Source organism: Anarhichas minor, unplaced genomic scaffold, assembly GCF_050575085.1.
Source record: "Anarhichas minor isolate MPS153535 unplaced genomic scaffold, ASM5057508v1 ptg000013l, whole genome shotgun sequence".
NCBI classification, from domain to species: Eukaryota; Metazoa; Chordata; class Actinopteri; order Perciformes; family Anarhichadidae; genus Anarhichas; species Anarhichas minor.
The window spans coordinates 1,416,487-1,477,500 of NW_027466459.1; the positions used below are offsets into that span (position 1 = coordinate 1,416,487).

At 43.5% G+C, this 61,014-nt stretch overlaps 1 protein-coding gene and 1 pseudogene across 1 annotated transcript; both read left to right on the forward strand.

Moving 5' to 3' along the window:
* The first annotated feature begins 28,362 nt into the window (after positions 1-28,362).
* Positions 28,363-37,332, forward strand: LOC142948808 (uncharacterized; annotated as a pseudogene).
* Positions 37,333-41,626: 4,294 nt separating this feature from the next.
* On the forward strand, positions 41,627-53,061 carry lto1 (LTO1 maturation factor of ABCE1). Its single transcript, XM_076090883.1, has 5 exons — positions 41,627-41,848; positions 49,755-49,860; positions 50,094-50,164; positions 50,996-51,113; positions 52,583-53,061. The coding sequence occupies exons 1-5, from the start codon at positions 41,790-41,792 to the stop codon at positions 52,652-52,654; spliced, it is 426 nt and encodes a 141-aa protein (XP_075946998.1). The 5' UTR covers positions 41,627-41,789; the 3' UTR covers positions 52,655-53,061.
* Positions 53,062-61,014: the final 7,953 nt, after the last annotated feature.

A 61,014-nucleotide genomic window follows, 5' to 3' on the forward strand; every position in this document is an offset into this window, starting at 1 on the left:
GGAGTTTGACCGGTGGCGCCTCCCACCCAGTATGTCCGATTTACTTGAAATTAGACACACATGTCCAGCTCCGCCTACAGCCAATCAGGCCCCTAAACTCCGCCTCCCAACATCCTCCGCCATTTTGAATTTTGTGAAAAACACATTTTTGCAAACTCCTCCTACACGCGGTGTCTGATTGGTACTAAATTTGCTGTGGATCATTATTGGATCTATATCATGTTGATATCTCATTTTGTTTAGAAGATATGAACCAATGAACTTAATAGGGTGTGGCTTTGTTTTTCAGTACTCATAACACATTTGTTGCATGTGTGCACATTGCATCCTGTTATTCACCCTAACATTTTATTTCCATTCAACCACTAGGGAGCGATACAGTCATTAGGCCATTTACGATGTACGGGCCCTTGCACTGGCAAGTGCAAGGGCCCGTACATCGTTGCTTGCAGCTTTAATTCATTTATGCATTTGTATATTTGTACATTGGTGATCTTCAAAAACATTTTTGATGTGTTTCTTGATATTCTAGTTACCTCCTGACAGCAATCAATTAATCAAATGCTCTGACCAAAAAGAGAAAAAAATCTGGTTGTTGGCTGTTGCAGGACCGTAATAAGCCTGTCCCATCATTTAATTTGGCCCAAATGAAATTATGGGATGGGCTACCTGCCCGATCTTTGGACTACAGGACAACCCACTCTTTCTCTGAGCCAAATGTGAATGTGACTAAAGTATGTAATTGGTTATTCTTCAATTCAGTATGCTAAAATTGTTGATAATGGGGTGCCCATTGGTAAAATCTCCAACGTCATGTCATGACAAGTAAAAGCTGACTCAACTGGTTATTATGATGGTATTAAAATCTTGAAATTGTAGAACTTTTTTCTCTCTAAAATATTCTACTTTCATTTCAAAATATTACATAGCCAGAGTTTTGGAGAAGAATAATGTCAATTGTATTCTCTGGTTCTCTGGTTCTTATAATTTTGCATCCTCAGCAAAGGGAAAAGCTAAAAAAATGTCCATCTTTTAAGCCGATGAGTATTTGATAAATCTGTGAATGTCAGTGTTGAGTGTAGCTGTTTTTTTCTTCCATTTACCTTCGCTGGAGCCTACCTCACCTTACAGTTGATTTCTGTGGTTAAATTATGTGTGTGTGTCTGTGTGTGTTTTAGTGGGTGTGGTGGCTTGTTTGAAGTTTTTGCTTGTTGCGTCTGTGTGGGGAGACAGACTGACAAGACAGACAGACAGGGATGGATGACAGGCCAAACAACAGGTGTGTCTTTTGAACACGGCCCGCCGCCATACGAAAGCCCTCTTTACCTTTAGCCTGGCTGATTCTTGTTTTCATCAGCAAAAGAAAAGACTTCTCCTCCTCCTTGTCGCTGACTGTCTTTCATCTGTGGGAGAGACAGACAACCCTTCTCTCTGGGCCTTTATGTCTCTCTACTGTCTCTCTTCATTGATGCTCTCATCTCTTTACTTAGTTATGACTAGGCCTGAACTGTACATCGCTTTGCCTTGGATTGTCAATCCCGACAGGGGATCGGTATATTTTTATCATACTTCATATACAGTGGTGAAGGAAGAAGTCAGATATTTTACATCAGTAAAAGTAATACCACATTGTTGGAAGATATCCCTCAATATATATCACCATGGTTACAATATTTTCTGACAATTGATATTTAAATATGCAAATGAGGCATTATCTTATCATATTTCTGCTAATTTGCAAACATTTCAAGAAATCTCGACATTGGACAAAGCCAGGTTAGAAGTTATTGTTTCATTTTCCTGACATAAAAAAAAATCTCTCCATGTTTTTCAGAATAAAATGTAAATCAACAGCTGTTGAAAAATCTAAATCAAAATCCGGGTATGAATACTATAGATAGGAATGAAACTGGAAAGTTTGATATACTGTATGTAAGTGCTACTGAAGTGAAGAGTATGAGAAAAAACTTTGAAAGATATGTATTGTAAAATAAGACACTACGTGTGAATAAGGTAAAATATTTTAACTAATGGATATGACCATGAAACTTCCCCAGTTGATTACGTACATATAATTTATGTTTCTTAAATTTTAAATTTCCAATATTACTTTTTTTTCCACAGAGGAGCAATAGAAAGAATCCTGACTCAAAATATTACTAACTGGCATGGAATGTGCACTGCCCAGGCGAGGAGGGCTGTACAGCAGGTGATTAAAACCACCCATAACATAATTGGTACCAATTAGGGGGCGACTGTGGATCGGCGGTAGAGCAGGGTCGTCCTTCAATCAGAGGATCTATTGATCCCCAGCTCCGCTAGTCCATATCAATGTGTCCTTGGGTAAGATACTTAACCCCAAATTGCTTCCACAGGCTGTGTGAATGGTTAGTTATGTTCTGATGTGCAGGTGGCACCTTGCATGGTAGCCCCTGCCATCAGTGTATGAATGGGGTGAATGACATGTAATGTTAAAGCGCTTTGAGTGGTTGGAAGACTAGAAAAGCAATATACAAGTACAAGTCCATTTACAATTTACTACTACTACTATCTACTGATTATCAATAATATTGGTGAGAAGAGGAGCCTGCGAAGAGCTCAAATGATATTGAAAGACAATACAAGAAAAAAACTTTGTAACCTTGTATGTACATGCTGCGGCAGGACATGGACATGCAAGGTCGGAATTTGTTCCATATTTGTCCTAATATGTTATTGTTTTCGTTTGTTAATAGCATATGACAGAATATATTCATCAACATCGAAAAAACAAGTGTGCGGATTGGATTAAGTGCTTTGAGACGATCACCGGCTACGGCCGACCAACCAGCCAGACCTGCCGGACCAAACACCAGATGGACGCTAAGCTAACCCAGCTAGCTACTGAGGCTACTCCACTACCCAACCTACTTTCTGTCTGATGTCCAGTTGCAGAAAAATAAGATGGATGAAAAAGACTTCAGGAGAACCCAGCAATGGTCGGTGACCATTACAGAGACCTGGCTCCATTGTTGTCCTGGATCAAGCTGCACTTGAAGGGCAGACAGCAGGCCAGAGCGCAGGACTCTGGTGGGACGAGAGGAGCTGGAATGAGTTTACATCAATGATGCTTGGTGCTCAAACACAGTCAATGTGCTAAACTCTCTGTTGTCACACATCATGCCCCACAGAGTGGTGACGGCGCTGTTGCTGAAGTGCCTGCTAGGTACGATGTCTGCAAGCCACATGGTTGTCCCTGGGACCCCTTCACATGAGAAAAATCCAGGTGGTCCAACCGCTTTTGCCTCATCCAGTTCGGGACAAAAGACGTATGCTGACCTTCCCTCACTCAATTTGGTCAGACCTGGCATATGTGGGGAAAAAAACTGTGTTCTTGTCGGAGGTTTGCCTTGGGAGAGTGACAACACATATTTCAGTGGAAACGTGCATGTTCCTCTCTGGATGGGGTGGAATCTGCCATTCTAAAGTTGTGAGGAATATAGGGCATCCTCCATCCCTCCACAGAAACTGGAGGGATGGAGCTGTCCACAGTACTTAAGAACTGAAGCACCGTGCTCCAAAAAGACATGTCATGGTGAGGACAGGCAACATAACAGCGGCAACGTACATCAACCGCCAGGGCCGCTGCTGTGGTCATACAGGCCCTTAGTCTACCATCAGAGTGGTGTACATCCCTAGGTTACAGTACCGTGCTGCAGACTTAATGTCTCGCAGAAGTCCAAACTGAGTCCAACACTCTTCAGCTGTTGTGGGACAGGTTTGGGAAGGCGGAGGTGGAACTGTTCGACTCTCATGAGAGTGCATGGTAGTTTACACACAAGACCATCTTCAAAGAGTGGCCTTTACACGTTCCTCCCCCAGTTACTCTGATTCCTTTCATTTTTCATCAGTGAGAGCATCTAACGATCATTCTAGTGGTCCCAGAACACACAAGCGTGTCATGGTTCAGCTCCTGGCGGCGATACCGTTTCAGGTTGCATGGTACATATATGCATAGCTTGACTGCCTGATCCTCCACCTCCAGGAAATAGGCCAATGGCTGTAGGCTTGGCCACCGAACGGGAGCGCTTGGAAAGGTTAGGGCTGGTGCACGCTATCCAGGGCACTAGAGCCCTTCCTAGTACAGCGTGTTATGTGGGTGGACGGTCCATTTTTCAGCCCTGGTGTGTTTAGAGAGGCTCAGATCCCATTTCATTTCACATGCCTCATTTCATTTCACATGCCTCTTGTACATACCTTCAGACATTGGTAGATAACAATTTGGCGCCAGTTACAGCTAAAGCGTACATTCCCTCTGGCTCCACCTACGTTAGCTGAAGAAATGCTGGTTTGAATTGGGAGCAGAACAATGTTCGCATAGCGGTTATATGTAGCCAATGCAGACAAAGGGGGGCCCAAACAGAGCACAAGGGCACGAAAAAAATAATCATGACTGCGCATACACACACGGATAAACCCAATAGCTACGGCTCCGCCTGTATTCATAGAATCTGAAGTTACAATACGCGACTAACATTCTCTGATTCAGTTCAGAACCAGAGCCTGCTGCACTTTGCGCTGTTAGTTTGTCTGTAAATATTAACTTGTAGCGCTATTTGAAAGCCATGGCGTTAGCTTTACTCCTGCTGTAGCTTCAGCCTTTGAACAGTCACATGGAGGCGCGGCTGCGGTAGAAAAAAGAGCACCAGCAGACCAGCTAGCCTCACATAGCCAGTCCATGGGATGAGTTGACCAGCTGCCTTTTAATGTATCATAAATGCATAAAATAATAAATATATAAAGTAGAATGATTAATAACATAGTAAAAGTAATGATCTTTTTGTAAGTATGCTGCATTAAAACTACTCTGACAAGTACAGTTTACTCAAAAACGTTGCTTGAGTATGTGTAATGGAGTGAATATAACTCATTACTACCCACCTCACATGTTGATTTACTTTATATACTGCTGTGTAAAGCTTGTAAATTGCCCCCAGGGATCAATAAATCTGAATATTATTATCTTATATTTTGCATTATTAACTTTGAATTTGCAAAGTTATTATATTTCCCTCGTGTCGTAGAAGTAGAAAATAGCAGAACATGGAAATAATCAAGTATTAGTACAAGTACCTCAAAAGTGTGCTTTGGTGCAGTACTTGAGTACATTTTGTCAGCTCCTTTCCACCACTGTTTGCATACAGCCAATGTCACACTACAAGAATAAAGTGTGCAGTAAAAAAGGATTTGAATACATTGATTAACTCAAATTCAATGAAAATATTAAATAAAAACTGCTTTTGTACGATGATATAATTAAAAATGTATAATGATGTCTCGGATTAGTTTCTCTGTTACTTTTATGCCTGATGTTTGTGAAAGTAAAGAGATGGACGAAATATCTGAAACACCTTGTCATATAATACAGCCTTCGACAACAAAGTACATTTTTAGAAATGACTGTATCGAGTAAGTGAACACTCAAACAACTGAAGCAGATCCAACAAAAACTGATCATTAATAAGTGAGGTAACTATTCATTTTATTACATGAAGCTAAATCACAGAAAATGAGCTAAATAACATGATCCTGCTTGCCAAACCAAGATGATTTTATTCTTGTTGCATTAATTGGTACGCAAAAAGCTTAAAATGCGTGAAATGACAGATGGAATGTCCTTAAAAGTTGCTATTTGTACGCCTTCCCATGAGATAAAATTGAAATAGCTCATAGAAATATTAACTTCAGTGTGAAATGGTTCCAAACATTTCCATTTATGGAGTATTTGAAATGAAACACTACATACATATTGTTTTGTTTATATTTCATCAGAAGCCAAGGTTTAGAAATCCCTTTGATAAAATCGATTTAGTTACTCGAGACAATAAGCAGAAACACCTTTTCACTGCATCTGCGGACATATGCTTTTATATGCAAAATCACATTAAGTTCAGTGAATAAATCAAAAGTCTTTCTGATATGATCAAATTGTTATTTTTTCATGGGTGCTGATAATTATACTAACTGGAGGACAAAGTTTGCCCTCCCTTTATTCACTTATGCTTCATTGGCTCCTCACCGATTATTTGAAATCCAATATAATGTAAAATATGAGACTGTAGTAGCTTATTCAGAACAGAAGAGGGCTTAGCCTGCAGCCCTGAGGGGCTCCGGTGTTGGGAGTCAGGGTGGTGGATGTGACTGTGGTTTGCCCATCGGGAATCTAAGGATCCAGTCAGAGAGACAATGACGAGCTTATGGGGCACAATGGTATTGAATACTGACCTATAGTCAGTGAACAGCCTTTTCACAGATGTGTTCTCCTGGTCCAGGTAGGGAGGGCTGGGTGAGTGAATTACTGTGCCACCGAGCTCTAGAAAGTGCTGCTGTTCTTCAGGCCACACACATTCTTACTGTTCAGCCAGTGTGTTTCCACTACAGCTGCTGTTTCTGCCTGCTGTGTGCATTTGAACGTCTCCAGGTTTTATTGCCTTTTTCTGGGTGGGATTCTTCCAGACTGACAGAAGACAGAGCACACCGAAACAGCAAGAATCAGTGTGGGGATGGGCTTCAACTGATGTAATATCAAACACTGTTGGTTCTATTCCTTTCAGGTCGAATTCACCAAGATGATTGGGGATGCTTTCTTAGAAAAATGAATCCATTACTAATGACCTAAATCCCTCATCACTTTACTTTCACCCTGGACATAAACTGTTCGAGCCCCTTCCATCTGGCAGGAGGCTGCGGTCCATCAGGACCAAGACCTCACGCCACATGAACACTTTTTTCCCGTCTTCAGTTGGGCTCATCAACAAAGCCCGGGACCCCCACTGACTCTGACACTTACATCCCCACGACAATTTCTTACAGTTAAACACCGTTGCACTCTTTTCCCTATTAATATACACCTGACACTTTAATAATATACTTGTTTTGATATACTGTTATTTGTTTATTTACCATATTTATATATTTTATCGTAAAAATCAACATGTTTCTATTTTTAAATCATGTCTTGTATTTTGCACTGTGTTGATTGTTTAATATTATGCACCATCCACCTAGTCAAATTCCTTGTATGTGCAACATACTTTGGTAATAAAACGGTTCTGATTCTGATTCTTTTTTATAGGTATACTTTCTTAAAAATGCAAGGACTGACTAAAGTTATTTAATTTTGCACTCAAGCAATAGTTTGTAACATACTCACAGTCAACATTAATGCCTCACCTCCATTGATTGGAATAAGGTATCCAAGTTAGAATAATACAATGCTATTGTATGTGCAAATGTCTTACTCTCCTCCAATAGACAATCGTGGGAAGAAAGTAAAGGAAATGGAACATTGGGAGGCTGAAGGGGCATGAAAGAAAGGAGGCCTTGGCATGCTGTTTGGCGAGTAAACTGGACACCTGTCAAAGTGGATTTTTTCAACTCCATTATTCAGATGATTGATTAGATGTCTATGCCCTTAGAGTAGGGAGACAAGTTCACTCGACAATGCATGGATGACAGAACAAATAAAAATCACCATCAGCAAAGCACAAAAAGCCTTCAACAGATGGATAAAGACACTGCAATGGACGAAGATAGGAAATGAAGTGCATCCCAGGATGGACATGGAAATGCATCTGATGAAGGAAAACCCAAAAGAGTTGTGCAACTTCACATCAATAATGGTCATCCAGTTTAATGGAAGGGAAGAACAGGATGGCTGACGTCCTCAACAGCTACCATGCAGTGGCCTGGACTAGTAACACCCCTACACCCACCTGTCTTACAATTGACACAGCCAAGTGGAGAGATTGAGGGCAGGTGTGGCTCAGAGTTAGAGCATGTGGAAGTGTCCTGGGCAAGATACTCAACCCTAATTGCTCCCAAAAGCTGTGCCATCGGTGTGTGAGTGTGCACAATGAGCATTAGTTTAGATGCTGATGAGCAGGTGGCACCTTGTATGGCAGCCTCTGCAATCAGTGTATTAATGTGTGTGTGAATATGTGAATGCTGAGATGTCGCGTACAGTGCTTTGAATGGTCTGAAAACTGGAAGAGCTCTTTATAAATGCAAGTCCATTTACCGTTGATCTATGCATTATAGACATCATGAGGCTTAGCCCGTATGGAGCTGTGCCCTAGACTTCAAGCCTGGGTACACAGGACATGACTGGAAGAAGGCAGGGTGATGGCAAATGGCACTTACAGTCATTGGTTACATCTGAAGTTATATCTGGGGTTCCCCAAGGAGGTGTGTCCTCTCCATATCTCTTAACATGAAAGCTTGTCTGTGACAACACATCAATCATTTGGAAAGCTGAGGACATATGTCTTGCATCATCCTCGTCTTAACAAACATTCATAGTAACCCTTCTTTCAATAGCTGATGAAACTGAGAATCTGCTTCTCCAGAACTGGATGAACTAATGATGAAGAGCTGACGTCTTTGGGGTTGTGTTTGTTTGTTTTCATGTGTTGTATTTTGATGTTTTATGGCATTTTTTTAAATATGTAAGTCTATGATTGTATTTGCAAATGTGTATGTAAAGAGTTTGAAAGTATTGGTGCATGTGTGTTTATAGCTGAATGTATAGCTTTTATATTTTTTATGATGTCAATTATGTATAGATATATTTCTACTTTTGAATTTCAACAAATATACCAAAAATGTTTTTGAAGAAGATTAGCAGTTAACAGTTGAAGTAAGTACAGACCCAAAGAAACATTTCATACTGAGCTGATAAGAAGAAGTTGAAGGACAGAACTAAGAGATCCACTTTAAAACACATACATGACAGGAGGACCAACCAGTTCACAGAAGAACAGTAATTGTGGCTGTAATTATAACTGGGATGGGGGTGAGAAATGATCCACATGCTGGCTACACGATTAAATCACTGATGCAGGTGGTGTTAAAATCACCTCCACTTGAGAAATAAATGCAGTCTCCATTGGTTAGTTCATGTTAAAGGGTATGGCAAGGAATGTAGTGTGTAGTGTTTGCATTAGTCTTTAATATCTCCGGCAGGAAGATCATGAGATTGGACGCGTGGGTGCATATGTGTGTGTCCGTGAGTGATTGAGTGTGCACCTCTGTGTCTGTCCATAGCTTATCTCACATTCTGCTGCAGCAACCTACTTTTTGGGTGGCCAGTTATGGCTGCCTGCTCAAGGACCTCTCACTGTTGCGGTGACTCACCTTTTCAAAAAAAACTTTTATTGCCTTTTTTCTGCAGCTATTGACTGCCGGCTAAACTCCTCACTCACTACTCTTAACCGGCATCTTCGACCCCCCATCTGCTAATCTGCGCCAACAGTGTGGGGATAACAGTTTGCGCTGTGTTTGGCTAACAGCTAATGGATTGGACACTGTGTTTTAGCTAATGGAACTAGCAGTACACACACTGCTGCGTACCTTTTATTGTTTAGTATGCTGAACATCTGCAACTCAGCCGCTGCTGCGTGGACAAACAGCTTGGTCAGTTTTTTACTTTTTTACTTTCACTTTTTATATTCTATTCAATTCAATTCAATTTATTTTTGTACAGCCCAAAATCACAAATTACAAATTTGCCTCAGAGGGCTTTACAATATGTACATGTGGTGGCGGGCGTGGGTGGCTCAGCTGTGGAGGGGACGGAGTGTGGGAGTGGTTCAGGGAACGGTGCCGGGAAGAGACTTAATTAGGCGCAGCTGAAACTGATCCTGATTAAGTCTCTCTTACAGCTGTATTTAATCAACAGTAGCGACGGAGGCGAGAGGGACAGCTCGGGACGAGCACAGAGAGACACGGGAACGGACAGAACGGGAGAGGACTGGAAACCTCCCGCGGCGTGTGCTCGGAGGCAAGGCAGGAGAGCACACGGCCAAGCTAGTCCGATTCCTTACCAATAAAGAACATTGCAAACCGTCATTTAACCGTGTGCTGGCGTCATTGTGCTCATCAGACCCACCGGGTAGCAGGGAGCCTGTTACAGTGGAGCCAAACGTGGGTTGCACAGAGAGATGGACGCAGCAGCACCGGAGGCGCCGACGCAGCCGATTATGGTGCTGGGCCAGATGCTGGGAGGGATCGCGGCCATGCAGCGGGACCAGGCCGAGACGAACCGGCAGTTCCTGGGGGCGCTACAGGCTCAGGCGGAGCGGCAGGCCCGCACCCTGGAGCAGCTCGCAGCCCGGGCAGCGGCAGCCCCGCCGGTGACGCCCCCCCCTCCATTGGCCGGGGTGGTCCTACACAAGATGAGTGCCGCCGACGACGTGCAGTCATTTCTGGACACATTCGAGGCGACGGCGGAGGCGTGCGGCTGGCCCGCGGCAGAGTGGGGGGTCCGGCTTCTGCCTCTCCTCACTGGGGAGGCACAAACAGCGGCCCTGGGACTGCCACCGGCAGCGAGGCACAGCTACGCGGACGTGCGTAAAGCTGTCACCGATCGCCTGGGCCTGTCTCCGGAGGACCACCGGCGGAGATTTCGTGAGGCCAGACTGGGACCCGATGACCGGCCCTTCGCGTTCGCTCAGCGGCTAAGGGACGACGCAGCCAGGTGGCTGCAACCAGAGAGTCCAGGGGGGGCGCAGGGAGTCGTGGAGAAGGTGGTCCTGGAGCAGTTCGTCGGGGCGCTGCCTGCTCGGACGTCAGCTTGGGTCCGATATCACCGGCCCACGACCCTGGGGACCGCCATCTCCCTGGCAGAAGACCATCTGGCAGTTCATTCCAGCGGCCCAGGAGACAGTGGCCGCCCGCCGGCGCCAGCCCGGCCGACGCCAGCACCTCGGAGGTGGCTGCATCCGCAACTGCTGGCTCGGCCCCCACAGGCTCCGCGGTCGGTCCCCTTCCTCCCCTCTACCGAGGCACCTACCTCCGCATCCGCCGGCACTCTTCCCAACCCACAGGGGGCTCCTCAAGCGCCAGGGCTGGAGTGTTGGAGGTGTGGGCAGCCCGGTCACTTCCGGAGGGAATGTCCGCTGATGGAGGTGGGCCAGGTGATTCGGGTTGCCGGCCCTCCAACACCCTCCCCCGGTCCAGGGTCGACGTACCGCATTCCGGTAAGGATTCAGGGGGGTGTACATCAGGCAATGGTGGATACTGGCTGTACCCAGTCTATGATTCACCAGAGCCTGGTTCGGCCCGGGGCATTGGTGGAGGCATTGTGGGTGAAAATTAAGTGTGTGCATGGGGATGTTCACGAATATCCCGTGGTGCCAGTAGAAATTAGATACATGGGAAAAAACATAGTCTACAGGTTGCGGTTAGCTCCCGCCTTACGCACCCCCTAATCTTGGGAACAGATTGGCCAGGGTTTAATAAATGAATGGGGCTGGGTGCGGGGGTGCGTTCACGACAGACAGGGTCATGCGGTATGTGTGCTGTGCTCAGCGGTGACGCGAGATTGTCCGACGCTGCAGACGGGGAGGGGGAACCGGCGGAGCCTCCCGTGGAGACTCCACCGGGTCCCGAAATACACTCCATGGAAGATTTTCCACTTGAGCAGTCTCGGGATGATACTCTACGCTCAGCCTTTGACCAAGTGATACGCATTGATGGTCAGCTGGTGCGCCCTGACGCAGCACAGTCATACCCGCACTTTTCATTGATTAGGGACAGGTTGTATAGAGTGAGTCGTGACACTCAGTCAGGTCAGGAAAACACCCAGTTGCTGGTGCCGAAAAGCCGTCGGGGAAGTATTTTCCAGGCGGCTCACTATAACCCGATGGCTGGCCACATGGGATATGAAAAAACACTGGACCGGATAATGACCCGATTTTATTGGCCAGGTATCCGGGGGGATGTGCGCCGATGGTGTGCATCCTGCCCGGAGTGTCAATTGGTAAATCAGCCGGCCATTCCGAGGGCGCCTTTACGTCCTCTGCCATTAATGGAGGTCCCATTCGAGCGAATCGGCATGGACCTCATCGGGCCATTTCACCGGAGTGCACGTGGATATCGCTTTGTGTTAGTCCTAGTGGATTACGCAACACGATATCCCGAGGCAGTGCCATTGCGCAACATTTCTGCAAAGAGTGTCGCGCAGGCACTGTTTCAGGTCATCTCCCGAGTCGGAATCCCGAAAGAGATTCTGACTGACCAGGGCACCTCGTTTATGTCACGCACACTGAGAGAACTTTACGGTTTACTGGGCATTAAATCTATTCGGACCAGTGTTTACCATCCCCAGACCGACGGTCTGGTGGAGCGTCTGAATAAAACTTTAAAGTCCATGATCCGTAAATTTATTAACGAAGATGTACGCAATTGGGATAAATGGCTTGATCCTCTGTTGTTTGCAGTGCGGGAGGTTCCCCAGGCCTCCACGGGATTTTCTCCCTTCGAACTACTGTTTGGCAGGACACCACGGGGGGTGCTCGACCTGATTAAAGAAAACTGGGCGGAAGGTCTGAGCACCGGGAAAAATGAGATTCAATACGTCCTGGACCTGCGAGCAAAACTCCACACACTGGGTCGGATGTCACGTGAGAATTTGCTCCAGGCCCAGGAACGTCAACAACGGCTGTACAACAGAGGGGCCAGGCTGAGACAATTCACGCCGGGAGAAAAGGTACTTGTATTGCTTCCGTCTTCCAGCTCTAAACTCCTCGCCAAGTGGCAAGGGCCCTTTGTGGTCACACGGCGAGTGGGGGATGTCGACTATGAGGTTGTGCGTTCTGACAGGGGTGGGGCTACACAGATCTATCACCTCAACCTCCTGAAAGCATGGAGAGAGGCGGAGTCTGTTTCTCTGGTGTCCGCGGTATCCGAGAGAGAGGAGCTGGGGCCGGAGGTGTCAAAATCCACTAATCCCACCTCGCTCCTTTGTGAAGCCCATCTCTCCGACACCCAGAGAACCGACATTGCCCAGTTGCAAAAGCAGTTTGCTGACGTGTTCTCCCTCCGGCCAGGACACACAAACCTCATAGAGCACCAAATTGAGACTCCCCCGGGCGTGACGGTGAGGTTACGACCCTACAGGTTACCTGAACACAAAAGAAAAGTGGTTCAGAAGGAATTGGCGGCTATGCTGGAGATGGGGGTAATAGAAGAGTCCAACAGTGCCTGGTGTAGCCCCATTGTTCTTGTAGTCAAGAATGACGGGTCTATACGGTTCTGTGTGGACTATCGCAGGGTGAACGATGTGTCACGATTCGATGCGTACCCAATGCCCCGGGTCGACGACCTCCTGGACCGACTGGGCACTGCACGTTTCTTTACGACACTGGATTTGACCAAAGGCTACTGGCAGATTCCTCTGTCGCCAGAGTCCAAGGAAAAATCGGCCTTCTCCACTCCGTTTGGTTTGTACCAATTTACCACACTTCCCTTTGGGCTGTTCGGGGCCCCAGCCACGTTCCAACGCCTCATGGACCGGGTGCTGCATCCACACGCTGCATATGCGGCCGCCGATTTGGATGATGTGATCATCCACAGCACCACCTGGGCGGAGCATGTGCAGCGGGTGGCCGCGGTGCTGGAGTCCCTGAGGCAGGCGGGGCTCACCGCCAACCCAGGCAAGTGTGCAGTTGGACGGAGGGAGGTACGGTATTTGGGGTACCACTTGGGCGGCGGACAGGTGCGCCCTCAGGTGGACAAAACTGCTGCTATCGCAGCCTGCCCGTGGCCCAAGACCAAAAAAGAGGTGAGGGGGTTTTTGGGGCTGGCGGGTTATTACAGGCGGTTCATCCCGGACTTTGCAGAGCTGACCAGCCCCTTGACCGACCTGACCCAGAAAGGTGCCTCAGATCCGGTCCAGTGGTCGGAGCAGTGCCGGTTGGCGTTTGAGAGGGTGAAACAGGCTCTCTGTGGGGAACCGCTCCTTCATACTCCTAACTTCTCTCTTCCTTTTACTCTGCAGACTGACGCATCGAACAGAGGGCTGGGGGCCGTTTTGTCCCAGCAGGTACGGGGGGTTGACCGCCCCGTGCTGTATATCAGCCGAAAGCTTTCCGAGAGGGAGGCCAGGTACAGTACGGTGGAGAAGGAGTGCCTGGCCATCCGGTGGGCGGTCGACTCCCTGCGCTATTACCTCCTGGGGCGCTCATTCACCCTCTGGTCGGACCACGCCCCGCTGCAATGGCTCCACCGCATGAAAGATACCAACGCCCGGATCACTCGGTGGTATCTGGCCTTACAGCCATTTAATTTCAAAGTGGTCCATAGGCCGGGGGCGCAGATGACCGTGGCCGACTTCCTCTCCCGCTCTCATGGGGGGGGGGGGGGGGGGGGGGGAGTAGGTCAGGCCGGATGGCTCCCCGGCCTAAGTCGGGCGGTGGGGGTATGTGGTGGCGGGCGTGGGTGGCTCAGCTGTGGAGGGGACGGAGTGTGGGAGTGGTTCAGGGAACGGTGCCGGGAAGAGACTTAATTAGGCGCAGCTGAAACTGATCCTGATTAAGTCTCTCTTACAGCTGTATTTAATCAACAGTAGCGACGGAGGCGAGAGGGACAGCTCGGGACGAGCACAGAGAGACACGGGAACGGACAGAACGGGAGAGGACTGGAAACCTCCCGCGGCGTGTGCTCGGAGGCAAGGCAGGAGAGCACACGGCCAAGCTAGTCCGATTCCTTACCAATAAAGAACATTGCAAACCGTCATTTAACCGTGTGCTGGCGTCATTGTGCTCATCAGACCCACCGGGTAGCAGGGAGCCTGTTACAGTACACATTTGACATCCTCTTGTCCCGGGACCCTCACATCGGAACAGGAAAAACTCCCCCAAAAAACCCTTTAACGGGGAGAAAAGAGGAAGAGACCTTAGGGAGAGCAACAGAGGAGGGATCCCTCTCCCAGGATGGACAGAAGTGCAATATATGTCACGTGTAGAACAGGATAACTGAATTACAACACATTCAATGTAATTACAACACATTCAATGTATAACAGAACCACGGCAGGAGGAAAGACCTGGTCCAGGTATAACCCGGATACACAGGAACCTGTGAGGCGAGAAAGCACAGAGACTCTGGTGAAGAAGCAGGTCAATAATGTGCATTAATGGTATCGGTAATATGAAATAGTAATGCGAGTAATAATAAAAGTGATATTAGCAGTTGGAGTCAGCAGGGCCATGGTAGGAGGGAGGACCAGGGTCCAGATGAAACCATGCTCCATGGAAACCTGTGAGGAGAGAAAGCACAAGGACTCCGGGGAAGAGACAAAGTCAGTAATGAGCATTAATGGTATCGGTAATAGGGTTAATAATGTTAATAATAAGGGTAGTAGTAGGTGTCAGCAGGGCCATGGATGGTTGAAGGACCAGTGTCCAGATAAAACTGCGGTCATGGGAACCTGTGAGGCGAGAAAGCAGAAATACTCCGGGGAAGAAGCAAAGTTAGTAATTAGCATTAATGGGACATCAATTCATACAGACAGAGATGAAGAAGAGGAGAGAGGTGCTCAGTGTATCCTAAGGAAGTCCCCCGGTAGTCTAAGCCTATAGCAGTTTGTCTAAGGGCCGGTCCAAGGCAAACCAGAGCCAGCCCTAACTATAAGCACTCTCAAAACAGAAAGTCTTAAGCCTATATATATGTTAATACACTTTTTTTATGTTAGCCAGTTGTGGGTTGTATTCATTCAATCACACAATACTGCAGTAATCGTTGCAGACACACCTGGTGGGGATCTGCACTCTCCTGAGTGCACCTTTCTAGTTTAAGAACTCAGTGTCTGTTTAAAAAGTGTGTGAACATATTGCAGATGTGCTCTCTCAGTAGGCAAGACTGTGTGAAGGTTCAAAGAAGTTCCACCTGCAGCAAAGTTCAAAGTGCTTCCACCTGCTGTTGATCCCACTGTAAGGAAGTTGGAAGGCCAGGCCTGATGCCAAACCACAGGCAGGCGTGGAGCGCTGCAGCAGATGATGTGTGTGTTTGGGGCTGAAGGGCTTTGATATGAATCTTCTATACTGGGGACACACATATTCACGTACACACATGTACACACACACACACACACACACACACACACAATTGGCACGGTCCTTAGGTGTTTTCTTGGTGAAGTAATCTGGATAACTACAAAAATGTCAGTTCTGACAAGCGCTATTGGTTTAAAGCCTTGATAGTTGTTAGTACTGAACGATCTGAAGTACAAACATAACTCCCAAGATGTCATAACAAAGATGATGAAACAGATTGTTATTGTATTCACGGTTAAAACTGCTAAAGGTCTATCAGCTAACTGGGAGATATGTTTACTTCATTATTCAGCAGTGAATGTTAACAAGAGAGAATAGTTCAGAGATCAAGAGGAGGGACTGCATCGCTCCCGGCTATCACAATGAATATTAAGATATAAAGGCAGCTGGTCTAAATACAATAACACCATACACCTGTTCACAAGCATGAGACTAAGAATGAGAGGATCACATCAGAATCGCATGTCTTATCTGTTTCCAGATGAATTCACAGTGGAGCGCTCAAACGTCTTCACCAACTTCTGTTTCTGCAAAAGACCCGAGGTGTTCCAGCCTGTGGTCTCTCTGAATCGGTTTTATTTCATTATTCTCATTCTCAAAACACTCTGACATGTTTCCAAATCATGGCAGACCACTCTGATAAAACTGCTGCATACTTCCTGGTTCATTCATTCAGTTACACAGTGACCTTTGTTGAGACCAGTTATTTCAACTGGCCTGTTTCATATGAAGCTCAACATTGTGTAGAAACAGATCATGCGTCTCTTCTGTTAGTCAGAAGACCATTGTACCATCAAAAATTCAAAAACGGGTTCAAATATCAGTGTAGCGACGGTGACATCACATGTGTTTACCACACACATGTGTGTGTGTGGCCCTGTACCATTCACTCAGTTGCTCTTTTGTTCTCCCCTAATTGATCAGCAGATGGCATTGACAAATGATGAATAGGTTGGACATGGTACCCCTCTCACTCTAAACACACACACACACACACATACAGAGCGGCGCCCCTCTTGGTGTCATCACTCTTGTCCTACAAGACTCCTAACACCCCAGTGGCATGGGAGAGTGAGCGCATCAAACCACAGAAGAACAGCCCTCCTCGCTTCACTGAGACAGAGAGACTACACAAAGGCATGAGAGAGAGAGAGAGAACGAGGAAGAGGAGATTCCTTACATAGCTTACCATTTGTATGCACTGCTGCCGTCAGAGAAATGAAGGTATCCCCAGATATCCCATCCCACCCTGTCCTTTCATGTGGCATTCAAAGGCAGCTCTTTCCTCTTTGGGCCTATTGAGATGCCACCACCTGTAACTGGATGCAAAGTTTTCTCTCTTTTGTCCTCGCTCTCTCTATCCCTCTCTGCCTCTCTCTCTCTCTCTCTCTCTCTCTCTCTCTCTCTCTCTCTCACACACACTCACACACACACTGTGGGATAACGTGAGTAAATGAAAGAGGGAGTCAATGACTGAATAGGTTCACATCTGCCTCTGACACACTACACTACGCAAGAAAGCTGAAGACAACAATTCATTTCTCTTTAGGAAATGTGGCTCACTTCAGCAGCACTATAAATGTGAATTCACGTATCATAGGATGGCTTTAACACATGTTACATCACAGTAATACAATTATTACTTTGCTTTTATTTTGTAGTTTTGACTTTCATTTCGCTTAAAAACATCGTACTCACCAAAGCAGTTATTTGGTAACACGGTGACAAGAAACACAAGATCAAATGATCAGATGGACTTTAAACACGCCTATCTAAACCACTTGATTTGGGTGTAACAACAAAAGTGAGCGCCTGAAATCCCCTAAACTCCCTCGTTGCTCAGCAATACTGCAAATTAATTTGACTTTGAGCCTTTAATTCTCTCACAAAAAGCTTTGTGAAAAAGAAGCAATGGCATTTTCTGGGGACATTTTTCCTTTTTACCCAGTTGAATTTTAATTTAATGTGGAGCCAGTGTAAAGAAATCCAGATCGGAGTAACATGAAACCAGTTCAAGGAACTGGGCAAAAGCAACTTTCTTGACCAAAGGTCCTCAGGAGCCTTTATATTAGCCCCCTGGCCACTTGGAAAGAAAATCATTTTAAAACGTTGGAATTGAATGTTAAAAACCTTGCCATCAAATGTAATCCTGGGTTTTGCAGAAGTGCCCAACATCAACATTCTTGTCGAAAGGGTAGGGTGGCGATAGGGTTCACTGATTTTGTCATTCAGAATCAGAATCAGCTTTACTGGTCAAGTATGTGCACAGATTACAACAAATTTGACTCTGGGTTTTGGTTGCTGTTAATTCACTTGCACAAAGCTAGACATTCAGCTAACAATAAGGTCAAAGGTAAACAGGAATGGAATGGAAAGAGTGCTGGAATGAATATGGAATGATTAATAAGGTAACTTTATGAAAATTGGGAAAAATATGTAACATGTATCAGGACGGTATCATATGATGATATCATAGAATCATTATCTAGCACTGTTCTGTAGCGCCTTCCAGATGTTTCAACATGTAGTGTCCAGGCTGTGAAGGGTCTACAGTGGCTACGTTTACATGCACCAAATATTATGGTTTTTGCCCTTATTCAGAAAACAAACAATATTCCTAATAAGCTGTTTACACGGATAATGAAAATGAATATTCCACAAATATTCCCGTTCACATGCAGCCGTGCATATTCCAATTCCATCACCGGAGCCAGTGAATCCCACGTCGACTGTGTTTGACGAGTCGATGCCCTAACATGTCGTTTATCACGTCAACATATGAGACAGTGCTATTTTGCTTCTTTGCATCAAAATCTGTCTTTTTTCAAAGTGGCAGACTAGTTCGACCGTGATAACACAGCCTCCAGCTTACATTCCTTCAAACACATTCTTGAAAAGGTTGTGTTACGATATTTGTAGTGATGTTACCAGCCCTTTTCCTCACTCTGGAGATGTATGAATCCTGAATGGATGCATCATTGTCAGTGATGGATGTATGGAGGACAGACTAGATTATTGCAGTGTAGAACTGGATCAGCAGCTCCTGAGGCAGGTTGAACTTCCTGACCTGGCACAGGAAGTACGTCCTCTGCTGGTCCTGTTTCCTGATGGCTTCTATGTTAGACGTCCACTTCAGGTCCTGGAAGGTAGTGGAACCCTGAATGGTTCCACAGTAGACAGAGCTATTCAGCATGGTGATGGGGGGAACTGTATGCAGACTTATCACCATCCCGGATGAGGTGTTGGTCTCCTGAGGTGCAGTCGTTGGTGTAGAAGATGAACCAGACTGTGATCAGAGAGTCCCAAAGTTCCATGGGGAACAGAGCGATAGACTTCCTTCAATGTAGTTTAGCAATAGTCCAGTGTGTTATTGTCCCTGGTGAGACACTTAATATGTTGTCTGTATTTTAGCAGTTCGTGGCTGATGTTTGCTCTGTTAAAGTCCCCAAGAACAATGAGCATGGAGTCTGGATGAGTTTGCTCCATGTAAGTAATCTGGTCAGAGGTGGGATGTAAACACCAACCTGAATGATTTCTTCAACACTGTGCCATCTGTAGAAGTCGATTCAGCATCCTGTCGTCGCTAGGAAGAATTGGGGGCCTGGCATGTGGAGGGAAGTTTCCGGGATGTGCTCACCAAGCATATAGCAGATCTGCAAAAGTACCAGTTTGCTCCGTTGAGAAGCAGAGCAAAGTAGAGTCCACGGAGCAAAGACATTCTGTCGCTATAAAACCAGCGTTTACGCTTGTTTCTCATATATGCATCCCCTGCAAATCCCAAAGAGCGCTGCTGCTCCTCCAACAACCAAACAGAAAACAGAAAAAACAGTACTATGAATATTACAATGTCCAGTTTGTAGTATCCTGATCAGTTTTCATTCAAAAATGAACCCTGAAGATCTGAGGACTTCCAGTATAGCAGCCGGAGGGTGTGTGATGTCATCTTCAATCCGTCTATCTTCCATCAGTCTGTTTAATGATTTTGTGGAGGAGTTCACATCTTAGCTTCTAATCCTCTGCATGCTGCTCTCTCTAAAGACCACCTGGGTCTCTCTCACAGTTCCTGTGGGCTGAATGTTAGTAATGAGGTGGCAAATGACTGTCTTAAAGTTTGATTGAGAGGTCTCCTGCTGACATCCTGACACACAGACACACCGTCCCCCTCAGGGCTGTCCTCGACCCCCTGCCAACTGTAAAACAACAATGCTCCAAACTCTTTATTGATGAGACAGCAGTGGTTTTCACTGACTTGCCATTTCCCTCCAGCCTTTTGAAGAATTGTTCCTCTCCGTAATCTCTGGGTGGCTGATTGACATTTCTCCAGAACCAGAAACCCGGCATTTTATCGACCTCCTGCACCGACCAATGGGATTCATGACTACAAACTTGTTGGTATCTCAGCAGATAACTCTCTCACATTTGACCTACATATAACTTCCCACTGTACTTGTTCACATGCAATAGTCCAGGGTCTTGTTGATCCAGATTACCTTGGCATTTATAAGGCAGTCTGCTGTCATGGTTTACACGATGCCCTCAAGTAGAGTTACGCTCAAGATGCTCTGGTGCCTGGTTAGTGGGGCTTCATCAGCCAGCTGCTCCATCAAACACAACTGGCACAAATGAGAAACCTGTGAGGGATCATGTGCTTGTTGATATCTACTTGCAACACCTCACTACTTTTTTTCTGCCCCTTTTCCTTTTCCAATAAAGAGGAGAGAGCTGAGGGGCCATAACGGTGGCAAGGCAGGCCTGTTTGATCCCCATGCCGTGCGATCTTCAGTTTTATCCATGTGGCATCTTGGGAATAGCGTGAATATCTGCAGGTACGATTCCAGTGTTTCATGAAGGCATCTTGAAGGCCTTTGGACATTGTTAAAATTATCATTTTGAGTCTATTCCTACCTGGTATTAACATGCTATCTGTATCCGGATAACATTTCATCATTTCATGTATTGTGATACTGTATATAAAACACAGCATTCAGTTTTAATTAATAGTTTACATGCAAACAGTGGCTCAGATTGCACAAAAAGTAGTACAATGGTGTTCTGATTGCATAATGCACAGGGTGGTGAGTTATTTGTTAACGTATAATCATATAACAGTTTGTATATCTTACGAAAACGTTACTCATTTGAATGTGTTTTTCTGCAAATGTCCAGCAACATGTGTTATTTTCTCATTACATGCATCCAGTCTTTGCAATATAAACTACAGTCTTCACAGGAACAACTTAGTGAGGTTTAGGAAAGATTGTAGTTTGGGTGAGAATAACTACGGAAGCAGTGTTACGTTGGTTACGTGACAAATAAACAGATACGGCACTAACGGAAGTGTCCGTGGTGAAAGACCTGTTTGTGTTTGAAACGCTACAACGTGCAAGATGAGGGTCATATGACCGAGGGGGGGTCCGAGATACCACTGGTGCTAGCAGGCTTCTCTATTACCTATGAGTTAGCCTTCAGGTGACATTGTTATGTAGACAACGTTCATCATGTTAAGTGCTCTCCCTGTAATTCCTACATATCATGATGCAATCAATTAAAAAACAAAATTCATATTTTTCATATTATTTGTGATGTTACCAACAGGATGAGAATAGGTCGCTGCAGTAGAATGTGAATGTGTAAAGCTAGTCTTTAAGGTATGTGGAGCTAATAGTCTATTGTAAAATCAAAATAACTTCTTATGAAACTAACTCCTGACGATGCTTAACCCCCCCCCCCCCCCCCCCGCGAGCATTCTCATGGGAAAACTAACACCTCACTACTTTTTTTCTGCCCCTTTTCCTTTTCCAATAAAGAGGAGAGAGCTGAGGGGCCATAACGGTGGCAAGGCAGGCCTGTTTGATCCCCATGCCGTGCGATCTTCAGTTTTATCCATTCAGCCCAGATGGACGGGGATCAGTGGAGTGGACCGCCTGTCTGCCCAAAGGGACAAAAGTCCCCCTGCTAATTGCTACCACATCAAATGAAAAGGGACAACCAAAATAGGAGCCCTCAGATTGATGGAGAGGGGACGAGAGAAGAAAAAGGACAGCAAGTTTTCCTTGAAGCTGCTCACCGGTTTTACTCAGATTACTCTTTGGTCTTTGTTGAACACCAGCTGATGAAGTCTGCATATGTTACATTTGTGGTTGATGGGGGAATATTCTTTGTCTTTATTTTGTAACTCGCAATTATTTCCATGCATATCATTTTCTATTGTTCTTAAATCTTGGCTTAATTTATGGCAGCAACATTGGCACATCTTCAACCAAGTGCACTGACATTCTGTGGATAAATGACATTTTAAGGTAACAGCCCATTTGGTATAATCCCTGACATGTTTAAAGGATCTGTATTTAACATTCTGAACATAAATATAGCAGCAAACAACTATTGTCCATACAAATATACAGAGGAGTGATGTCTACCTGAGCAGAGCATGAAGTCTCTCTCCCTCTGTGTGTTTTGTTATCAGAGCTTCTTCTTCTTGCTTTGTTGACATAGCCGGACCGGTCGTGAGTGCTTTTAGTGCACGTTAGTGCACGCGAGCGTTGCCCGCTGGTTAGCTCACGGCTGCCGCTCTGCACTGCTCTCATACGGCGTCACAGTTATAACACCATCGAGCTTGTGATTAATCCACCCGCTCTACCCTCTGAGCTGCATCTCGGTCCTATTTTGTGCACGAATGGAACCAACTATCCAATAATATTTATTTTAATATTCATGTAAAGTAAAGCATGAAATTCAGCTGCCAAATGACAATTCAAAATATAAAAATATAATGGAATATAATCCACTAATCCCCATGTAGGCATGGTCTACTGTTCCCTCCTCTCGTGTCTTTGTTTGTAGAAGTAAGCTCTTTAAATGTGTCTGTGGCACCTATTCACCATACATTCATTCATTTTAATAAATGTATAAACCCCTCGATAGCTCATATGTGTTTCAGCAAGATTTCTGTTCTTGTTCTGCCCGTTCAGAACACATCCCATAAATCTGTGTTCTCTGAGAAATTGAAAATAAAGTTGAAACATTTTGAGAAAAAGTGATAATATTACAAGAATAAAGTAAAGATTTGATACCAACTCTAAAATCACCTTATTCTCAGAGACAATGACGTGATGTATTATGAAGCAGCAGCAGAGTACGTCTGGCAATGTTCTCAAGATCGTTCTCCACTTTTTGAAGGTCGCTTCTCGGAATCAACTGCATCTTGATTCGGTCTGATCTCGGTCTCAAATAGGATTCTGGATTTCATTTCAAGACCACAACTGCTGGGATATCACTTCATTGCCTGCGTTGGATGTAACGTCCTGCTTCAATTGGTACCAATAAACTGACTCATTTTTGATTTTAGATTTTGATAATGGCTGTCTGGGAGGAGATGTCATCGATAATAGAATGTGGCTTCCTAAACTACAAAAGGTTCATCTGCAAAACAGCACCCACAAGAAATCACTCAGCAGAATGTGTGACTGAGACGGACTATATCAGACTATATCAGACTATATCAGACTTGAATTATTGTTTGTATTTGTTTGCTCTTCCCCACACATATGATGCACCTCTTTAATGCCTTTTATCAAACATTACTGATGAACACACACATTAAACCTATTTCCAATGGAGACAAGCAGCTATTCTCAGAAAACAAGTTCTATATTCCGCTGTGTTCAGCAAACAGCAAAGTCAGGGACTAGCTAAGACACAGCAGCTATATATTAGAATTCATCCAGTAACTCCTAATAAATGTCATGTTGCTACCTGGCTGCTGGATGAGTAAATAGGCAAGTATGTGCACGATCCAAATGATCTTTATAGGGTGATAATATGCCAATGTATTATTATTATTGTACTTTGGTATGTATTTGGCATATTCACTAATACTTTATTGAACAATGTTGTGGTATGTTGTGTCTTACAAGGCTCCACGGCTTATGGGTAAAGCGAACGATATCACTACTTTACTAACTTGTAACTGCATCTTTTAACGTTATAATCAAGATCAATGTTATGATTGTTGTATTATTTTTGTCAATATTGCAATTGATATTATATTGAAATAATATGTGTTCCCACTTTTACCACTTTCAAATGAAAATCCAAAGTCTTACCTTGGAGTGAAAATGTTCTCCATGTGCTGATCATTAGAGCAGTGTCAGTGCATTGAACTGTACTACTTAATTTCATGTTCTCTATTATCATTTTGTTTATTTTGATTTAATACAACACTTGTGTTTTGCATCGTACAGATCTTTTTATTTCTACTGGTTTCCTTGTTGATTCAAATTTTAAGAACAAAAAAAGCATTTTAAAAATATGAAGCATCGATTTAGTTTGATATCTCCAACAGTATGAAGTATTTAGATTGATATGTGGGACCAGCTGCAGCTACATTGTAATGGGAATACTTTCCCTTTGCTTAAGTGTAGTTCTGATTGCAACACTTTTCATACTTACATTGCTTGTACTTCAGTAAAGTTTCTCAAAATGTGTCCTGCCATTGTGTTCTTACTGTATTATGAGACATAGCAGCAGCGGTGATATCTAAGATGGAATGTTTTGAATCAATGTTTTTATCACAGAGATTTAAATCAAGTGTTGAATGAAGTATCCAATTGTATCCAGAGGTTGTTGGGTACAATAATGGTTTAATGAAGTCCCACTAATAATACCAGTGTCATTGTGTGGATAAGATTTTAGTGGTGGGTCCATGTGTTTCTTTTGTTTTATGCTTTTTGTTAAAGAGTTTGGGAGACATTCCCAGATTAGTTCTGCCCCTGCGACTGCCTGCTATGTTACTGGGAAGCAGACAGTAGCTGACTGACTGCCTGTTTGACTGACTGCCCTTTTATTGTCCTTCAGCAACGAGTAAGATCAGTGGACCAGGACCCAGCAACAAAAGGCTTAGAGCCACCACTCTGTGTGTGTTTGTGTCTTCGTGTATGTGTGTAGCTGTCACGGCCCAGTGATATAAGTGTCTCTGGGACCCGGTCGGTCCCCTGCACCACACAGGGACAGAAAGAGAGAAAAAGCTGTCACTTCAGAGGGTCCTTTCAAAACCTGCATCACTTTAGCGCAACCAGGCCCTGAAAGTCACAGTCCATATAGTCCTCCGAGCAGTCAAATGGTCGCTGCTCAGCTTCTGCATCAAATGATTTGAAATGGTCTCTTAAACTCCCCCCTCTCACCCCAACATTACCCCTCTCTCCCACCCAGCCCTTCCTTTTCTCAACTCATGCATTCCTGTTTTCCAATTGTGTTGTCTTTGTGTCACAGCGAGGCTTTGTTGGGGCCATGGATGGCTGTTGAGGGCGGCGGTGCAGTTTCAAAGTGTTTATTGATGTGCAGTCTCCACATGACGTTGGATCTTGTTGTCAGAGGTCACAACCTGTTGGTGTTCCGGTGTGGTCGAAGTAAGGCTCACATCTTGATCCGTGCCGGCGGGTCACGCTAGACCTTTGAAAGCAACAAGACAAACAGATCTTTGGATGTCGGCTCATCCATCAAGCACACCTTAAGACTGTATCAGCCAAGCATGCAGCGCTGTCACTCACAAGTAAGTAAGCTGTTGGCGGCAGGAAGCAAGGTCACAAGAGGACCTGCTGTAAATCACTTGGTTAGAGCAGCGGTTGCCAACCTGGGGGCCAGGGCCCCTACCAGGTTTTTGAGATGTATCTTGGATCTCAATATGATCCCCAAGGTAGAAATTCAAAAATAAAGATGTACAAAATTGTGTTCACTTTTGGACTTTTCTTGTGCAATACTGTAATTTAGTTCTTTCACTTTCATTGGTCCACTTGTTGATGGCAAATGTCCAGACCGTCAGAATTGACAGCAACGAGTAGTGACATTCTTTGTGTCATTTTTCTTATTGGATTCTTTATACAGTATTTCTTTATATTGGTTATTCTGAACACACATCTATTGCATGTCTGTCCGTTCATTTTTCCTGATCTGAGTTGTTCCTTATCTGAAGAAGGACAGAGGGTGTCATTTGCTGTACAGTTTGTGAGGTCCCTTGAGGCAAATTTGTGATTTTTGATACTGGGCTATATGAATAAAATACACTTGATGTAACATAGGGAGTGTTCAAATCAGAGATGAAACTAAAGAACAGCTAACAACGAGTCTGTTACCAACTATTTTCAATGGAAAGTTAAGCCTGCCTAAAAAGTCACTGATGTCACTAGATCTATTCACACATTCATTTCCCTATCCATGACATCAAAACACATCTATTTGAATTAAATAAGAGAATAGCTTTATAATTTGGCATCGTATCAATATGCATATAATCTGCCTCTCATTTCACAGTGTTTTGAAGTAGGCTGTTGTAAAGACTGGGCAAATAAAGTATCATCAACAAAGATCCAGACACTGGAATGAAGTCAATCTTGTAAATTCTGTGTATTTTGAGAAAAAAAAAGAAAAAAGAAATCTAGTCAAGTTAAATTATTTAGAACAAAGAAAAGAAGGAGTTCCCCAGACAGTGGTTGTTGAGATTGGTCGTTAGGCACATTCACAGCTCATTTACCCTTCTGGCTGGCTGCTGATTGGGCGACTGAAAATGTTGCTGCTTTCCTCCACTTGCTGAACACAGCCTGTTCAGAGAGCCACACATTGACTGAGAAATATTGGCGAGGAGTTCAGTTCTGACCAAAAAGTTGCTAGATTTGTTGCTATATACGTGTATTTTGGAAAAGTGTAAAAAGTTACAGTAATTGACCTTGTAAATTCAAATAGCTCCAGAACCTCTGGAGACTGTGCCAGAAAGGTGAGATACACCTTATAACATGAGAAGACAGTAAAGCAAACAGCTCATTTCTCAGGCATAGCCAACAGCGGTTCCTTCCCCGCCTCCTTTAGTCCACGTCCATGTGTCCTTGGGCGAGACACTTAACTGTAGCTGTTCCTACGGTCCATGAATGGGTATGAATGTTAGAGAGTCCTGATGGGCAGGTGGTACCTTGCATGGTAGCCCTGCCATCAGTGTATGAATGTGTGTGAATGGGTGAATGATGACATGTAGTGTTAAAGAGCTTTGAGTGGTATGAAGACTAGAAAAGAGAAATGCATGTACACAGTCCATTTTGTTGAAGACGCCCGATTATACAGAGCTTTTTTATTTTTTTACTGCTAATGCAAACAATAAACTGTATGCTACTTAATAGTTTAAGATACTAAAGAAGAAGTCTTGACTGGCAATGAAACACTCTATTTAATACTGATGCATCTATATGATCTACATGAGCAAAGAAAACCATCAGCAAGAGGGTTGGCTATTTCTATCTAGTTATTTTGAATGCTTGTCATTGGCGCCACCAGGTCCGATTGCAGCGAAATCAGACGAAATCATGCGGGTTCACCAGAAACGCCCACAGCTCAGTATCCAGCGGGGCCTCCAGATCCGGGTTCGCTGCCCGAGCTCAGGTGGGAGGCGGAGAGCTCCGTGTCCAGCAGAAGAGGCTCCTCCTCCGGCCAGGAGCAGAGCTTAGCCAAACGCTTCACTCTCATAGAAAAGTGTTTTAAAAAGCCTCTCCAGGCAGAAGAAGCGTTCTGTCTGATGGGAACCTTGATCTTCACTTGTCAGCCTCACTCTGAACAGTCTTATCATTTTGATCATCCTACCCTTATTGTACCATGACTACACTGCATAGGCACTGCTTTACACCCTGCCCTGCTTCTCTCAAATTAGCAACCATGATGTCGTCTTGAGTAGCGTCACAGAGTAGTGTCACATGATTGATTTCCCACCAGTGATGTTAGACGGTGGGTTTACATGGGATCCTGCTGATAGAATAAAACACCTAATACAAGTGCTTGCTTCATGCCTTGTAGTTATCCTTGTCTTGCATTCGTTTATACACTTTCTTTTTTATTATGGTTTTGATGTTTATCCTTAATAAAAATGTTACTTCTTTAAAAAAAGAAAGTGAGCTCTCTAAGAGAAGGCAAGCCCGTTTTAGTTGCCATAGTGTCAGATGGAAGTATGGGAGAAAGTACAGCTCCACGTCCGTGTCTCCTTCACCCTGTCAGGGTTCATCTCACAACATGACCACTGTACATTATCTCGCTTATTACATGGCAACTTTAGAGATCAATAGTTTAACACAAAATATTGATTTCAAATCAGCGTCCACAGCAACAGTCCGTTATGTAAAGGACCAATCACAATCGAGTATTCAACAAAGCCGCATAATAAAGCGACCTGCATTGTAACATGTGATGTTCTTTTACTCCTTATTGTAAATAATAACTGCCAAGGCTTCTGTGAATAGAACAAAGACACATTCTGGTGTTTGTTAACGTGGATTCTGACTCACACTCTATACATTCATATGCCGATGCATACACACTCCTTTATACTTCCTGCCTGTTGTTTCAGTGTTCAGTGATATTGTTTTGCTGCTCGTTACACCTGACTGTCCTCATCAGCTCTCGTTGTCATCTCATCAGGAGTTAGATCTAATGAGGGTCAGTCTCATTACTGCCCATGTCGGCTCACCCCAGTCTGACCTCTGACCTCTACCTCCCTACGGCCAATCGAGTTGCCTTATGGTCAGACGCAACACAAAACAAAAGTAACAATGCGTGAGAATAAGGAGCGCAAGAGCTAAATGGTGTGAGATGGATACAACTTTCCTTCAGAAGGATCCAAAATCATTTAGACTTTTTTGACAACAAAAAATGTATTAAATGCTAACAAAAATAAAAACAAAATCTGCTAGTGCTGCTTATAGAGTTTTGCTCCAATGCATTCAAATGTGCATTTAAAAACATATCAAATTGAAATACATTTTTCTGTGTCTTCAAGGAAGACGTGAACAAAAACCTCAACCAAGATATCAGAAAAAACTGTGAACGATGGCCTCATATTCTTAGTAGGGTGGTGGTTGAGGAGTGGGGCCTGGCAGCGGGGGTCACAGGAAGGGTGGAGGTGAAGATTAGGGGGCAACAATGAGTTAAATGGTCCCCCGTCAGACCACGTAGAGGCCGAATTATCCCCCCAGTGTCCATAATTTGTCTGGAATAATTGAGTGTGTGCATATGTGTGTGTGTAGCTGGGGCTCAGGCCTTGCTCTCTGGTAGTTGGAGGTGAAGGGGCTCTCCACAGAGAGTGGAGGACCCTCGCTGTCAGACAGGAATCTGAAGAGACCTCCCAGTAGCCCTCAGTGGTGAGACCCTGCAGCTCCATTTATTCACAACCCTCAGCAGTTTAGGGAGGCTGAGAAGGAAAATGTTCGCGTCATTTGATTCCAAATGGATACTGGCATGTTTTGCTGATATTGGGTACACATGGACAAATGCTACCAAGCCGCATAACTCTTATCTACAACACCAACAATGATGGTACAACATAATCACTTTTAACCGTGATGTAATGCATAGTAACATATCTGAAATCACTGCAAGGTCAGGGCACTTAAAGAGATAGCACATTTTTTATGTATTCAATTGTGTATGTATTTTATTTATTAAATATCATTATTATTGTAATATTTTAATCAAAAACAGACATATAAAGAGTTAAAAAATACAGATTCTGATCCTTTTGCAGCTTTGTGTCCAAGAAGTCCAAAAGTCCAAATGACATAAATACACTTGTCTCTTTCCCAGACAATGTTGGCAACGGCTGGAGTAGAGGTGGGCATGGTGTTACTGGAGGAGATGGTATTTAGTGGAGGTGATGGAGATTATATGAGAGGTGATGATAGAGCAGGAGGAGGTGCAGTAACTGGAATCCTTAAATTAGACATCCCAGAATAAAAGGATGGTCTTGCAGACTGCGATTTGATCATAACATCACACTGGTGGTGTTACCTGATGCTCAGCCACTGAGTGTCAATTTAAATGATGTGCTGCCATCTAGTGGCAAGACTGAAACATGTCAGATCATGAGATACATTATCATGAAGTCAAAGCTACAATAATCACTATCTTTATACTGAGGATAGATTAAATGATTACAGGTAATGTTAGAGGTGTGGCTTGTAGTGACGAACCCACTGAGAATCATCACCAACTCTGTAGTTTCCCTCAACTCTATGGAGCATCTCAGCATCTTTCAGTCCACTGTTTTGGTTTCATGGCCCATGACTTTAAAGTGTTGCTTCAGTCTCACAGCTCTCATCAAGTGTGTTTCCATCAGCAGAAGGCAGCTGTTCCCAGTGAAAAAGCTCTGTATACTTCCCTCTCTGGTGGATGTCTAAAGTAATGGTTTTCTTACACATTGGTGACAACAACTTTGTAAATGCATTTAAAAACTTTGACTCAGCAATTTACGAAACACCACTGCAACTACACTCCTGACGGACATGTTTAAAGCTATATACGTAGATACCTACAGGCCATTTACAGTTGACCATTGAGCTTGAAGGTTCAAACTTGGAAACAGATTAAAATGAAGTCTAAATAAAGTCCTACTGCATTTTAATATGTTATTTTGTAGTTGTGGAGCTGTCAGCCTCATCTCATGGCCTGCATGGGCATATGGAGGCTCACTGTTGTCACATGGCCATATTAACAACATGTAATCAAAGCGCCAACCACTGATGATACGAACACAATATAAAAAAAATTCAAGCAACACAAATGTCTGAATGTTTTGTATTCAAAGACCTGAAAGACTTTCAGCATCACTTTACTTGTGATTGAGGACTTACTTGACTTTAGAGCCTGCCAAATCTCACAATTACTCTACCTTCACTAACACCTGTTTACTCAAACACATTTGATAACTGAAAGTATTTTGCAACACTTTCCTGATTTCCAAACACAGCTGATCAGATATGCTCACGTGTCCCTGCAGCTGTCTGGCACAGACTGGGCCGTGGAGGCTCTCTGGTGGACCCCCTGACACGTCTCCGGCTATAAAGAGCGTGTAGGCCTATGCTTATTATGTCTCTGTTATGTCTGGAAGTATTTTATTCAGCAAAAATTGAAGACATTTATGTCATCTTTTCATCTGTACAAACTGGACAAACAGTCCTGTTTGTTGAGCCTGTCCCAGCCAGGCCAGGCCCTTCACCTGGGGCAGGACAGGACAGGGGGAGGGTATGATGTGGCATTATATATCCTGTTTATGTAGAACATAACAGAGTGAAACACATATGGGCTGGAAAGATCTCTGCAGACCATCACACCCTGGACACAAGCTATTCCAACGCCTCCCCTCTGGTAGGTGCTACAGGGCTCTGTACGCCAAAACCACCAGACACAGGAACAGCTTCTTTCCACTGGCCGTCACTCTGATGAACAATAAATAACTTATACTGCACTACTACCACTACTTACAATTCATGCCATTGTCTATAGGTTTATGTTCACGTGTATATACTGTGTATATATATACTGTATACACTTTTTCTCTCGGATATATATTTATACTTATATTGTACATAGCTGTTAAATGTTTATCCCTACATCCGTTCTACTTTTTCGCTGCCCTTTTTTATTCATTATTCATATATTTTCTTGTTTATTGTAAATTTGTGTTTGTACATTGAGAGCGGAGTGGAAACCGGAGACAAATTCCATGTATGCGTAAGCATACATGGCCAATAAAGCTGATTCTGATTCTGATTCTGATTCTGACATACAAGCCCTTCGGATGTCATAGGAAGAGCTGATTCTTTTGAAGTTGTCTGTTTGCTTTGTCTATCACCTCTTGGATAACCTCTGACCTCTGTGACATAGGCAGAGGGTACTTTGGTTCAATGTCAAGACGGCATGGAGGACATATGGGAGAATTACACGTATATGAACAATATTACAAACAGTGGGACTGCATGAAATTCGAAAGGCACAACATTTTTTTTACCAATGGAGTTCCAACTTTGTAGAGAATGCACAGAAAACCAAAGTCTTTTGTCTATTGGCCGGGAGCTCTCTGCAGCTTTAACTTCACATTCAGTGTTACTCACCAAAACTCACTGTGTGTATCCTTGAGGTCGAACTATTTTGTTGAATGCAATGTCCTGCATTGTTTATATCCCTCCCTCTTATCTGCCACGTTGAGGGTCATGGTGCGTTACCGTCTATTGTCAATCAGTGGAATAACATGAAACCATTTGCATGAATTATCTCATCTCCTCCATGTATGTTCGTCCTCTTGCACGTGCGTGAGTCCAACAAAATAGGGACACAACTGCTCCATAGTGCTCGAGGTCAAACATCAGCAGGGTACCTTTAAGTTGATACCGCAAATGTGTTCCACATCCTGCAGACACGGTATAAGCAGTGGTGGGCCATCAGGGCCTGCAAGGCCTTCTCTGCTGGCCTAGACAGAATCACAAAGTTATAGCTATTTTATAATTTAATTATTTTTCATAAATATGCTACATGTATTATAATATTTTCCCCATTATCTTATTTTCTCATTGCATTCAAAATGACCCGTTACCTCTCTGCCATCCTTCACATGCTTTGTTAAGGTCTTTACTCATGGTCTGTACTGTACTGGCTGTGACACGGGGCTGGGTCATCGGGGTTGTAATCAGCTGGAATTCAGCCACTTTGCTGAAAGTGAAAGCTCTATTAAAACAACATGTTGGGAGGTTTAAAGATCACTGCTGAAACAGAACGGGCATTGGCAGACCTTTGAATGTGTGCTGTACATTCACTGAAACTTCACTACGAAATCATGAAGGTCACTGGGTCCCTGTAAACACAACATATGGCACTGTATTTAGTCTGGATAGTAGACGGTTGTGAGAGAACCTGAAGGTGTTCACTGGAGCGAGATCAATCGCTTTTATCATTGGCTGATAGATGAGGTTGTCCCTGCTCCTTTTTAAATCCTCACAATGGACTCCAAGTGATCCTTTCCTTTTCTTTGCACCGAACATCTCAGTGCATACAAACAGTGCAGTGCAGCTGTCATTTGCACAGCTGTGTTGCTTTGGAGTCCTGCCAGTGATTTTGAGTCCACACATGCTCAGAAGCAACAGAACACACACACAGCTACACTCCTACACAAAGAGAGAGAGAGAGAGAGAGAGAGAGAGAGAGAGAGAGAGAGAGAGAGAGAGAGAGAGAGAGAGAGAGAGAGACAGAGAGAGAGAGAGAGAGAGACAGAGAGAGTGAGACAGAGACAGAGACAGAGACAGAGAGATAGAGATGTGTCAAAAAAGGACAAATATCCCCTCTTCAAGATCAGGTAAAACGGCCCTCAACGGTTCAGTTTATATTGTTTTTGTAGAGCACATTATCAAACAAAAACTACAATCTAAGTGTAATACAGTGAACCTGGGGCCTTTAGGGCCCTTGAGGACTCCTCCAAGTTAGTAATCCAGCCAGGTGGGTGATGTGGTGGGATCAAATCGTGCCATGGAAAAATGATTCTAAAAGTAATTCCTGATCATAAAGGTTTAATTTAGGACAATAAACTAACCTGTTCCAGACAGATATCTGTCTTCTCACTGCTTCTCAGTCTGGTGTATGTGTCTCCACCCACTGAAGGACTAGGGAGACTTTGCCTCAGACAAATGTTTGTAGAACTAAATCATTAATCTGTGTTAATGTTGCTGATGATCCCATATCCAAAACCTCCAGCTTTGTTTCACAGCTGTTAGAGAGAAAAACAGCAATAAATGGGGGCACAGCGACATAACACCTCCTCTTTCCTGGTAGCATCAATATAACACAACTGGACTTAGAACTATTGAGGACAATTTGTTTTCAAAGCCTAAACCCTAACAACACCGGTACGAGACATCCAAAGCTGCTCATGTTTGCCTTTAGCTTCCTGTCAGAGGACTCTGAAGCAGTTTGTGACTGAAACATCCTTTCATCGCTCCACTTGTCCTACAGCGCCCTCTGCTGTGAGAAGGACAGATTTCTTTCATCAAAATCCAAAGTACTAGAAGTACCTACAGTATTTAGCGATGCAAGGTCAGGTTAGTCGCGCAGATTTAGAGTGAGCTTGTTTAACTTTCACAGAGCCACTGTTGTCAGACCTACAGGAAATGCCTGAGTCTGGTGTCTGGCTGTGACTTCTTTGTAGAGCTCAACAGATTAATCAATTACTCCATCAACAGAAAAATAATCAGCAACGATTAACTGTTGCAGCTATTTTTAGAGCGAAAAAACCAACCCTTGTTCCAGCTCATCAAATCCTGAATTGATGTCCCATTAATGCTCATTAACTTTGCTTCTTGCAGAGTATTTGTGCTTTCTCGCCTCACAGGTTCCATGGATCATAGTTTTATCTGGACCCTGGTCCTTCCTCCCACCATGTCCATGCTGACACCTACTACCATTTTTATTATTAACATTATTAATTCTATTACCGATGCCATTAATGCACATTACTGAGTTTGCTTCTTCACCAGAGTCTTTGTGCTTTCTCACCTCGCAGGTTCCCGTGGATCCTGGTTATACCTGGACCTTGGTCTTGCCTCCTCCCGTGGTTCTGTCATATGCATTGAATGTGTTATAACTCTGATATGCTGTTCATTCTGTACACATGATATATATTGTACTTCTGTCCATCCTGGGAGAGGGATCCCTCCTCTGTTGCTCTCCCACAGGTCTCTCCCTCTTTTCTCCCTGTTAAAGGGTTTTTCGGGGGAGTTCTTCCTGTTCTGATGTGAGGGTCCTGGGACAGAGGATGTCGCATGTGTACATATTGTAAAGCCCTCTGAGGCAAATTTGTAATTTGTGATTTTGGGCTATACAAAAATTTATTGAATTGAATCTACTCTCTCAGCTCATGGCGAGTAAGTGGTGGCAGGGGGGCTTTGGAATTGCCAGTCGGCAGTGCCGAAAGCTGAGTTCATCTCAGGCTACGCTTCCTTGCTCTCCCTCGACTTTCTTGCTCTAACTGAGACCTGGATCACACCAGAAAACACTACCACACCCGCAGCTCTGTCAGATGTGTACTCTCTCACACTCCCAGAGCTGCTAGGCGAGGTGGTGGTACTGGCCTGCTACTCTCCCCAAAATGGAAATACACTCTTGTCTCTGTTCCACAGTTCTCCCCGTCCTCTTTCGAATTTCATGCTTTTACTGTCACTTATCCAGTCAAGCTCACCATTGACGATGGCTCCGCACTCATCCTGCTCGGCGACTTCAACATCCAGACTGATAAGTTAGAACCTCTTCTTTCCTTCCTCTCCTCCTTTGACCTTTACCCCTCCTCTTCTCCTCCTACCCACAAGGCCGGCAACCAGCTGGATCTTATCTTCACTAGACACTGTTCTACTGCTAACCTCTCCGTCACTCCCCTCCAGCTCTCTGACCACTATTTCATGTCCTACTCTCTCCCTCTCCTCTCCCCCCTTACTTCCTCCACCTACCCACATGGTTTCTACCCGTAGTCACCTCCGCTCCCTCTCCCCCGCTGATCTTTCCTCTTCTGTTACCTCTGCTCTCCCTGACCCTGAATCCTTCTCTCTCCTATCCCCTGATACTGCTACTGACCTTCTCCTCTCCACCCTTTCCTCTTCTTTGGACAACCTCTGTCCCTTCACCTCCAGGTCTGCACGGCCAACCCCACCTGCCCCATGGCTGTCGGACTCAGTGAGTACTGATAGACGGAGCCTAAGAGAGGCTGAGTGTAAATGGAGAAAAGGCAAACTCCAGGAAGACCTTAACTTCCTATCTCTTCTTTCCACTTTTTCCTCCTCTCTATCTACTGCTAAAGCTGCTTTCTTCCACTCTAAAATCCTAATCTCTGCTTCCAATCCTAAAAAAGTCTTCGAAAAATTCTCTTCACTCCTCCAACCCCCACCCCCTCCTCCTACTTCCTCCCTTCTCCCTGATGATTTCACTACCTTCTTTGACAAGAAGGTAAACGATATCAGATCCTCCTTCTCTCAGCCCCCCTCTCCCTGTCCACCCTCTCCTTCTCTACCCTCTCCAGCTCTTCCCCCTCAGCTCTTCCCTTTCAGCTCTCCCTCCCCTTTCCATGCCCTATCTTACCCTATCTTGCTCCCCTCTCCCCTAACGAGGTCCTCAATCTTGTTACATCTAACAAGGTCTATCTACATCCCCTCAACTCTTCTTCAGTCTATTGCGATTGAACTCCTTCCTTTCCTCACCCACCTCATCAACACATCTCTTGTTTCAGAATGCTTTCCCTCGGCTTTCAAGACTGCCAGAGTCACCCCCCTTCTCAAGAAACCATCACTTGACCCCTCTGATGTCAAGAACTTCAGACCGGTTTCTCTTCTACCCTTTCTATCCAAAACACTTGAACGTGCTGTCTTTAACCAACTGTCTTCCTATCTCCAATAGAACAACCTGTTGGACCCCCACCAGTCCGGGTTCAAGGTGGGTCACTCGACAGAGACAGCCCTCCTTGCGGTGACAGAGTCGCTTCACGCCGCGAGAGCAGTTGACCTGTCTGCGGCGTTTGACACGGTGAACCACCAGATCCTCCTCTCCACTCTCGAGGGGATGGACGTCTCAGGCTCTGCACTCTCCCTGTTTGCATCCTACCTGACAGGTCGATCCTACCAGGTGACATGGAGGGGGGGCCATGTCGGAACCACGCATGCTGAATACGGATGTTCCACAAGGTTCAGTTCTGGGCCCCTTCCTCTTCTCGCTCTACACAACATCTCTGGGTTCTGTTATTCGCTCGCATGACTTGTCTTACCATTGTTATGCCGATGACACCCAGCTGGTCTTGTCATTTCCCTCCGGTGACACTCAAGTGGAGGCACGCATTGCTGCATGCTTGGCTGACATCTCGAGGTGGATGGCAACATACCACCTGAAGCTCAACCTGGACAAAACCGAGCTACTGTTCCTCCCGGGGAAGGGTTGCCCGCACCGAGACCTGTCCATCACTATTGATGATATCGTGGTGACGCCAACTCGGACTGTGAGGAACCTGGGTGTGACCCTGGACGACCAACTGTCGTTCTCAGCAAACATTGCATCGGTTACACGCTCCTGCAGATTCCTGCTCTACAACATCAGGAGGATTCGCCCCTTCCTCCCTGACGAGATGGCGCAGGTGCTCATCCAGGCTCTTGTCATCTCCCGCCTGGACTACTGCAACTCACTACTTGCTGGAGCCCCGGTGTCAGCCATCAGACCTCGGGAGCTTGTCCAGAGAGCTGCTGCTCGTCTGTTCAGTCGCCCCAAGTTCTCCCACACAACTTCCCTTCTCCGTTCTCTACACTGGCTCCCTGTAAGAGCTCGCATCCAGTTTAAGACTCTGGTGCTAGCCTACAGGGCAGTGAAAGGAACAGCTCCTTCCTATCTCCAGGCCATGGTCAAGCCCTACACCCCTGCCCGATCACTTCGCTCTGCTGCCTCGGGGCGACTGGTTGCCCCGTCGCTCAGAGGTCCCTGCGGCTGATCGACCCGGTCACGGATTTTTTCTGTCCTGGCCCCACAGTGGTGGAATGAACTCCCCACTGACGTCAGGACAGCGGAGTCGCTGCCCATCTTTTGGCGCAGGCTGAAAACTCACCTCTTCAAGAAGTACTGCCCTGAGCCTTCCACTTAGCACTTATTGTATTCATATTAGTTTGTTGCACTTATTGTATTCATATTAGTTTGTTTCTCTACTTATGCTCTGGTTTATGCTCTTAGATGCTTTCTTCCAATCTTACTGGAAGATCTTTGTTAGATGAATTCAGCACTCCGTATGGAGTCCCTCAAGGGTCAATTCCTGGTCCATGTTTAATTTGTATACACTCCCACTTGAAAATGCATGTACTTTCAGTAGACTAGATTACTCCAATGCATTTTTGCCGGACAGACAAAACAGTGTGATAATAAAACCAAAAGGTTTTAACACATCACTCCTATTTTAACTTCTCTTCAGTGGCTCCCAGTAATACTTGTTGTTGTTTTTAAATCTATGAATGTCTTTGCTCCTACCTACTTTGATCCCTTGGATCATTAGGTAAAGGTATCCTCAGTATATCTCAAATACATTCTAAATCAGCTCATGGTGCCTTCAGTCATTCTGGTCCAAGTCTCTGGAGTTCTCTACCACATGAACTAAGGTCTGCTACAACAGTGTCTTCTTTTAAAAGCAGACTAAAACATTTTAGTGAGACATCAAGCTTTTAGTGAGGTTTAAAGTAAAGGGCAAAACATTCCCTTTCTATTATTATTTATATTAATAATTTAAAATCCTTCTCCTCACCTACAAAGCCCTGAAATGGCCAGGCACCATCATCTCTTAAGGAGCTTATAGTACCTTATGACCCCTCTAGACTGAGCTGCGCTCCCTAAATTCAGGGTTACTTGTGGTTCCTAGAGTGTCAAAAAGTAAAATGGAAGCCAGAGCCTTCAGTTATGAAGCTCCTCTTCTGTGGAACCAGCTCCCCAGTTTCAGATACCTTCACCACTTTTAAGAGTAGGCTCAAGACTTTTCTGTTCAATTACACTTATAGTTATAATTATTGACTTTTTATAGGCGCTGAGGTTGAACTTCCAAATTTGTAAACAAAAATCATAACCGTGTCAAAATGTATGCTGCATTCATTAACACAGGCAAAATTATCAAAAAAATGAAAGATGAAAAATTGTTCGTCGTCATGCACAATGTTTATATATTTACAAAGTAGGCTTCCGTAGTTCATCAGATAACATAGTATTTGTCATTGCAAGCTAATCATTGACCAATAGGTCGCTCCCTAAACCACTTGTGGTTCCTAGAGTCTTAAAAAGTAGGATGGGATCCAGAGCCTTCAGCTATCAAGCTCCTCTTCTGTGGATCCAGTTTCCAGTTTCAGCCCGGGGGTCAGACACACTCACCACATTTAAGAGTAGGCTTAAGACTTTCCCCTTTGATAACGCTTATAGTTAGGGCTGGTTCAGGTTTATAGTTAGGGCTGGCTCAGGTTTATAGTTAGGACTGGATCACGTTTATAGTTAGGGCTGACTCAGGTTTATAGTTAGGGCTGGCTCAGGTTTATAGTTAGGACTGGATCACGTTTATAGTTAGGGCTGACTCAGGTTTATAGTTAGGGCTGGCTGAGGTTTATAGTTAGGGCTGGCTTAGGTTTACAGTTAGGGCTGGCTCAGGTTTATAGTTAGGGCTGGATCAGGTTTATAGTTAGGGCTGGCTCAGGTTTATAGTTAGGGCTGACTCAGGTTTATAGTTAGTGCTGGCTCAGATACACTGAGCTCCTCTCTCCTCTTCACTCTCTCCATCTGTATGAATTTATGTCCCATTAATGCACATTACTGACTTGTGCTCTGTGTTTTCCATGGACCGTGATTGTGCTTACTGCTGTGGCCCTGCTGACACCCACTGCGACTGTTGTTGTTATTATTATTCACATTACTATTACTATAACTGCTGCTATTACTGCTTTTATTATCATCATTATACTATTATATCCACTGCTGCTGTTATTATTCGTAGTCGTAGTTTTTCCATGATTATTTCTGCTATTATTAGTGCTACTACTGCTATAACTACTCTCAATATTTGTATCATTTCAGTAATATGGATTGATTATGTTGTAGTTGTATCATGTTGTTGATTCTATATGACATATATTGCACTTCTGCCCCACCCTGGGAGAGGGATCCCTCCTCTGGGAGGGAATTTGTGATTTTTGATATTGGACTATACAAATACAATTCAATTGAATATCATATGTTTAGTAGGTGGAAGTGCAGTTCTGCTGCTCATGTAGGCAGAAAAGGAAATTATGGAGCAGAAAATGTTACCTTAAAAGCAACTGGGATGAAATATGTCACAGATATACCTTTTTATAGGGAGAAGCCAAGGCGATTCTCAAGAATGAAAGAAAAGAAAAGATAAAACAGTCAAGAAATGGCAAGATAGATGGGACAGGGATAACAAGGAAAATAAATATTATAGCGAGTAGAAAACCATCAATGCACAGCGAGTGTTTAGAGGAAACAGAAGGGAGCAGACTGTTTTAAGGAGACTATGTTCAACCACACATTGTTAAATAAAACATTGTTTATGGAGGAAAGTATATCAGACAAATGCTCTGAATGTAATGTTACAGAAAATGTGGAACATATGCATGTGCACTGTCGAAATTATATAGGGAAGAAAGGATAAAACAAGCTCAGATTGGTAAGGCAGGGAGGGAATGGGACCTAATGGATATTCTGGAACATGGGAACAACAGGAGATGGGAACATGGGAACAACAGGAGATGGGATCATGGGAACAACAGAAGATGGGATCATGGGAACAACAGGAGATGGGAACATGGGAACATGGGAACAACAGGAGATAGGAGCATGGGAACAACAGGAGATGGGATCATGGGAACATGGGAACAACAGGAGATGGGATCATGGGAACATGTGAACAACAGGAGATGGGATCATGGGAACATGGGAACAACAGGAGATGGGAACATGGGAACAACAGGAGATGGGAACATGGGAACAACAGGAGATGGGATCATGGGAACACGGGAACAACAGGAGATGGGATCATGGGAACAACAGGAGATGGGAACATGGGAACAACAGGAGATGGGAACATGGGAACAACAGGAGATGGGATCATGGGAACATGGGAACAACAGGAGATGGGATCATGGGAACAACAGGAGATGGGTACTGGGAACAACAGGAGATGGGATCATGGGAACAACAGGGGATGGGATCATGGGAACATGGGATCAACAGGAGATGGGGTCCAAGACACACTGAAAGTGGTAGAGGAATATTTATGAGATAGCATTATATCATAGCCTAGAGAATATAGCGATTTGATTTATTTATTTTGGTTGTTTTTTCCATTTAACTATTCATTTATTGAATGTTGTCATAGTCCTGGGACAATGTCCCAATCTCCACACTCACAGACTTTGAGGCGCAGGCCTGTAAAGTCCGTAAGGGTTTAATTCTATCCCACTGTCAAATCATCGAGTGTTTGAGGACTGTCTCGCAGACATTTTGAGCCCTCTACCACTTTCCGTAAATCAGCATTAGATACAAAATTTCCCCCTTGGAATTACCCACAATTCATTGCAATGTGACGTTAAACACACGGGGTTAACAGTGGAAGCATGGAGACATAAAAAAAGGTAAACAAAGAGCACGGCTCACGTGTGTCCAGCCTGTCATATTGAATTTACACAGAAACATTAAGGATTAAAGATGGAACAAAAAAACATGAAATCAGAGAATATTTGATTTTGTCATCGAAGCTGTTTGGACAAAAACGAGTAAATAGATTATATGAAATGACCTCTCACACACTCTGTGTGTAAATCTAGATCCATGTTTAAGTAAAGCTGTGTATAGAACCCAACGAATATATTTTTTGATATGTGTTGTTGGGCTGAATTTATGGTTGAAATGAGTGTTGGACAATGTTGTTGGCATGTTGCATGGTTGTTTTGATATTTTCTTCTTATTTATTTATTTATGTTTAAATTGTTTTTCTTCCTGGTCTTTCTTTGCTAGTTGCATGGTTTATTAAAAAAACCTTAATAAAAAAAAGAAATGACCTCATCTTGTGAGGAAAGAGCCTGGAAGACATTCAAATCAGGGAGTAAAAATATAAAATAAATACCCACAATTGTACACATATTTTAAGGTTTTCATGGTAACGTGATATGTTGCAGCAAAGTGCAGTCCCGTTCATATTTACACCATCTCAAGCCCTCACAGTCTCTCACACTCACTCACTTACCAGGTGACGTCAGTAAATCCCTGAGGGTTCAGGGTTTGAGGCTTTAGGGTTAGGGTTACACTGGGATTGGGCCCTAGACTCTGTAAGGTAGAAGTGACAGTTCACCTCCACACTCCTAGGGGGCAGCACTGCTCTGATGATGGCGGAAGCAGATCCGGCTGATAGAGACCGATGGAAAGAGCACAGTAAGCGGTTAGCAACGACCAGTAGCCTTCAGTTTACATCTGTGTAGAATACAACATCTGGAGAGTAGGGCAGTCAAAGCTTTGTGGACACATTTTTATAAAAGAATAAGCTTGTAGGTGTAAGTGGAGATGGCTGGCCGCTCTGGAAATGAAGATCTATTTGACGATATTCTTTTGGCGGATGAAAGGTGAGTTTTCTGGAAACTGAATGATGTCTTGTTTACCACTGCGGTCAAGTCAGCAGACACTTGCATTGTAGTGCACCTAACTATTCTATTAGCTATATGCTGAAATTCACGGTAAACGCATTCAAACGGCACAGATCGGGAGCGAGCGAAGGACTCTGCAAAGTTAGCGGAAAGATTAACGTGAGACAACATCCGGTTTTCAGACGAACATCATGTTTTCAGAATAAGATGCCAACAAAATGTATATACATATTGTATATATGGAAATAAGATTAAATTAATTATATTCACATTAAGTACAAAACATTTTACCTGTATCTCGTGAGGTAAGGGGAAAATACACCTGAATTGTGCGTGAAGTGTCTTTGTTCTTTGATTTGAGGGTTGCTGGAAAGATATTAAAATGAATAATACCTGACTGACAGTCAATTAAGATATTTTATGAAGAAGAAACACTGAACTCAATTTGTACCTTCAAATAGCAAATTTCTGAAATTTTGAAGGTGCTATTAAAATGTTTTTCTCAATAATTTAACATAATGACTAATGCATATATGTTCAGGACAGAAAGGCTAATATCACAATATTTCAGGTGCTATAAGAATACATTTTTTAATAATTCCAGACAATGGCTGATGTATATATGTTCAGGACATTGTTGACTCCACCCATTCTAAAAATCTAACATTTTTACTGTACCAATTAAGAGATATTTCAAAGTAAAAGTCCTACATTTGTACTAAGAAATATCTAATAACTAAATATAAAACAATTGTTTCAATAATTCCAAACAATGATTGATATATATGTGTTCATTATAAAATTAATACATTATAAATTAAGCCAAAAAGCAGTTGAATAATATAATAAATGTACCACATGGTGTAATAATGAAATTTAAAAAAAAAACTCCTTGTCTTCTTGCATAGGAACCCTTCTAGTTTTACATTCTAATCAATCAGATCCAAATTGATGAAGCCTTTTGGATGTATGACAAGCTCAGGATTGCAAGATATCCAGTAACCTGGACAAATGACAACTTTTATGGAGATAATGCTGAATTTAATATACTGGGTGATTCTTAGCCTGTGAAATACATTTTCCATACAAAATTAGTAATTTAGTATGGCATTTAATTGGTCCCAAAATTCACGCACATAAATAACTGGCACGTGCACGTTATAAAACATTATCCGCGAGCGGACAACCATCATTGCGAGGGAGAAAAAATTAAATCAATAATGATTTCGCTTGTATCATGTAAAACTAAGTGTTCCTATGCTTTAAGAGTACAAGGACAGTATTTTTTTTTAATTATTACAAAATACAGAATTATTTTTATTATTCAACTTTTTTTTTATAATGTAGTATTTTGATTATAATGTAAGAACTTATTACATGATGCTCAAAATTGTTATTATTTTATACGCTCATGGTTTCTTTACATTATGTGCAGATTATTACATTATATTACATTGATATTATTACATTGTGATTAGTTATTAAAGAATGAGTTGCTACAAGATGAAAACAGCAATGGAACATTTGGTGAAAGCATATTAAAGAAACATGGATAAAGCCTGGATTTCTGGAGAAACATTTCAAATGACCAAACAGCATGTAACCTCGGTCATTATCAAGTAAAGGTGGTTCATTTTCCCTTTTCTTTAGATTCAGTGTGACAGCTGTTCCACAGGTTCCACAGCCAGGGCCTACCAATGGACTCAGCAAACCGTAGAAAAGCTAGGAATTCAAACTGTAATTGTTGTCTTTGTCTGTACACCAAAAGTATGTGCTGTGTTTTTGTTCTGTTTTGTTTTTATTCTAATTTGTAAATTAGAAAATGTTTGATGTTTGATGAAACTGAACGTTCTAAAACCTTTCACTTGTAAATTAAAATTGTTTGATTTTTACTATGGTTGGAGTCATGGATGTCCTGATTTACTTATTTAATGTACAAATGTTTACTTTGAAAAATCTATTAATTGTTACAGTAAAAATTATTGTTTTTTGTAGGGTTGTAGTCAGACTTGTCTTGAACACATGCATCAGTCATTGTGTGGAATTATTGAGAAAATACCTATCTCAACCTCAAATATTAAGAAATTAGCTTTTTGAATGTTCAAATATAGGACTTTTACTTTGAAAGATCTTTTAATTTTGTAGGTGACTATCGGCAACTTAATGAGTCACCGAGAGGCTGAGTAGGGGAGACTAACCTGCGGTTGCGCTGGCAGTCAATGATTCACGGATCCAGTGGATGAGTTTTGTGGTTTTATTTGTGGACAACAAACAAACTTTGGTGCTGGATAACACACATTCATAAACATTCAAAATACTTTCTCCTTGGTGTACAAAGGTAATCAACAGCGTCAAACAATTATACTAGTTGTGTAAATAGCGGTCAGCAAAAAATAAGACTCCCTCTCTCACCCCCTCTCCTTCCATTCATCCAACTAAACTACTGAACAGCTGATATCCCCACTGCTATCCCCAACACCACGTGACTCAATTACCGGAAGTGACTGAAAAGGGTGTACAAAATGGCACCTGGCTCCTACAAATGTGTCCAGTAAAAATGTTTGATTTTCACTATGGGAGGAGTCAGATGTCCTGAACATAAATGTATGAGTCATTGTCTGGAATTATTGAGAGACGATGTTTTATAGCACCTCAAATATTTAGTTATTAGATATTTGTCAGTACAAATGTATAACTTTTACTTTGAAATATCTTTTAATTGGTACAGTAAAAATGTCTGATTTTAGCATGGGTGAAGTCAACGACATCCTGAGAACATATACATCAATCATTGTATGGAAATATTGACAAGAATATTTTTATAGCACCGTAAAAATTTGAAGGTACAATTTCAGTTCACAGTTTGTACTTCATAAAATATCTTAATGGGTAAAGTTAACATGTTTGGTTTGTGTTTGGATGTGGTCAGAAATGTCCTGAACACATACATATCAGTCAGTCAGATATTATTCATTTAATTATCTTTCCAGCAACCCTCAAATCAAAGAATAAATACACTTCATCCATAATTTAGTTGTATTTTCCCTTTAACTCACGAGATGCGGGTAACCTGTTTTATACTTAATGTTAATATAATTAATTTAATCGTATTTCCACATATGCAGTTTGTATATAGTTAGTTGACATCTTATTTTGGAAACCGGGTGTTGTCTCGCGTTAGTCTTCTGCTGCTGTAGCGCGTCTGCTTCAAGGTTCCACGTGTGTTCCACGTGTTCAGAGATGTGTTCTGCATACCTTGGTAGTAACGAGTGGTTATTTGAGTTACTGTGGCCTTTCTATCATCTCCAACCACTCTGCCCATTCTCCTCTGACCTCTGACACCAACGAGGCATTTTCGTCCACACAACTGCCGCTCACTGGATATTTTCTCTTTTTCGGACCGTTCTCTGTAAACCCTAGAGATGGTTGTGCGTGAAAGTCCCAGTAGGTCAGCAGTTTTTGAAATACTCAGACCAGCCCGTCTGGCACCAACAACCATGCCACGTTCAAAGTCACTTAAATCCCCTTTCTTCCCCATTCTGAACTTCAGCAAGTCCTCTTCACCACGTCTAGATGCCTAAATGCATTGAGCTGCTGCCATGTGATGATTAGCTATTTGTGTTAACAAGCAATTGAACAGGTGTGCCTAATAAAGTGGCCGGTGAGTGTGTGTATATATATATATATATATATATATATATATATATATCTTCCCCTCACCAAGCAGCATTCAACATATTCCAAAAATAATTCAATTCAATTAATTTTTGTATAGCCCAAAATCACAAATCACAAATTTGCCTCAGAAGGCTTTACAATTTGTACACATGTGACATCCTCTGTCCAGGACCCTCACATCAGAACAGGAAAACTCCCCCAAAAAACCCTTTAACGGGGAGAAAAGAGGGAGAGAGCAAGAGGAGGATCCCTCTATCAGGATGGACAGAAGTGCAATAGATGTCATGTGTAAAGTTTGTAATGAGCATTAATGGGACGTGAATTCATACAGAAGGAGATGAAGAGGAGAGAGGAGCTCAGTATACCCTAGTCCCCCAGCAGTCTAGGCCTATAGCAGCTTATCTAGGGGCAAAGCTGAGCCAAACCTGAGCCAGCCCTAACTATAAACCTGAGCCAGCCCTAACTATAAACCTGAGCCAGACCTAACTATAAACCTGAGCCAGCCCTAACTATAAACCTGAGCCAGCCTTGACTATAAACCTGAGCAAGCCCTGACTATAAACCTGAGCCAGCCCTGACTATAAACCTGAGCCAGCCCTAACTATAAACCTGAGCCAGCCCTAACTATAAACCTGAGCCAGCCCTAACTATAAACCTGAACCAGCCCTAACTATAAACCTGAACCAGCCCTAACTATAAACTTGAGCCAGCTCTAACTATAAACCTGAACCAGCCCTAACTATAAACCTGAGCCAGCCCTAACTATAAACCTGAGCCAGCCCTAACTATAAACCTGAACCAGCCCTAACTATAAACCTGAACCAGCCCTAACTATAAACTTGAGCCAGCTCTAACTATAAACCTGAACCAGCCCTAACTATAAACCTGAACCAGCCCTAACTATAAATCTGAGCCAGCCCTAACTATAAACCTGAGCCAGCCCTGACTATAAACCTGAGCCAGTCCTAACTATAAACCTGAGCCAGCCCTGACTATAAACCTGAGCCAGCCCTAACTATAAACCTGAGCCAGCCCTAACTATAAACCTGAGCCAGCCCTAACTATAAACTTGAGCCAGCTCTAACTAAAGGTGTTATCAACAAGGAAAGTCTTAAGCCTACTCTTAAATGTGGTGAGTGTGTCTGACCCCCGGACTGAAACTGGAAGCTGGATCCACAGAAGAGGAGCTTGATAACTGAAGGCTCTGGCTCCCATCCTACTTTTTAAGACTCTAGGAACCACAAGAAACCCTGAATTAATGGAGCGCAGCTCTCTAGTAGGATAATATGGTTCTATAAGCTCTTTAAGATATGATGGTGTCTGACCAATGAGGGCTTTGTAGGCGAGAATAAGGATTTATATTCTATTCTATATTGTACAGGGAGTCAGTGCAGAGAGGCTAATACAGGAGTAATATGATCTCTTTTCTTAGTTCTTGTTAGTACACGAGCTGCAGCATTCTGAATCAGCTGGAGAGATTTAAGAGACTTATTAGAGCAGCCTGATAATAAGGAATTGCAGTAATCTAGTCTGGAGGTAACACATGCATGAACTCATTTCTCTGCATCGCTTTGAGACAGGATGTGCCTGATTTTTGAAATATTACGTAGGTGAAAAAAGGCAGTCCTAGAAATGTGTTTTATCTGAGAGTTAAAAGACAAATCCTGATCAAAGGTAACTCCAAGATTCTTTACGGTGCTGCTGGATGCCAGCGCAATGCCATCTAGAGAAACTATATCATTAGATAACTGATGTCGGAGGTGTTCTGGGCCTAGTAGAATAACTTCAGTTTTGTCTGAGTTTAACATCAGGAAGTTGCAGGTTTTCCAGGTTTTTATGTCCTTAAGACATGTTTGCAGTTTAGTGGTTGGTTTCATCTGGTTTGATCAATAGATATAATTGAGTATCATCTGCATAACAATGAACGTTTATAGTGTTTTCTGATAATATTGCCTAAAGGAAGCACATATAATGGGGAAGACTGAACAAGATTGGTCCAAGCACAGAACCTTGTGGAACTCCATAACTGACGTTGGTCTTCATCGAGGCTTCATCGTTTACATAAACAAACTGAGATCGATCCGATAAATAGGATGTAAACCAGTTCAGTTCCTTTGATGCCAATATGTTATAGTCTCTGCAACAGGATGTAGTGGTCTATAGTGTCGAACGCAGCACTAAGGTCTAACAAGACAAGAACAGAGACTAGTTCTTTGTCTGATGCGATTAGAAGGTCATTAGTTATTTTTTACCAGAGCTGTCTCTGTGCTATGATGCTTTCTAAATCCTGACTGAAAATCCTCAAATAAACTATTGTTACGTAGAAACTCACACAACTGATTCGCAACTGCTTTCTCAAGGATCTTAGAGAGAAAGGGAAGGTTAGAGATCGGTCTATAGTTGCCCAACACCTCTGGATCGAGAGTGGGCTTCTTAAGAAGAGGTTTAATTACAGCTACTTTGAAGGACTGTGGTACATGGCCTGTTAGTAAAGACAGGTTGATCATATCTAATAAAGTCGTGCTAATTAACGGTAGCACTTCTTTAAGCAGCCTAGTCGGTATAGGGTCTAAGAGACAGGTAGAAGCTTTAGACATAGTCATTGTTGAAGTCAGTTTGTCAAGGTCGATGGGAGTAAAACCATCTAAACATATATCAGGGTTTACAGCTGTTTCTATGGTTCCTGTATTTGAGGATTGATCGTTAATGATTGAGGGCAGGAGATTATAAATGTTCTCTCCAATAGTTATAATCTTATCATTAAAGAAGTTCATGAAGTCATTACTACTGAGGTCTATAGGGATACTCGGCTCACAGAGCTGTGACTCTCTGTCAGCCTGGCTACAGTGCTGAAGGGAAACCTGGGCTTGTTCTTATTTGTCTCTATTAACGATGAGTAATAAGCTGCTCTGGCATTACGGAGGGCCTTCTTATACGTTTTAAGACTGTCTCGCCAGACTAACCGAGATTCTTCCAAGTTATTGGAACGCCATGTTCTTTCAAGTTTTCGCGATGTTTGCTTTAATTGGCGGGTTTCAGGGTTATACCATGGAGCTTACCTCCTTTGTTTCACTATCTTCTTTTTTAGAGGAGCAATAGAGTCTATTGTCCTTCTCAGTGAGCTTGTAGCACTATCGACAAGATGATCAATCTGGGACGGACTAAAGTTAGCCCAGGAGTCCTCTGTTATATTGAAGCATGGTATTGAGTTAAATACAGACGGAATCGCTTCTTTAAATTGAGCTACAGCACCATCAGATAGACATCTAGTGTAGTAACTCTTGCTTAACGGTGTACACTCCGTTAGTAGGAATTCAAAGGTTATTAGATAATGGTCCGATAAAAGAGGGTTCTGTGGAAAGACTATTAAATCTTCTATGTTAATGCCATAAGTCAGAACCAGGTCGAGGGTTAAAACAGTGAGTGGGTTTCTGTACATTCTGACAGAAACCAATCGAATCTAATAATGAGATAAATGCAGTACTGAGGCTATTGTTCTCGACATCCACATGAATATTAAATTCACCTACAATAATTACTTTATCTGTTTTAAGGACTAGACTTGATAAAAACTGAGAAAATTGCGATAGAAATTCAGAATACGGACCTGGGGCCCGGTACACTATAACACATATAACTGGCTGTATTGTTTTCCACGTTGGGTGTGAAAGACTAAGAACCAGGCTTTCAAATGAGTTATAATCTAGTTTAGGTTTAGGGTTTAATAATAGGCTTGAGTCAAAGATGGCTGCTACTCCACCTCCTCGGCCGGTGCCTCGAGGAATGTGAGTGGACTTGGAGGAGTTGATTCATTTAGGCTGACATATTCTTCATTACACAGCCAGGTTTCAGTAAGACAAAATAAATCAATATGATTATCTGATATTAGCTCATTTACTAATACAGCTTTAGATGACAAAGATCTGATATTTAAGAGTCCACATTTAATTATCCTATTTTGTTGCACTGTTGCGGTAGTTTTAACTTGGATTAGGTTATTTTGTTTAACTCCTCGACTGTTTACTTTTGATTTAATTAATTGAAGTGGCCGTGGGCAGACACAGTCTCTATGTGGTTTTGGGTGAGTAACTGCTCTAATGGAAGCTCAGAGAAGTGTGTAAGACTGACACTCTGCTTCCTGGTCTCAACTCTAACTGAAACTAGTCTCCAGCAACAGCCGTTGAGTGAGGGTGTAATTGTCTCTCAGGTTCCGAGGGGAGGGCTACCTGGAGGGCTTTGAGAGAGGGACCCGGCGAGGACTGCAGGATGGCCGCAGACACGGAGCCTCTCATGGGGCCAAGCTGTCCACTGAGGTGAGTTAGCACAGTGATGTGTTGAGTACCTTAAGGCCTCAACATTACCCATCGACCCGCCACCAGACCGTAGGTATGTCAGAGTGCTGTCAATGTGTCTGTATGGATACATGGGCAGTTTACAGGGTTAGCCTGTTAGCTTAGTCATGTGACAATAAGCTGAGTTGTGTTGCTTTGAATCCATTCAGCCTCTCAGGGTTGTTCACGGTCTCTTGCCCTCTAACCTCCGACAGATTTCCTTCTACTATGGGTTCACCATCACATGGAGATGTCTCCTCCAACATAATACAGATGTCAAAGCAAGGTATGGTCTCCTCAAACACCATCTTTATCTCCTTGATATTTCACTTCAGTGATTGTTTTGTTGTACATATTAGAACCTAAATACATGAGCCAACCTTTCTCCTGCTTAAGTTTGAATACTAAAAGTATTTTAGCAAGTTTTCCACCTGCTACAGTAGTTTTTTACATATTATGAGTGAATGTAGTTCTACAGTGAGTTATGTTGTGTTGTCTGTAAAGTCCAGTAGATGTAATTGAGTTCGTCTTTCTCTCTAAAGGTTGCTTCTATTTGAAGGGTTCCTCTTTATTGTATTGTGTTGTGTATTTGATCATTCATAGGTATGTAATGCTTCAGTGTGAAGATGAATAACAAATAATCCTTCATTTGTAGAAAACACTGTTGGTCATGACTCAGCGAAGTCTGTCATAATATGAAAATCTTATATCTCAGGTTCCCTCCAACAATGCTCATTAAATATGTATAAAAAGAAAATCACACGAGTAAAAAAGAGAGAATCTAAGGCATAAATAATGCGGAAATCAACATAACATGTATTTAATAGAATACATTTGCAGTAGACAGCGATACTGATGAAATGAATGAATCCTAATGTAAACAGAGGTGTATGCATAGTGACATGATGAGGAATAAGCTGGTGGTTTGGGTGTAAGGACTTGTTACACATCAATTTTAATCCAACTTTGAAGAACAAAAAAATCCAGATTGTGTCAAATCGTCAATAATAAAATCAAGCTAACTCAGCGATCCATGTACGCAGAGCAGGGCGCTGCATGTCATAGAATGAAGCCACAGTGAGTGTCCTGATAGCTGTCTTGATGTGTGTGCTGTCAGAAAGAGAATGAAAGCGCTGGAGGCTCTGCTGGGTTTGGTCCAAAACTCCCCTCATGATGACCCGCAGTCTGCACAGCTACAGGAGCACATGGAGAGAGTTCGGGCCAAGTTCAGACAGGTACTCCGTTTACTTGACACTGGTAACAGTGAGTAAGAGTTTCCCAATTCAGTGTGCAGGGTCAGGATCAGCCGCTGTGGTCCCGCTACGTCAGCTGTCTAACTGACGGGGATTTCATACCATACATCTCTATTTCCTCTTGTCTTTATTTCTGTCTCTTTGTTTTTATTTAATCAAGATGAGCTGCTTGGCTGTTTTTGTAGTTGGTCTGCAGACTGCTTCCTGAAACCTGCGAATAGAGAGAGAGATAGAGGGAGAGTTGGATGGAGGGATGGATAGATAGTTACATTATTAATTCTGCATGGGGACATTATTTCGGTACAGGTAAAGCAATACAAACAACAGAGTAAAAATATTGAATATAAATGCACAATATCTACAATGAAATAGAATAGTATTAATATGAACTAACTAAACAGTAGTGCAAAGATTGTTTAACCAACAACAAACAAAGAACAGTGTAACAGTGTTGTAGAGGTGATTTATTATAAAGTCTTATTGCAGGAATGTTCTCCTGTATCTGTCCTTGTGACAGCGGAGCTGCATGAGTTCACCATTTAAATTATTAAATGCATTCTACACTTCAACAGAATATCTGCAGTTCAAAGGTGAACTACGTCTTTCAAGTGTAAATGCAGATTTAAACACCCCCCCTCACCCTCCTAACCCCCCTCACCCCTCCTAACCCCCCTCACCCCCCCTCACCCTCCTAACCCCCCCTCACCCCTCCTAACCCCCCTCACCCCCCCTCACCCTCCTAACCCCCCTCACCCCTCCTAACCCCCCTCACCCCTCCTAACCCTCCTAACCCCCTCACCCCTCCTCACCCCCCTCACCCCTCCTCACCCTCCTAACCCCCCTCACCCCTCCTCACCCTCCTAACCCCCCTCACCCCTCCTCACCCTCCTAACCCCCGTCACCCCTCCTAACCCTCCTCACCCTCCTCACCCCCCTCACCCCTCCTAACCCTCCTCACCCTCCTAACCCCCCTCACCCCTCCTCACCCCCCTCACCCCTCCTAACCCTCCTCACCCTCCTAACCCTCCTCACCCCTCCTCACCCTCCTAACCCCCCTCACCCCTCCTCACCCTCCTCACCCCCCTCACCCCTCCTGACCCTCCTAACCCTCCTCACCCCTCCTAACCCCCCTCACCCCTCCTCACCCCCCTCACCCCTCCTAACCCTCCTCACCCTCCTAACCCCCCTCACCCCTCCTCAACCCCCCTCACCCTCCTCACCCCTCCTCACCCCTCCTCAACCCCCCTCACCCTCCTCACCCCTCCTCACCCTCCTAACCCCCCTCACCCCTCCTCAACCCCCCTCACCCTCCTCACCCCTCCTCACCCCCCTCACCCCTCCTCACCCCCCCTCACCCCTCTCACCCTCCTCACCCCTCTCACCCCTCCACCACCTTCTACCATGTAGCTCTCCTTAATGCACAGCAGCTGACCTCTATCTCTGTCGTCCAGGTCTGCTCTATGCTGAGTGTCCCGACCGACTTCAACGATTACATCAGAACTTCTGAAGGGACTTCGTTCTGAGTGCCTGGTGATGAGGAGGAGGTGCTGAGCCGACCTCTGCGTCCTGGACAGAGGGGGGGGAAGTGGAGCTGCTGTCAGCCAGCAGCCCTGTAGTCGGTCTCCCGGGCCACTGGGATTGGTCTGCAGTGGATTCATCTGCAGGTTTGGAGTGTGAAGCAGTGACTGTGTCGGTTTGACCGTCGTCTTTGAGAGCAGTCCTGGCCTTCCCTCTTCTTGTGGGAGAGTCCAGGGACCTCATTAACCCGGACAGTGTGACTGTCTGGAGCTCAGTCCCAGTAGGACTTTACAAAGCGGGATAGGCAGAAAGAGACTTCTATGTTTTGTGGTGATTGAGTAGATTTATTGCAGTGATGTTTAAGCAGCTGAATTGAAAATCAGAACAAAATAAAAGCTTGGAACAAACTTTGCTCCCTGGTGTCTGAGGTGTCTGTGTTGGTTGGGAGGTTTGACTAAACTACAGAGACTAAATAACTGAAGCAGTTCATGCTACTTTCAGCAGTGTTGGAAAGTAACTGAATACATTTTCACTTTCTGCTGCTCTGTACTCCACATTACACTATAATGTGTTTTACACCACTATATCTGACAGCTATAGTCGTAGTTTGTAGAAAGATTTCACACATGAAACATTTGAAGAGAGTTGAAAGTAATAAGATGCATTGTTACGAAACATGCAACAAGGTCCACCAAGCAAACACTAAGGCAGTCCTTCAATAAAGGCTCCTCCATGAAGGTTCACATGTTCAGTGTTCACCTCTCAGAGGAGGAAACTGCACTCGTGTCCTTTTGATCAGAAAGAATTTACAGGGAAAGTATTGAAGACACTGAGACGCTTCTGTCAGCTGTGACTAAGAACAAGACCGTGGTCCTTCGGCTGTGGGATGTTAGTGGAAAACATTGGACATTTGGAGAAAATATAATGTGAGTGACAGTAACTGTAATGTACACTAACCTTCTACAAACTATACAAGCAGCTGGCCACTAGAGGGCGCTGCTGTAATTCAGTAAGCCAGACAGACATACACACACACACAGGTTTCTGTTGGGTGAGCTTTGTTGTAACAGTATATTACATGTTATTGGGTAGAAACGGCTGATGCTGATTGGTTGAGTGTTGACATATTGTGTGTTGATTATGAGCATAAATGTTACAGTTATGGACTTTTACTTCCACATGGAAACATTCTGAGCTTTCATTTGACTAATACAAGGAAGTGAAGTGAAGGTATGGTGTGGTGAGCTCACACGTCTTCCACCCTCATCAGTGACCGCTGCACTGTACCATCAACACCTGCATCGTCAGTCATAATCAGAGAACTCATGTGCACGCACAGCTACGGCAAGTAGGTGGAAGCTGAAGCAGGATATCGGCCTGTAAACTGTCGTGGGTGTTTACAAAGGACAGTTTGGATAATCATTTTACCATCTACATTCATTTTTTCTTCCACATACGTTGGTCTGACCAGCGGCTCGGTTTAAACCCTTCATTTATAGCAGCGTCGCTTCATCTCCACGTCTCTGCATTTAATGGATAGTTCAGATCTGTTTTCAAGTCTATCTTGATTGCATACATATGTTTTATGTAGGTTGAATGAATTATTACCCCTCTTGTTCATACTGGCCACTAAGCCACCTCTAAAGGGACCCCACTCTAAGACATGGGAGACCAATCCTCAGTCTTTGTTCAATGCAAAAATACATTCAAAAGTTCAACTGAAGCTCACGATAGGCTGAGTTACACAAACCATTGGGTTTTTAGTAGAAACTTTCCTCCGTAGTGTTTCCGTACTGAGGTATCTCCATCATGGTAGTCACATGTAGGTTTGTTACTAGTTACTGGTAATTAATCTACACACAACTACCAGGACACAAAGACTCTCCCTTCATCTAGCTCGCACTTCATAAGCCTCATATTAGCTTCAGCGGAACTTCATAATTCATTTTTTCCATCATTTCTTTACAGTGGAGTGACTCGTGGACCCTAGGAGGGATTACAGAGACCGTCAACTATTTCAATTTACACATGGATACATGAGTATTGTACCAAGATATTCATAAAATCTACAATGCAGCACAATTATGGGTTAAAATATTGAGGTCACAAGGTCTCAGACCCGTCAGTGGACATCTGGGTTGTCTCAAGTCCCGCACGGTGTCAAGAGAGGAACGCTTGTTCACACGGATGCTAAAAGTTTGCTACATGAGTCAAATAAACCAAGATTAGCATCACAGAGAGCTGGTAAATGGTGACACTGCTCCTGAAAAATCAAATCAATCTTGCAGGAAAAACTTTGAAGATGCAAAGTTAAGGTTGTAAACCTGTTCAATTAAATGCAGTGAGGTAACAAACAACAACTGTTCCATGTCGGTAAGTAAGTAAAGGCCAATGAATACACTTGGCAGCACTCTGCATGTAAATGTAATAAAGGTAAAGCAGTCAATATGTTCAACTAAAGTCCCGGTTTGTAGCATGAAAGAAATGAACACAGTGACAGTGACTGTTCAGAGAAGGTCCTCACAGCTTCGTCTCTTCTTGCAGCAACACTGTCATGGCGTTTGGGATGTGTTGTTGTGTGCCTCCTGTCATGATCACAATGAGTCAGCTTCTTGTTTGATTTGGGGACACATGACTCTGGTTACTTTGCTCTCATTGTAGATATGCTGATATAGAAATAAAGCTGAAAACAAGGACGACAAAGTCAATATATAAACATTACAATACAACAAAAAACAACAACAACGTACAATGTCTATAAGTAAGGCTGCTCTGTAAATTGTATACAATAATACAGTAGTGCAAATATGGGATAAATACTGAATGATGGTAACGGCTGCTTTACGTAGATATATAGAGTATATCAGTATAGGTATTTGGTGGTGCTATGTACATGTTGATCATAACCGATCATCACAGAGATGGCCTGTTCCTGTGTCTGGGTGAAGTGTCCGGATGCTTCTTGACTCAGGAGGTGTTTACGTCCTGTATGGAGGGCAGACTGGCTCCAGTGTTTCTATTCATTCCTGTTCCAGTCCGGTTTGGTGGCTGATCCACACCACAGAGAGAATAGTCTGTTGGATTACAGCATTCGTCATCAAGAAATGATGGTCAAAAGTAAGATGCAGGTTGTGATGAGCCGTAGTGATCCAGTAAGAGTGCAGACGTCAGTGAGAAGAACAAAGAGAACAGATGTGCTACAGCAGCAGACTGATGGGGAGCCATTGGTTGATGTTAAACTCCTGTCCCTCACTCTAAATAGGACCAGGTCACTGACCTCTATGTGAGCAGTGTGTGTACAGAGTGTGTACATGGTGCTGCTCGGTCCACACACACTCAACAACAACAATGGCATCAGGAGGCACCAGAGAGGACCAAAGGGACTTTTGCAGCCTTTGTCCGCCAGCCCGCTTTCTCTTTCCCGTCCAAACTCCCCCTGACAATAACCCAACAGGACTGTGTGTGTGTGCTGGGTACAGTAGCAGCTGCTTTATGCAGCGTCAGGCAGCAGGTGAACGCTGTCTGCTGGTCGGCAGCTTCTGAAGGGAAACGGAGAAAAGAGAAGGAGGGAGGCGGGGGGAGGGAGGGGTGACAGGGGGCCAAATGAGAGAGGCTGCATTCAGACCAGTGTTTCAGTTCGACTTGTACCCTCTTAAAATAAAAAAAAGAAATAAAAAAAATCAAAGGCAGGGGCCGAGTGAGCAACTTTCATGAAGAATCCAAAGAAAGAGAAAAGGAATGAATCGATTGGTGCTGCAGTAAAGTGGAGAGGAGGAAGAGGAGGAAGAGGAGGAGAGAGGGTAAGAGTTAGAGTAATAGCATTAGGAAGAAGGAAAAGAAGAGAAAAGGAGGTGGAGGGGAAGAGGAGGAAGAGCAGGAGGGAGAGGAGGAGGGACCGAGGTCTTTGAGAGAATGTAGAGGAATGTGGGGAGCAGGTGGTGAGTGGTGACATGAAAAGCACTGGTGACAAATGCTGCCGTCCGTCCGGCCGGCAGCAGAAAGGCCCTCTGAATGAAATGGTGGCTTCGGATTTCACCACAAGCACACCAACAGCTCCGGGAGGAGGAGGGGCCTCCAGAGAGCAGCAGCTTTGTTTTGTTTGTCTTTGAGGGTCAAACTGCTGCTTCAAGGCTCAGAATGAACTTTCACGCTCAATAAAGTGGTCCCTTTGATTGAATATGATTATGACTTCATGTATTTTAACAGCTGTTACAGACAATACAAAATAATCATAACGCAAAGAAATATGGAAAACCCTAAAAGAACCACTTTTTTTTTTAAAAGATTCAAAGTCCATCGTAGTCCGCCTAAATATTTTCTGACTTCCCTACTCTGTCTCTCATTGGTTCCCACTGAAGTGTATAGTAGTTCATTTAGAATTTCTACATCGTTTCATAACAAAGAAAAGGTTCCTGAAACAGCTGATCACTTTAGTTTGTATTAATTGTTACTCAAATAGGAGGAAATAGTGCATTTGTTGGGGACTATTTTCAGCTGCGAATGAATCCACATTTGGTGCTCTTGATGGTATTTGTGGCAGCAGGACGGTGTGTGTGAGACTGAGTCAAAATAAGCTACAGTGTGTGTGTGTGTGTGTGTGTGTGTGTTCATGGTAATGAGGAACGTGTCACCCAGTGGGGCTCATTGCTTTGTTTCAATCGTTTTTAGACATCTGTGGAGCTCTGTGGCTCAGAGAAAGAAGATACTCTGGATTTGATGACTGTTTGATGACTGACACCATTCTTTTAATTTTGGGTTACGTCTGAATATCACCATGCCGATCACAACACAGCAGGTACAGAGACACATGTTAGCTAATGTTCTCTCAGATGCAGTGACACAAAGTGGATCTGCTTTTGAAACAAAACACTGATGTGACAACCTGCCTCAGTAAAGTGGTGAGGAAATATGACCTTAGATACATTCAATCGGGATTCATAATGTCAGGCAGTGTTTGTGAGGGTAAGCAGAGTATCTGTTTTGGTCATTACAGCCGACAGCGGCAGAACACATATTTACAGCCCAGTTCATTTCTTCTCCTTTTTTATTCTCATGTATTTGGGAAGCTGGTCCTCGGAAATGTTTTAACAATCAATCTTAAATGACAGAACCCGTGACCTACTGTACTGTATACTCCAGTGGTGGGCCGTCAGGGCCAGCAAGGCCTTCTCTGCTGGCCTAAACAGAATCACAAAGTTATATCTATTTTAGAATTTAATAATTGTTCTTAAATACACTACATGTATTATAATTTATATTAATATTTTTCCCATTATCTTATGTTCTCATTGCACAGCTACTGTCTTCCTCAGTTGCTCTGCTTCCAGTGCAGCTTGTTTTAAGTAGAGCTTTTATCCAATCAGATCTCACCTCTGTGTCTCTAGGTAAGAACAGAGACCCAGGCCTGCAGACTCACAAGTGAATCCATGTGCAGTTTAAGTGAATGGGGACGATATTGTTGATTGTCATAGTGTTCAACCAATCAGATCTTTAGTTTGACATGTTGGGCGTATTCTTTGACGTGTCAGAGCCTGCTAGCTGGCCTATAATGACATCAGCATTACATGCAGCTCAGAGTCCATGTGCAGCTCTGCCGCGAGGTGCAGCGTGTGCTGTGATTGGTCAGTGGGTGAGCACGTGACTATCGTGAAACGAAACTTAACAGCAGAGGCTGTCGGGTAGTGAATCACATCACGTGATGCAGCTCAACCAATCAAATATGGGCATTCTGACTGAGTGAGATGTAGCACACACCATGACACAGGGGGCTGAGACACTGCAGAGCAGTATGTTCAACGTTGAAGTTGTGAAAGTAAAATCCTATAATAATCTCTTTGGGTCACGGCTTGTCATTAAGGAATGACGGTGGATCCCACAGCCAGACCAGCTGAGAACATTATATTTTCCTGAATTTAGGCTTTTGTATTTTCTAAATGCTCTGGCATTATTCAAACGACTCGTACCGAACGGTTTAATACGAATACGAATACGTACATAGTTACAGCCTTATAAATGAATAATAGCTGTGGCGCCATAATGTGGTTATAAGGTGGTATTTCAGCTGCAGGACAGCAGTGAAGGCCTAGGTAGAAAATGCACAGCCCGCCACTGGTATACTCATATACATCGTAGACAGTGGATGCAAAGGACCTGGGCTGGATGACTCAGGATCTCAATGAGAAGAGGAAAAATGACCAAGATGAACACACCATGGTGTCATGTTGAGGAGAGAGATTGAATGATTGCTAAAGTATAGAGGGACTTTCACATCATTGATTTTAAAAAACAAAAAAAGCCCCTCATAAATGTTCTTTTACAAAAAACAATATATGAATATATTTGAACAGTACGATTTGTCAATGGTATGTTTGTTTGTTGTGTTGCTCACCAGGGAACAAAATGACTAAGAGATGAATCCACGGTAGGACAAAGGCCTCAATGCAAAACATGACAAACATGACAGACAACAGCAATACGTCATGGGCGCCTGAATCTGATGGAACTACTGTTATCAGACCACAGATGAGACAAAAGTTACACCACGCCGCTGGAAGACTACTTTGCCAGGAGGAGAGCGGGCGTCACAACTGTAGTAACTCTAATCCAGCCATCACGGTCATCTTCTCTCCTCCCGGCTGTAGTCTCGACGGGGAGCGAGGACCCAGCGGCAGAAAACATGGTGGATTTAGCAAGCTAACGTTAGCGAGCTAACCAGCCAGCCGCTAAATGGGGTGAAATTAAAAGACTTAATGCTCCATCTACACACTCTTGTAATCAGTCATCAACACTAATTCACTAGATTGTGTGATGTGCTGAAAGCTTCATTTCCAGTTCACAGAAAAGAGAGAACAGACTTGTGCTGCTATTGTGATCTTCACAGTGATAACCGAAAAAGTAAAAGCGCTAAACGCTCTGGGGAGAGGGGAGGAGGGGGGGTCTGATTAGAGTGCGTTAACATTATTTTATTCCACGACGTAGATTAGTCCAGAGCGGTCGACTCTATCTCAGAAGTGGCCTTGCAAGATTAGTGCGGATTTAAAATAGTAGATTGCGTTTTGTGATTGTCATTTTTAACCATAAAATGTCAATATTAACACTGGCATTGTTGCACTTCACCAAAATAAAAACATGTTTAAGTGTGCAGTCACTCTTTAATATTGAACGTGTTATGTGTCCAACTTGCACCAAATTCGACAATGCACTCCCTGGCGTCTCCAGCAAAACACCAGGTGTGAAGTAGATCAGATGAGTAGCGCGGGATATGCGGGGAACACACAGACAGATAGACACATAGATTCCTTGCTTTATATTTATAGTACATTACAAAGATACTGAATATGTGAGCAAAACAGGAGCAATAATCCTCCTCCTCAATCCCAGAGTTTTGCTTTCATTCACAAACCTGTAATGATCAGATGCAGCAGCCAGCAGGAGCAGACTGCAGAGTGGATCCTCCTGGAAATACTTTCCTCCCTGTGTGATGTGCTCAGTATGTCTCTCCCTGCTCTCAGACCACCAACACTAACCTGTGACAGGACCAGAATACTTTATAGCATGTCAAATAAGTGTGAGTTGCTTCTGCGTGGAACAGCCACCGGCTTTTCTGTTTCAATGCAAACTGCCATGTTAACTCTCAAGCCCACGACCCGGTGTCATCCTTGGAACTATTTGTACTTCTCTCTGAGACTTCTCCAGGAGCTGTTTGGGGCCTCCTTTACTGCACTTCATTCAAAACTCTTCTGGAAAGAATCATTCCAACTTCGTTCTTATTTTCATCATTTTGGTCAATGTTTCAATTGGTTATGATGAGACTATTCACCATCTGCTTAGTTCTGTGAACGCCGTTTACAGCAGACGCCATGCGCATGTTGACAATGGAGGTGGCATTGTGCCGCAGCAATCCAGACGAGTTTTAAACATTGAATCAAAACTGTTAACAACAGCATAATGTCTGGTTGTTGCATGTTTGCTTAACAGAATCTCCAACAGCAGACTCTACTTCTACAGAATTCCGACAGGATCACAACCATTTCAGAGCAGAACAGGTGTTTCAGTTTAACAAGTGACCGTGTTGACTGGTGACTTTCAATTTTCATGGTTGCTCGTAGTAACTCATGTAAATGGTTGGCGTAAATAATAAACACAGATGAGTATGTATTTGAAATGAGTTAAGAAGACTACATGTTCTGTTTGTGTTTTCACACGGTCCCTCCCTAAACCCAAACACCTGCAGTGTCTATGGCAGCAACCTATCAATGAGTTGACTACCACTGGACAGAGGACACACAAATGCTCGTGTTTGTAGTGTTTTTAAAACTCAATGAACTCAAAACTCCTAATCAATGTCATGGTATTCTGGCGTTCT

Coding starts and splice junctions, on each gene's coding strand:
- lto1 (XM_076090883.1), top strand. CDS start 41,790: ATGGCTGGCCGCTCTGGAAATGAAGATCTATTTGACGATATTCTTTTG. Junction 49,861..50,093: donor GGGCCAAGCTGTCCACTGAG/GTGAGTTAGCAC, acceptor AACCTCCGACAG/ATTTCCTTCTACTATGGGTT. Junction 50,165..50,995: donor AATACAGATGTCAAAGCAAG/GTATGGTCTCCT, acceptor GTGTGCTGTCAG/AAAGAGAATGAAAGCGCTGG.